The 63,328-nt window shown below is 36.5% G+C and overlaps 4 protein-coding genes across 10 annotated transcripts; 1 reads left to right on the top strand and 3 right to left on the bottom strand.

The window, feature by feature from the left end:
• Positions 1-1,717: 1,717 nt before the first annotated feature.
• LOC135154223 (serine/threonine-protein phosphatase 1 regulatory subunit 10-like) lies at positions 1,718-4,204 on the bottom strand. Its single transcript, XM_064099680.1, has 2 exons — positions 3,729-4,204; positions 1,718-2,854 (listed from the first exon to the last, which is right to left on the bottom strand). The coding sequence occupies exons 1-2, from the start codon at positions 3,781-3,783 to the stop codon at positions 1,950-1,952; spliced, it is 960 nt and encodes a 319-aa protein (XP_063955750.1). The 5' UTR covers positions 3,784-4,204; the 3' UTR covers positions 1,718-1,949.
• Positions 4,205-10,289: 6,085 nt separating this feature from the next.
• On the bottom strand, positions 10,290-12,549 carry LOC129260479 (serine/threonine-protein phosphatase 1 regulatory subunit 10-like). The gene is made up of 2 exons (XM_054898455.2): positions 12,298-12,549; positions 10,290-11,426 (listed from the first exon to the last, which is right to left on the bottom strand). The coding sequence occupies exons 1-2, from the start codon at positions 12,350-12,352 to the stop codon at positions 10,522-10,524; spliced, it is 960 nt and encodes a 319-aa protein (XP_054754430.2). The 5' UTR covers positions 12,353-12,549; the 3' UTR covers positions 10,290-10,521.
• Positions 12,550-16,257: 3,708 nt separating this feature from the next.
• On the top strand, positions 16,258-54,723 carry LOC129260455 (hyalin-like). 2 transcript variants are annotated; one of them, XM_054898434.2, is made up of 25 exons: positions 16,258-16,540; positions 21,149-21,352; positions 21,538-21,756; positions 23,682-23,909; positions 24,484-24,738; positions 25,403-25,672; positions 26,143-26,394; positions 31,228-31,476; positions 33,085-33,209; positions 34,708-34,828; positions 36,484-36,738; positions 38,001-38,252; positions 39,853-40,113; positions 40,713-40,810; positions 41,203-41,434; positions 42,428-42,561; positions 43,946-44,171; positions 44,443-44,518; positions 45,613-45,656; positions 46,967-47,148; positions 47,988-48,380; positions 50,076-50,171; positions 50,855-50,950; positions 52,402-52,497; positions 53,425-54,723. In XM_054898434.2, the coding sequence occupies exons 1-25, from the start codon at positions 16,453-16,455 to the stop codon at positions 53,467-53,469; spliced, it is 4,497 nt and encodes a 1,498-aa protein (XP_054754409.2). In that variant the 5' UTR covers positions 16,258-16,452; the 3' UTR covers positions 53,470-54,723. The 2 variants fall into 2 exon arrangements, with proteins under 2 accessions (XP_054754409.2, XP_063955696.1); XM_064099626.1 differs by having other exon boundaries at positions 50,852-50,950.
• LOC129260468 (U11/U12 small nuclear ribonucleoprotein 25 kDa protein-like) lies at positions 52,546-62,997 on the bottom strand. 6 transcript variants are annotated; one of them, XM_064099653.1, is made up of 5 exons: positions 62,669-62,987; positions 60,154-60,434; positions 59,258-59,363; positions 58,130-58,204; positions 52,546-57,157 (listed from the first exon to the last, which is right to left on the bottom strand). In XM_064099653.1, the coding sequence occupies exons 2-5, from the start codon at positions 60,407-60,409 to the stop codon at positions 57,088-57,090; spliced, it is 507 nt and encodes a 168-aa protein (XP_063955723.1). In that variant the 5' UTR covers positions 60,410-60,434; positions 62,669-62,987; the 3' UTR covers positions 52,546-57,087. The 6 variants fall into 6 exon arrangements, with proteins under 6 accessions (XP_063955723.1, XP_063955709.1, XP_063955732.1 ...); XM_064099639.1 differs by having other exon boundaries at positions 55,203-57,157; positions 60,145-60,434; positions 62,669-62,997; XM_064099662.1 differs by having other exon boundaries at positions 55,203-57,157; positions 60,154-60,429; positions 62,669-62,866.
• Positions 62,998-63,328: the final 331 nt, after the last annotated feature.

The raw sequence follows: 63,328 nt of genomic DNA, 5'->3' as shown, positions 1-63,328 counted from the left end.
GGCAAACTCATCAAATTATTTCAATTTACGTCTTTTTGCAGATGACTCAAATTTATTTCATACTTTCAATTGTGATGAACAACATATTGATTTATCAGAAATTCGTCTCAATTTAAACAATAACAGCATGGTGCAATGCCAACAAATTGACAATCAATCTGCCAAGTAATATTAGAAACACCCCCAGTCGTAAGATATTTAGCAAATCGTTAAAATTAATGCTACTGGAAGATTATAATTAATTTGGTATGGTAAAATACTGCCTGAAAACAAATATTTCTATATAAAGATTTTTGTGAATAATTAAGATATTTTTTTCTTGTAAATTGTGTAAATATGTTAACTGAAAATGATCGAAATTTTCTGCAACAGTATAATAAGTAGAATTGGTACTGAATTTGATGTACAATATTGAGATTAAGTTAGATTTACTGTTTAAACTATGATAATGACATTATTTGGGGCTAACCTCGATTAGCATCTTGCTTTTATGTTAGCTCCAATTACCAAATGTTTTGTTTATATGTGATGTATTATTCCTTGTAAAATTATTGTACCTGACAGTGATATTTGCTAATAAATTCAATTCAATATTTATATATTCATTTTCCACTAGTGGGATGGAACACTCTATCAGCAAATGCTGTTTTTCGTAGGGGTCCATAAACACACAAAATAAAAAGTACAATACACAATCAAACATGGTAATGACAAAAGCACAAAATCATATGAATTAAATCATAAAAACATACAATATTGGTGAAAGCAACAAAATACAATATGATAATTTAAAAAATATGATTAAAAGCAATAGGGGGACCAAAAAGAAAAACTAACAAAATGTAAAACAATAAGGAAAATAACTGAAAGGGGAATCCAACCCAATTAAAAACTTGTTTTTATAAGAAAAAGATAAATTAGACCAGTTGATATGTGAAAGTTTGAACAATATTGGACAAACAACAAGAAAGTTATGAATTTTTAAAAGTTGTAAATATTGATAATCATATATAATCTATACTCATGGAGACTTTAAATTGGCCACATATGGGATGTCATAGTGATGATTCCCCTTTAAAGATAACCTAAACTCAAGCAGGGGCTAAGGGATTTATTGAGGAGGGAAATGATGGAGGCGTTGCTAACAACAATAATCAGGATGAGGGGGGATGAGCATGTTTTTAAGATGTGTTTTAATGGAATATATGTCCGTCGATCCGATCACTTGAGCATTGGGACGATGGGGATGGGGGTAGATACTGTAACAATTTACCTCATTATATTACTATAGTAACAACCCCATCCTTTCCCCTTCCATCTCTCTCTCACTCTTTAATATATTCATCACTTTTCCTCTCTATATATCTTCATGATCTTTCTACTCCCAATCTCTCATGTGTCTATTTATTAATATCGCACTCCCTCTCTTCAGTTCTTTAGGCTTCTCTGGCTCGTCCCTCTTTCTCCTTTCAAGCTTCTGTCTGTAGCACTTCACACACATAATAGTTTCCCATGCATCTATCTCCCCTATTTTCTTTCACCATGCTCATTCCAATAATTATTTGGAGTCTATTTTTCCCCACCCACCCCCCCCCCTCTATTTATAAATCTAAAATATCTCAACCCATAATATCACATTCTCTCCTTTTCTCTTTCAGTAATTATTTAAGAATTATGTAGTAGTGTATGAAAAAGTAATGCTATATGAAAACACGAGTTTGGTATAATATTTATCATGTTTATTTTACAAGTCTTTCAATAACGATAAAGGTCAAATTCATGATGAAACGTGTTGTATCTTCATTCAATTTTCTTATCTCTTTGTGATTAAAAAATATATGGATGCCTGAGTATCGATGAAACATCGTCAGGAATTTTTATCAGTCAATACTAGAGGAAAGATATAGAAGACTTCATTTTTACAGTATCAGTCATTTTTAAAACACAATTTACAGTTGTCCGATGACATTAGTATCTATTTCATTGTCATTGATTGCAATCTCAATCACTTCCGGTTGGGAGGATGGTGTTATCACGTCCGATGGGGAAGATGGGGTTGCATTTTCCCTAGTTGTTGACTCCTGCTGCTGCTGCTGCTCCTCCTCTTCTTCCTCGCTTTCATGTGATCCCCAGCGTCCTGGGAACTTGCCAAAGGGATGGCGGCGGCCATCATGTCCGTGAGATCCTTCCTCGGTTCGGTTGTGTCTTCCAAATGGCCAGTTTTTGAAGAACCGGAAAGGCCTCATCTGGAATCTTGGTCCGTCCCAATCCCCGTCTCCGGTCTTGTTGTGATGACGATGTGGGTAATTTCCCGTCTTGTTGTGAGGGCGTTGGCCTTCAGTATGATTATGACGGTGGTGATGATGGTGGGGGTGGTAGCGATGGTGATGGTGACGATGACCTCCATCCTCTTCGCTGTTGTCGTTATGCTGACCTCCTTGATCCTGAAGACGACCCCGATCTCGTGATTGTCCTCTAAAAAGCGGACCGAGTCCAAAACGATCAAAGATTGATTTAGACTCTTTGGAGGCATCTGCGGTTTCTTCTTCTCCACCATCACGTCTGGTTCCGTCTTGACCGAAGAAAGGTCTTCCAACTCCTTCAGGTCTGGAGCCACGGAAAGGACCGTCAGATCTTCTTCCACCAACCATCGGACCACCAAATTGTCTTCGTTGGTCCCTCTGAGGGGCACCAAGCCCCAACCCGGGGCCATCAAACCTCCTTCCATCCATCATTCCACCACCTCCTCGCCTTGGCCCTCCCATTGGCACTCCGTCAGGTCTTCCTCCGAAACGACCCTCTCCCCTCTCTCTCCCTGGCCCCATACCTCCACGATCACCTCTTCGTGCATTAGCTGTAAAAGAGGAAAATGTACAGAAAACTTAATAATTTCTATTAATCTATTAGTTTCTTAAGCCTTTCAGGATTCCAATGATATGAATCATTTCCGATGTGATATTTCTGTTAAATATTTGTCTTAGTTTTTACAATGTTAATTTTTACCAATAATGAGCCTAGGCCTATATCTTGCTGTCTGATATTTCATATATATTTTATGTGATTAAAGATTTATGATGATTTAGTTCTTATAGTCCGAATTTATAAGAACAATAAGATTTTCATCGTTTGTTTGGTTCGATGTGACACTATTCATGTATAGTCATATTAAACTTGAAAATATTTGACAGATTTTAGGATATAAGCCATTTGACATAGGCAATTTTCTTTTGTATTAGCAACCCCCCCCCCCCCCCAACAAAGTCAGAATACTGAAAATCATGATTATTGTTGAATTACGAGTTACAACTTTTGACAAAGACATAATCACCCCCTTCCCCAAATAATAATAGTAATAAAGACACATAAAAACCTTGCGTAATAAAATGGGGAAATATTTTTTAAAATCGCGACGGAAACTTTTGACCTTCTAAAATGAAAATATGAATTTGTGACAAATTTTAACATTCAGAAAATAAAATCATTTTGCACTACTTATCTCTCTTTCTCGTATTGAAAATTTTGCTTGGTCACGGAAGGTTTGGGGGCTAGCCCCTAGCCCCCTCCCCCATTAATACAGCAGTGGTGATTGATAATGATATGAAGCGTTATTCCTCCTTTTATCAAACAAAATAGAAATAGTTATGATTTCTATCAATGAATTGCGATAATCAAAATATCATCTTGTAATAATACCTTCAGATGATCGAAATACAAATTTGAAGGCTTACCTGACATAGCAAGTGCAGCCAGGATAGCAAGGATCACAGTTGCTTTCAACTCCATGTTGGCGTATTGGGGGTGTCACTCCAGTCCCGCAATTTTGAATTCTTTCCGTGTATTGATAGCTTCTCAGGATGACAGGATCAGCTCCAAACCTGATTAAATTCTGTTATAGCTCACTGTATTTATACACTTTCACTCCCTGACGAGAACCACCCTCGTACCAAACCGTGTCAGGCTTTTCCAGGTATTACCTGGTTGAATCATTTTATTGCTATTTTAGTTTGTTGTTATTTAGCGGGGGAACGTTTCATGAAGGCATCGTGTCAATGGTTTTTCACTGGACAAATTTGCTCTAAGCCAATCAGATGCAAGGATTTTCAGTAGCTTATAACACTTGTCAATGGAAATCACTGACTTTATTGTTTCTTGAAATGCTCTCCTGGTTACTCTTTTCAATATCGAACCATGATCAGGGTGAACTGGTCAACTTTCATTTGCATAAATGTATTGCTCATTGTTTTAGAGAGTGCCTGGTACCGGGTGGTTTTACGTCATCTTCGGATATCGGATCGGATATCCTGTAGAGCCCCCCCCCCCCCTTTAAGATCTCGGCCGCGGATCGAGCGATCACGACGAAAAGTGCACGAAGGTAGAGGATGACTTAATCTACACCACTGCATGTACGGAAATAAATTATCATATATTTCTTTTTATATGAATTATTTATTCATCATACTTTTTGCTCTAATTCACTCCTATAGAAAGCTAATTTTTGGTGAAAATATTCTTTGTGGCATTCTTATCAACTACAAGCCAAAAATTACGCTAATGAAATTATTTTTCTCATTCATTTCTTTGTTTTTTAAATCTTTAATTGTTTTTTTTTGGGACAAATATCATCGGTGACATTATTCAGTCATAAATAGTATAATATTAAATGCTATCGACAATCAAGTGAGAATTTTCACTCATTTGTGAATTTTAGATGAAAGAGATTTTGTATTGACTTTGTACATATTACGTTTTTATTTTTGGTCTGACATGTACTTACATAATGCTGCGTTATTTCGTAGCCGCGTGCCCGGCAGGGCCCTGGGAACGATTCTTGACTGGGGGTGCTGATGTAAATTTTAAAAGCAAAAATAAGGGGGTTTCAATAAAAAAATGAAGGTCTTTTTGGTTACCTGTTTTCCCAATTTTACACATCTTTCAGAATACCTGGGGGTGCTGCCTATGGAAAATAGTACACGCAGCATCCCCAAGGAAATTTTTGAGGTGCTTCAGCACTCCCAGCACCCCCGCTTCCCAGGGCTATGGTGCCCGGGCATTACAAATAATATGTGCCCAATCAATGTGGGGCAGTATTTTACTCAATGTGGGAAGCCAGTATGGTTATTTAGAATGGGCAAAATTTTCAGTCATCACACTGAATAGATAAAAATGCCCAAAAGAAATTCCCAATGTTGGTTGGACACATGATTACCCTCATGGAGCAATTTTACACAATATTTTTATAATGTATATAGGGTTAAGTTGACTGGCTTAGTTAAGATTGAATGGGAGAGTTAATGCTAGCATTAAAGAAAAGAATTTCAGTTTTGCTGGTAACCAAGTTAATGAACTTCAGATCTTTGTAGGGTACTTAATACTGTTTGTTTTGTATGTGATTGAAAATGTAGCCTATAGCTGTGCATGATGTTCAGTTTGGAAAATTAATTTGTAAAGAGGGTTCGGGAGTAGAATAAAAGAAGTAATTTTAATTGGAATTTGTATATATGAGAGTAGTAGAGTAGCTCAGAGAATTTTAATGAGATTGTATTCAGAAGGGTTTAAAGATGAAAGGAGAGAAATCAGTTAAAGTCAAATGGATGTAAGCTTCCATGGGGAATGATTATAATTGCTCACCCCAGAGTCCAGACTGCTTTGTGAAAAGCATCAGTGGGAATGCCTGGATTGATTAAAGACGTATTGGGGGAGTACGTGTAAACCCATGCAACTCAGTGTTCCAGCGAGAAAGTCTTCAGCCAACTGCCAAGACTGTGTACAATTACCATTGACATTCCCTATGCTGATTATAAATCTTGTTCCACTCTGGGTGATCTATTTCCAAAAGGTATTAAATACGCCAGACACTTCCCTACATAGGCCTATAGGAGAAAGCTGCAATCTATGTAATTTCTGGCGGGCATGTACTGGGAGCGGACTCTTTCCGACAACATCGTGGCAAACTCCAAGCAGACCGGCCAATGACTCACCTCACCTCGAGATATTTACCAGATGTAAGTTACATTCATATCATTTATTTTTTATTTGTTTATTTATATAAATAAACTTCTGCGGATCTTGGAATCAACCTTTGTCAACGAGAACCTCGTCGGTGCAACAAGAGAGCTGCTAGGACTCGCCAATGGAGCTAGAAAAAATGCTGGGTACAAGTTCTTATGGACTTACAATGGAAAATATATATGTCAGGAATGACGAGAAATGAGCTCCTGTCATCATACTCTCGAAAGAAGATATTTCGAAGCTGAAATAACTGTAAATATGTAATGTCTTTATTTTATCTTTTACGTAATGCTTATGAACGTAATGGATACTACATAGGAGGCGCGATAGCTCAGTCGGTAGAGCGGGGGACTCGTATTCCGGTGACCCGGGTTCGATTCCCACTTGGTGCGCTAGTGCCCTTTGGTAAGGCATTAATCCTCAGTACCAGGTCCTTCGGAGAGGACCGCCGTCGGTCCTCTGGTTGCTTGCTTACAAGCATTCATGCTTTCTTAGCAATCAGGTAAAAAAATCACCACCAATACCACCACCAATTTAATCTTATCAACATAATTTCGCTTAATGATAACGAAGAACTTGATCCATTTCAAATAACAACAGCATCACTTTCTACTGAAAAATTTTCCTCGACAAAAGCTTTTCCTCAGTCATTCTTCATTTCGCACGTGAATGTGAGATCTTTGAATCGCAATTTTGAAATGCTGAAAGAAGTATATGAAGATGAATTTAAATCATTTTTTGATATTCGCATTATCAGAAGTTTGGAATGTTAAAGACATAAATCAGTTTTCAATGCCATGGTATAATCTTGAATTATAATGTAGAAATATTACAAGAGGAGGAGGAGTTGGTGCTTATATTCATTCAGGACTTAATTACAAACGAATGCCTAATTTGTCCTTGCACAATGCTGAATCATTATGGCTGAAAATTCTCATTCAGGATGCGAGTATCATATTCGGGGTAATTTATAGAAAACCAAACAGTAACTTTGAAGAATTTAGTCTTGATCTCAACGAGCAATTGCATAACTTGAATCTAGACAGAAACCATTGCAATATTGTAGGAGATTTCAATATAAATCTTTTATCTCCAACTGAAAGTTGTGAGTTTATTCACATGACAGAATGTTATGGCTTACGTCAGTTGATGACAAGTCCAACAAGAATAACAAGTTCTAGCATATCTCTCATTGACCATTTCTATACAAATATATATGCCTATCCTATTCAAGCAGGGTGTATTGAAGTAGATATTTCTGACCATCTCCCAGTTTACTCCGTTTTTAAGAACTTCAAGTGTGTTAAACAAAGAAAAAATAGTGTAACACGGAGAAAATTTTATAATTTTTCAATAGATTCATTTTGTAATGATCTACATGTTACTACTGATTTTAGGAAAAGCGTTTTAGAATGTATGGATCCTAATGAAGCTTATAATATTTTCCAAAGACAGATCTTATTTGTTTGTAATAAACATGCTCCTATTGAGACAAAATGTCTTAAACAGAAAAAGAAAAATAAACCTTGGATAACACGATGTATTAAGCGTTCAATATCGACAAAGCACAAACTTTTTTTTCAAGTTATAAAATCAAATTATAATAAAGATTGTTTGAATAAATATAATAAATACAGAAATCAGTTAACAACCGTCTTAAAGAAGCAAAGCAAATGCATTATGAACATAAGTTTAAAGCAGACAAAAAAGATTCAAAGAAAACTTGGAGTCATATCAATGAACTTTTGAATAAAAATAGCGGCTCGAATCTGAATTCCTCAACAATTATTTCTCTACTATTGGGAAAAATCTAGCTGAGAAAATTGAGGAGCCAAATGTTAATTACCGAGAGTTCATGGGTCCATACATTAGTCAAACATTTTTCTTCCTGCCAATAAACAAGTTCAGAAGTTAAAGAAATGTTATACACTCTTGATCAATCTAAAGCAAGTGGCTATGGTGACATATCAGTTCGACTATTGATATATGCTATGAATTGTATTTGCAAACCTCTTTCGCATATATTCAATCTATCATTTACCAAATGCATTTTTCCAGATAAATTAAAAGTTGCAAGAGTTATACCAGTTTTCAAAAAGGGAGATAAAAAATTACCTGAAAATTATAGACCAATATCGATTTTACCCGCGATTAGCAAAATATTTGAAAAACTAGTGAATGCACGATTGATGAAATTCATAGAAAAGAATGAAATATTGTATAAACACCAATATGGTTTTAGAAATGGATACAGTACGAAACTTTCACTGATAAATCTGATTAATCAAATTACAAGATATACTGATGAAGGAAAGGTGACAGTAGGAATATTCATCGATTTTGCTAAAGCTTTTGATACGATTAATCATTCTATTCTCATTAAGAAACTAGAACACTATGGCATTCGTGGTAAGGCAGTAGAATGGTTTAATGATTATTTACGAAACAGAAAGCAATTTGTTAATTATGATGGTGTAAATTCCGAATACAGGTCGATTTCATGCGGTATTCCACAAGGATCAGTTTTGGGTCCAATTTTGTTCTTGTTGTATATAAACGATCTGGCAAACTCATCAAATTATTTCAATTTACGTCTTTTTGCAGATGACTCAAATTTATTTCATACTTTCAATTGTGATGAACAACATATTGATTTATCAGAAATTCGTCTCAATTTAAACAATAACAGCATGGTGCAATGCCAACAAATTGACAATCAATCTGCCAAGTAATATTAGAAACACCCCCAGTCGTAAGATATTTAGCAAATCGTTAAAATTAATGCTACTGGAAGATTATAATTAATTTGGTATGGTAAAATACTGCCTGAAAACAAATATTTCTATATAAAGATTTTTGTGAATAATTAAGATATTTTTTTCTTGTAAATTGTGTAAATATGTTAACTGAAAATGATCGAAATTTTCTGCAACAGTATAATAAGTAGAATTGGTACTGAATTTGATGTACAATATTGAGATTAAGTTAGATTTACTGTTTAAACTATGATAATGACATTATTTGGGGCTAACCTCGATTAGCATCTTGCTTTTATGTTAGCTCCAATTACCAAATGTTTTGTTTATATGTGATGTATTATTCCTTGTAAAATTATTGTACCTGACAGTGATATTTGCTAATAAATTCAATTCAATATTTATATATTCATTTTCCACTAGTGGGATGGAACACTCTATCAGCAAATGCTGTTTTTCGTAGGGGTCCATAAACACACAAAATAAAAAGTACAATACACAATCAAACATGGTAATGACAAAAGCACAAAATCATATGAATTAAATCATAAAAACATACAATATTGGTGAAAGCAACAAAATACAATATGATAATTTAAAAAATATGATTAAAAGCAATAGGGGGACCAAAAAGAAAAACTAACAAAATGTAAAACAATAAGGAAAATAACTGAAAGGGGAATCCAACCCAATTAAAAACTTGTTTTTATAAGAAAAAGATAAATTAGACCAGTTGATATGTGAAAGTTTGAACAATATTGGACAAACAACAAGAAAGTTATGAATTTTTAAAAGTTGTAAATATTGATAATCATATATAATCTATACTCATGGAGACTTTAAATTGGCCACATATGGGATGTCATAGTGATGATTCCCCTTTAAAGATAACCTAAACTCAAGCAGGGGCTAAGGGATTTATTGAGGAGGGAAATGATGGAGGCGTTGCTAACAACAATAATCAGGATGAGGGGGGATGAGCATGTTTTTAAGATGTGTTTTAATGGAATATATGTCCGTCGATCCGATCACTTGAGCATTGGGACGATGGGGATGGGGGTAGATACTGTAACAATTTACCTCATTATATTACTATAGTAACAACCCCATCCTTTCCCCTTCCATCTCTCTCTCACTCTTTAATATATTCATCACTTTTCCTCTCTATATATCTTCATGATCTTTCTACTCCCAATCTCTCATGTGTCTATTTATTAATATCGCACTCCCTCTCTTCAGTTCTTTAGGCTTCTCTGGCTCGTCCCTCTTTCTCCTTTCAAGCTTCTGTCTGTAGCACTTCACACACATAATAGTTTCCCATGCATCTATCTCCCCTATTTTCTTTCACCATGCTCATTCCAATAATTATTTGGAGTCTATTTTTCCCCACCCACCCCCCCCCCTCTATTTATAAATCTAAAATATCTCAACCCATAATATCACATTCTCTCCTTTTCTCTTTCAGTAATTATTTAAGAATTATGTAGTAGTGTATGAAAAAGTAATGCTATATGAAAACACGAGTTTGGTATAATATTTATCATGTTTATTTTACAAGTCTTTCAATAACGATAAAGGTCAAATTCATGATGAAACGTGTTGTATCTTCATTCAATTTTCTTATCTCTTTGTGATTAAAAAATATATGGATGCCTGAGTATCGATGAAACATCGTCAGGAATTTTTATCAGTCAATACTAGAGGAAAGATATAGAAGACTTCATTTTTACAGTATCAGTCATTTTTAAAACACAATTTACAGTTGTCCGATGACATTAGTATCTATTTCATTGTCATTGATTGCAATCTCAATCACTTCCGGTTGGGAGGATGGTGTTATCACGTCCGATGGGGAAGATGGGGTTGCATTTTCCCTAGTTGTTGACTCCTGCTGCTGCTGCTGCTCCTCCTCTTCTTCCTCGCTTTCATGTGATCCCCAGCGTCCTGGGAACTTGCCAAAGGGATGGCGGCGGCCATCATGTCCGTGAGATCCTTCCTCGGTTCGGTTGTGTCTTCCAAATGGCCAGTTTTTGAAGAACCGGAAAGGCCTCATCTGGAATCTTGGTCCGTCCCAATCCCCGTCTCCGGTCTTGTTGTGATGACGATGTGGGTAATTTCCCGTCTTGTTGTGAGGGCGTTGGCCTTCAGTATGATTATGACGGTGGTGATGATGGTGGGGGTGGTAGCGATGGTGATGGTGACGATGACCTCCATCCTCTTCGCTGTTGTCGTTATGCTGACCTCCTTGATCCTGAAGACGACCCCGATCTCGTGATTGTCCTCTAAAAAGCGGACCGAGTCCAAAACGATCAAAGATTGATTTAGACTCTTTGGAGGCATCTGCGGTTTCTTCTTCTCCACCATCACGTCTGGTTCCGTCTTGACCGAAGAAAGGTCTTCCAACTCCTTCAGGTCTGGAGCCACGGAAAGGACCGTCAGATCTTCTTCCACCAACCATCGGACCACCAAATTGTCTTCGTTGGTCCCTCTGAGGGGCACCAAGCCCCAACCCGGGGCCATCAAACCTCCTTCCATCCATCATTCCACCACCTCCTCGCCTTGGCCCTCCCATTGGCACTCCGTCAGGTCTTCCTCCGAAACGACCCTCTCCCCTCTCTCTCCCTGGCCCCATACCTCCACGATCACCTCTTCGTGCATTAGCTGTAAAAGAGGAAAATGTACAGAAAACTTAATAATTTCTATTAATCTATTAGTTTCTTAAGCCTTTCAGGATTCCAATGATATGAATCATTTCCGATGTGATATTTCTGTTAAATATTTGTCTTAGTTTTTACAATGTTAATTTTTACCAATAATGAGCCTAGGCCTATATCTTGCTGTCTGATATTTCATATATATTTTATGTGATTAAAGATTTATGATGATTTAGTTCTTATAGTCCGAATTTATAAGAACAATAAGATTTTCATCGTTTGTTTGGTTCGATGTGACACTATTCATGTATAGTCATATTAAACTTGAAAATATTTGACAGATTTTAGGATATAAGCCATTTGACATAGGCAATTTTCTTTTGTATTAGCAACCCCCCCCCCCCAACAAAGTCAGAATACTGAAAATCATGATTATTGTTGAATTACGAGTTACAACTTTTGACAAAGACATAATCACCCCCTTCCCCAAATAATAATAGTAATAATGACACATAAAAACCTTGCGTAATAAAATGGGGAAATATTTTTTAAAATCGCGACGGAAACTTTTGACCTTCTAAAATGAAAATATGAATTTGTGACAAATTTTAACATTCAGAAAATAAAATCATTTTGCACTCCTTATCTCTCTTTCTCGTATTGAAAATTTTGCTTGGTCACGGAAGGTTTGGGGGCTAGCCCCTAGCCCCCTCCCCCATTAATACAGCAGTGGTGATTGGTAATGATATGAAGCGTTATTCCTCCTTTTATCAAACAAAATAGAAATAGTTATGATTTCTATCAATGAATTGCGATAATCAAAATATCATCTTGTAATAATACCTTCAGATGATCGAAATACAAATTTGAGAGCTTACCTGACATAGCAAGTGCAGCCAGGATAGCAACGATCACAGTTGCTTTCAACTCCATGTTGGCGTATTGGGGGTGTCACTCCAGTCCCGCAATTTTGAATTCTTTCCGTGTATTGATAGCTTCTCAGGATGACAGGATCAGCTCCAAACCTGATTAAATTCTGTTATAGCTCATTGTATTTATACACTTTCACTCCCTGACGAGAACCGCCCTCGTACCAAACCGTGTCAGGCTTTTCCAGGTATTACCTGGTTGAATCATTTTATTGCTATTTTAGTTTGTTATTTACCGGGGGAACGTTTCATGAGTTACGTTGTCAATGGTTTTTCACTGGACAAATTTGCTCTAAGCCAATCAGATGCAAGGATTTTCAGTAGCTTATAACACTTGTAAGTAGAAATCACTGTCTTTATTGTTTCATGAAATGCTCTCCTGGTTACTTTTTTCAATATCAAAACATGATCAGGGTGAACTGGTCAACTTTCATTTGTATACATTTATTGCTCATTGTTTTAGAGAGTGCATGGTACCGGGTGGTATTACGTCATCTTCGGATATCGGTTCGGATATCCTGTAGAGCCATGTTTTGGATGACACCACAGACCGTGGCCTACAATCTAGCGGATATAAGTACACTTTTTTCTTTCGGTTTTAAATGCAGTCGTGTACCCGGAAAACCTTAAACGGAGGGGCAATGATTTTCTGACAAGAACAATAAAGAGGTGAAAGGTAACCACTCTTTCCGAAAGCAATTTTCTGCCAATAAAATGTTTTAAAAAAAAAGGGGGGGGGGGTCATGGGATGGGACAGAACTTTTCGCTCAGTATGCTAGCTAGTGCTTGAATAATACATTTTTTCTTTTATGAAGTATAAAGTATAACACAGACTCGAATACATAAAATGTTCAATATATATATATATATATATATATATATATATATACAGTGCGTCCCACAAAAAACGAAACCGAGATTTATCGATGATTTATCATAACTTAATCGCAAATACAATAGACAAATGACCTACCATTTTAAAGCTTAGAATCTCCTCTTTCGTCTGAAATTACTTAGATTATTTCTCATTCACGCATGAGTGAGCAAAAACAATTTGAAAAGGGGATACCAAAATGTCACTTGGCGGGCCGTATCTGGGTTTTAAAAAGAAAACCACATTTTTAAAAAGTTCAATATCTGCTCTTTAATTTGATACCTCAATCACAGAAAATGGTCAAGAAATAACAAAGTTCTGGTTATTTGAAATAAGGCTTGAATTTCAATAATTTCATAAAATGAAGAGGTTTTACAGGCTAGCATTCAAACTCAGCCATGCATTAAGTCTTTTGTTACCGTGCGATAGCTTCAGTGGGAAACCGGTGAAATTATGGAAATACAAGCATTGTTTCGAGGGATCATAACTTTTTTACTACTTGACCATTTTTTGTGATTAAGATATCAAATAAAAGAGCAAATATTGAACTTTTTAGTCATGTGATTTTCTTTTTGAAATTCAGATACCCCCCGCAAAATGAGTTTTTGGTATCCTTTCTTCAAATTGTTTTTGCTCACTCATGCGTGAATGAGGAATAATCTAAGTAATATCAGATGAAAGAAGAGATTCTAAGCTTTACATTGGTAGGTCATTTGTCTATTGTATTTGTGATTAAGTTATGATAAATCATCGTTTAATCTCGGTTTCGTTTTTTCTGGGACGCACTGTATTGTGTGTGTGTTGGTAATTTGGTTACACTTCGTAATTCCGTAGGTTCGTTATTCCGAAGGTTCTATATTGCGAAGGTTCGTAATTCCGAAACACGTAAATTGCCTATACCTCGATGTTCGTAGTCCGAAAACGAAAAGGGGTTCGTTAATCCGAAAACAAAATAGGGTTTGTTATTCCGAAGGCTCGTTAGTCCGAAAACGAAATAAGGTTTGTTTTTCCGAAAATGAAATAAGGTATACGTTATTCCGAAGGTTCGTTAATCCGATAAGTGACATAGTCGGGAAACAGGATGGGCAAGAGTGGTGGGGGAGGGGATAGAAACACCGCTGTTCAATTTTTTTTAGGATGGGAGGGCAGGGACGGCGGAACGTATTTTCTCTTTTTTTTTGGGGGGGGGGGGCAAAGACAGAAGAGAATATAATATATGTCAAAATGGGCATTACGGTGCAAACGGATACTTTCACCATGAAAATATCATCTGCGTGAAGTCGTTTGTTTTGAAGTAATTTTTAGTTTAGCAAAGCCTTTTGAAGTGATTTATAATTATGATAAGATATCTATTTAGGCTTTATTTTCAGCGAGAGAGCGTAGCGAGCTATCGATATGGATTTTTTTCAAATCTAAAGTTGTAAAACTCACTCTTTGGTTAATTACAGTGCCTAATTACTATTAAAATGGCATCTGTTTTGTGGTTTTCTAACCTAAAATGTATTATAATTGTACTTCAAAAGGGTATATATTTCATTTGTTCCAAATGCCCATTTTGACATTTGGCTTTGCCCCCAAACAAAAATACGTTCCGCCGCCCCTGCCTTCCCATCTTCATAACAATCAAACAGCAACGCTGTTTCTACCCCCCCCCCCCCTCCTGTCCTTCCTTTTTTGTTACCGGCTTCGCCACAGATTATTTCATTTTTCGGATTAACGAACCTTATTTCGTTTTCGGATTAACGAACCTTATTTCGTTTTCGGATTAACGAATCTTCGGAATAGCGAATGACCCGGTAATTTAACTCAATGCGTTCAAAATCATCTTGGAATCTAAAATCTTATCCTTGGCCGAGTTTTTGATGCATGGTCATTCTTCTTTGACCCAGATGACTTTTGATTTCAATCATGTGAAATCATGCCCAATGATGCAGAGTTATTAGATGATGTTGACGACACTGTGTGACGTAGGGAAATCTCGCCTCTGCTAAGAAGTAAATTTGGTTTAACATATTTGCACATGTTACAAAGGTAACAAAAATTAAAATCTATAAACTTATCTATCAACGTGGAGCATTGTGGCCCAGTGGATTAGTCTCCGGACTTAAAAACAGAGCGCATATTAATATGGCGTCTCAGCTACAGCCGGGGTAATAATATGATACAAAGTATATATGTATATATTTTTTTTCTGCTATTTGTTTTAATAATTTAGGAAAAAAGAAATTAACAGGTACAGATATATTTCAAGTAGATTGTTAGAATGTATGTATGCATTTGTTATTCTTTATGTCATTAGCTTATGTTATGCTGAGAAAAAATTATTACACTTGTATAAACTTTTGTTATTGGAATGTGGAAATAAATAAATCAAAATAAAAAATAAAAATCAAGTATCAAAGCGCAGTTGAGTATATGCACATAACTGCGCTCATATAAATGGACATATTATTATATTATTATTATATTTTTGATCAACTTTCAGGGGCAAAATGGACTCTTTTAAGAAAGTCGCGTCACACACTCCTAACAAAATGTATCTCCCGCCCTTAAACATAAATATAATAATAGTAATAATAATAAATAATATTAATGATAATAATAGTGATAAAAATAATAATAATAATAATCACTAATGCCCCTTTTGTCTCCTTGTTTCTAGTGTTGCTGTAGCTTGTCTGTGGTCTATATTATGGTTGTTCCACTTTATATGTTTGTCATTTTGCCTCCGACGAAGATTCTGCTAGGATCGAAAGCTTAGGCCCCTTTTTGACTTTCTAATTTACTCCATTGGCTCTCTTTTATTAGATAAGCAGTTTTCAGCAGCTTCTTTTTGCCAAAAATAATAATAGTAATGATGATAATAGTAATAGTAAGAGTAATAATGATAATAATAATGATAATAGTAATGATAATACTAATAATAATTATTATTATTACAACGAATCAGGTGAACTATTCTCTGCTTGCCAATCAGAAATAATAGCACCATATCCGCACCTTGGTCCCGCCCGAAGGAGTTAAGAGCATGCTTCAGTGCACCTGCAGTATACCTGCTGCTAAGTTCGTTCCTGACGTCGATAAACTGGAGTTTCATTCCGGGTTCCTATCATTCAAAGAGATACGCCCTTTTCAACTCGCCAAGAGGAAGGGAGAAATAGTATAGAAACAGATTTGAATCATTGCATGGAATGTTTTCCAAGGATTGACAACTAAGATATCGGATAGTCATGATGAGGTTTAAATGTGAAGATGGACATAAGACTATCAGTCTCGTGTTCTTCTTTGCTTTGGTCGCCATGTCTTTATCGCAACAGTGTAAGATATTTCCTCTTCTTGATATGAAGCATTTTTTTTTTTTTTTTTTTTTTTTTTTTGGGGGGGGGAATATTCACAATAAGTTAGGTGTGTTTGAGTGATGGGGGATGTATGTATGTGCGTGTGTGTTATATCGTGGATTACCTCTTTATGAGGGGTACATTTGTGGCCATGCGGTCATATTTTATCTTCTGAAAATCTACTCAGAATTGGTTCATGCTGTATATATGATATTTTTAAAGTATTTCTTCTTTGCATAGGCCTATACATTAATCTTTATACACTTTTCTTGTGTGGCTATGTAAGATACTAAGCAAAATTCCGGAGGTTCTTGAATTTTGCGAAAAGTGGGTCCATTTAATCAAACACGAATTGCTTTCCATGCAGTTTAAATTACAGAACCATAACAGTGAGTTTCATGAATTATACTCTGTTAAAAATAATTAAAACAACGCTGTTTACTATGTGAATCGCACAGTAGTTATTCAAACAGTTTAAAACAACCATGCTTAAATGATTGATAATTGAATATTTGAATTTATACTCTGTTGTTTAAGATTTTAAACACTTGTTTAAAATATTTAAACAACTACTGTGCGATTCACATTGTAAACAGCGTTGTTTAGATTATTTTTGATAACGACAAACATATATTTTTTTTGTCATAGTGTAGATGAAAGTTTTATGAGAATTACAGAAGTTTTTGAAATTTGTGAGGAATCGCATTGATTTTCCAAGTTTTAACGACATAAATTACCATTCTAATGTTTTTAATTGTTCAGTGCTTTTTAGAGATATCAATGAAAATTAATGTTACAAGTATATAAATGAAAGTAAAGTGTCAACTAAGTTTTGGGAGCATTTGTGAAAACCCTTCTGTTATACGACTTCTTTTATAAGCATGACTGTATAAAATGATAAATGGATGTGTTTTCCTGTATCGAAATATTAGTTCGCCTTTTTTTTAAATGACAGTCACTAATAAAGATTAGTAGCAATGAGACGACGTATTTAAAAATGTTAGAAAATAGTGAGTCACGAATGAATGTCATTTCTGTGAGGTATGAGTTTTGGTGTCCTTTATTCATCCTTGTCCCATTGTCTTATTTTCCTTGGAAAATATGTAGTACTAATTTTTTTTGTTTAAACACAAAAAAACTTGGACTGGTACCCACCATTTTGGATCGGCAAATATTTATTCTGCTATACGCCCATATAACGATACAATAGAGATGGATGTGAGCGTGACAATGGGACGTGTGATCTACAAAATGAATAACAATGCAAACACCTCTGGGTTTTTTTCCCATTTTTTTTATATAAAGAAGAAAACAGATTCTCGACTCTTGAAGGGTGTGATAACGTTTTCTGTGCACCCGTTTATGGTAGAAACGGATATAGAGAGAGAGAGAGAAAGAGAAGAGAGGGAGAGAGAGAGAGAGTTGAAGAGTGAGAGAAGAGGAAGAATGGGAAGGGAGAGAGAGAAATATGGGAAGGAAGAAATACTGTATATATGACAAGAAGATAGAAAATTGATAGATCTATGGATTGATTTTATTCGCCAAGAATATCACAGGTGACAATGAAATTGAAGAATACCTTGACAGGATAGCCCATGAAAGCCGAAAGGCTTATTTCCAATGGGGTCCTATATTGTTAGTAAAAAAAAACATTAAACATACATTACTACAAGTACTGGAATATGGTTTTAAAAAATACATATCCATCAGTCAAATAATTTGCAAATACCTGAAGCAAACAATAATCTACCTAATATAAAACAAGAATTATATTTTATCATACCCTAAATTATCTACAATACTAAAAACCAACTGTACAAAATGTGTGATTTTTACTGGTAATACAGTTCTCGAGTAGATTCCAGTTTTAGGTGCTTCTTTAATGCAATCTTAAAGTGAAGAAAACTGCTTTTTACTTGATTAGGAAGAGCATTCCAAAATTGGATGCAGATGGGGAAGGGGAGGAAGTTGGAATGAAGAAGGGGGAATTGACTGCTGGTGTAGCGGTGGATCCGGTGCTATAGCAAAATACGGTTCTAGGCCACTATTTGCCGGCGGATCGTGTTCCAACAGTACTCTGAAGGATTCAGAACAAATTTCTCTTCGGCAGATATCGTTCTTGCTATCGTTTCTCGTTCTGCATGCACAAGATACCCATTTCCTTCAAAATTGTATAGGACCTGACATTTTAAATTTATATACTTTAATATGAAAATAAATAATAAGAAAATCAAACCGCGTCAACCCGGCAGATATGATATGGTTCCGAGTAATGAACGATATCTGCCGTTAAGAACAGGCGGATACCGTATCCGCTGGTGGAACTAGATCACCGCTACACCGGCATAGAAAAGGGAGAAAGAACAAATAGTCAACATGTAGCTGTAAAACGGGTAGTGGATAATTTTTTTATTTGCCAAATGTAAATAAATTCCGAATTGCATGATATATTTTTGTTGAAATATTTTTCTTCTGTACTTAAAGTTTTTCTCACAAACAGATTTCCTACAAACCATGCCAGACCATCCATGAAATGGTCTAATTTAATATACATTTTATTTGCACACATTGCATTGAAAAACAAAATAAGTAGAGCATGCAAGTTTAAAACAAATTGAAATAGCAAAAAAATCATGTATATATATAGTATAATTTAACCGCGCACACCCTTCAAAAACCAACCTTATTGTGAAAAATCAAACACTTTGTTCATATACCGTCTTAAAGTAATGACAAAATATATCATTCATGTATATTGTATATTTTCTTATGTTTTTAATTCGTTCCATGTATTTTTGTGTCAATATATTGATTTAATTTGATTGTTTCATAGATTTTTTTTTTTAACTATAGAAAGGTTTTGTGCATTATGAACTTGGGTTTTAGTAAGTTTAAAGGGGAATCCAGCCTTTGCCATAAAATGTTGTGTTGGGAAGGAGAAAAATAAATTAAACAGAATGGCGAAAGTTTGAAAGAAATCGGACAAGGAATAAGAAAGTTATAGCTGCTTTTAAATTGAGATCACTAATAGTATGTAGATTTCAAATTGGCAACTGGGTAAGTAAATTATGACAAGGGGCAAGGACAACTTTCCCATAGGCCATGTACTTTATTATCAGGGATTTGTGGTTTTCTGCTAAGTACCCATTCCCCTGGGGCAGTAATCTAAAGATAATCCAGGTAGTATATTTTTATGTCCTCATATGAAAGAAAAATATAATTTGAAATAAAACTTTTTGGGAAAATGACATTTTAGCCACAATATGTATTGGAGTACATGGAAGAGTAGTCCTTGCCTTACATCACTATGACACCCCATATGCGGCCAATTTGAAGTCTCCATGGGTATAGTGATTACCAATATTTACAACTTTAAAAAAATCATAACTTTCTTGTTGTTTGTCCAATATTGTTCAAACTTTCACCTATCAACTTGTCTCATTTTTCTTCTTCTTATAAAAACAAGTTTTTATTTGGGTTGGATTCCCCTTTAAATTAATTGTTTTACCAATATGTTTCCGGCAAAAGGAGCTTTATCGTTGAAGCAAGAAAGAATGGTTACAGACAATTCAACATTCCTGACACACTGGGGAAAAGTTCACATTGAAGCAGGGGCGCATCATCAAGATATTTTGATAGGGGGCGGAGTGCTCGACAAACTATAGTTTACGTTTTTCCCCTTCTCTCTCTCTCTCAATTGAATAATAAGAGCCCATACCTTTCATTTTTATTAACTTCTGTCATCTTTTATTAACTTCTGTCATCTTTTAAAGTTTTTTTTTTATCCGCCCCCTCCTTAATTTTTTTTCATAGAGGCTGGTCTCCCAACCTCTTCTCTGTGATTCCTTCCCTGGTATGCATTTAAGTGTTACATGCCATTTTGACATAATAATCTTCCAAGTTTCATGTTTAAACAAAAGAACGTACTCGATGTAGTTTTAAAAAATCGTTAGGCAAAAGTATACATTTATTTTTGGTATTCATATTCGATTTGTCATAAACTGTTAACATTATTTCGTATTACGATTATCGTAGGATGATCGCGTACTGCTACTCGTATGATGGCATACGAATCGTAAGAATTATGTACGTATTCACGTTCGTCGTATTTACTTCTTACGGATTTACGGTCATCGTACAGAGAATACGATTATGTTCAGCCCGGAGGTATACGCAATTGTCAAAATCGGGAGAACGTAGCCCTATAAACACATCGTAAAGGGGCTTCTTGCGATTAGCGCAGCTAAGGCTATCGTAATGGTCAAGGAAGGGACGTCGTACAGTATCTATACGATCTCCGTGCGGTCTTTTTTTTTGGGGTTTTTTTCTTTGGCCTTCTACAATGCCGAACACACTGACTCGTACGATGGGCCTAAATATATCAACCATTAACTTCGTAGGCATCTACAATAATGCCCCCTAAAAGAGTATAGAATCCTTCGTACGATGATCGTAGCTAATGTAAACTTAGCATTGATTTAACCATGGAGCTATTAACACAGAGCTCCACGATTTAACAAATGTGTCGTATCAGTGTTATAATCCGATATCTCGCTTTAATTTCTCTTTAAAAAATCAATTTATATAGCTTTGGCAATGGAATGTCAAGATCAAATTATTCAGGCACCCGACTGGTCCAGTAACGTGACAGTTCGTTACGCAACCAACGTCACTTCTCCAGAAAACGTCATATACGACCCAGCAGATAATACCACTTTCACGGTTGGGATATACAACATCACGGCAATGCTCAGTGGTTCTACAGACTGCACCTTTCGACTTGTTGTTTTGGGTAAGATGAATGCTGCTCTATTCAGTCATATACCATTCTCTTTCTCATGTAGTTATTTCAAATGGCCATACATTCTTTAAAAGAACGTACAAGTATATCAAATTTTCCCTATATAAACTTTGTAAAGATTACAGAACTGTTTGCGTTAACTTCAGCGTACTTTCTTTTCTTTTTTTTTTCTTCAGCCAATCCGGTGTGTCCAACAAGTTTTTCTCAGTCTAATGATGAGAATGTGACAACGGCCAATGTCATCTGGGACTTTCCAAGTGAGAATCGTATTGATCTTTTCCCTTTGACCTCTAATCCGTCGAACGGGACAACCTTTGACCTTGGTGTGACTGACGTAACGGTATTCATCACCGATTTCCCAGATTACAGATGTACTTTTCAAGTGGAAGTGAAAGGTGAATAAAGATTTTTATATTTAACAGGGTTTTTAAAAAATAAAAACAACAAAAAATAATGGGTATAGTACTTATGAAAGAATTATCATGAAATAAATAATCTAATGACCTTTTTGTAGGCCTATATCCAGAATAATCATCATAGTCCCGGGATACTGGTAAACTCTGTTATTATACTATTAAATAGCTTGGGTAACTGCTGCTTTAAAAATAGTTCATACACAGGAAATTGTTAATTATTTTGAAAATCATCAATGAACTAGTATAACCATATATTGTTTCATTCCATATGTTTTTTTATGTGTATAGCATATGCCTAAAATGTAATGAATAGTAGATACTATTTGAAAGAATGCAAAAATGCACCGAATTCAAATGTCTCCTGAAATGTTTTATGGGGCGACCTATTATATGCGGGTAAGACTGCAATAGCCCTGCCGGAAAGAACACAATAATCACCACACTGTACGTGAAACACAGTGTGACAATACTGTGATCCACAGTGTGTTCCCATAGTCATTTCACTGCCATAAACCGGAGCACGTTTTTACACTGTGGTACAAAGTGCCAACACTTTGTATAATTTTACATAGTGACTAAACCACAGAGTGAAAACTGCCCCACTTTGTCTCAGTAAACTGGTAATGTGAACACGGTATGACAATATATAGTGTATGATTGTTTTTTGCGTCACACCGTGTTCACATAAGTATTTCATTGTGATTAAGTGGGACAAATTTTCCCTCTATGGTAAAGTCACTATATGTAAGAATCCACAGTGTTGACAGACTGTTCCAATCTATTGCAGTGGAATGACAATGTGAATACAGAATGACCACAGTGTGAAACCAATATTGTCACATCATGTGTCTCACTGTGTTTTTTTTTTTGGCAAGGGGGCCACACCTAAATACATGCAGTTTCATACGTAAGAATCAGAGTTTGCACCCATAATGATAGAAGCTTATAAGAAATGGTTATTAAAATGTTGATATCATTATCAACATAAAATTTGGATGTAATAGTACACATTCTAACACAATTTCTGTTGGAAAATATATCATTTAAATTGATTATTTATGGAAAACAACAATGCCCATCCATGCTTCGTTATTTTTAATACATAATTGACATTTTATCAATATTTCATTAAAAAAATACCCATCATACGCCATCACACTATGTTGACACTGTGCTGAACAAACGTCACAGTACGTGTCAAAATCTTCTTCACAATGTGTCACTGCGTGGAAATATATGAACACACTGCTAAATGAATGCCATACAGTGGATATCTTCTTTACAGTCATATGGTGGTTCTTATCTTTACTGCAGGGGCACTATGTGAACAAACTGTGGCAAGTGAATTTCACAGAGCTGCAAGTTCCTTACTACGTGTCGATGTGAACACAATATGCGTGTCGATATATACAGTAAAGAATTAAATCACACACTGAGAACCGTTTCCCTGTGTGACAACCTACACGCATCACATTATGTGCACACATTGTGTTCATAAAGCTCTGGTTGACTACCGAACCGTGTTGACTAAGTGTTCTTTCCGTTTGAGCCTTTCGAAGCCAAGCTGTCTTTGAATATTGCCAAAAACAAACACTTTCCCACAGGATAACACAAACTCAATCACAGAGTTGTAACGAGTCACCAAATTTTGGGTCGAGTCGAGTCGGCTGAGTCACTGTTCATATGGGAACGAGTCATGGTATACTGTTTGAGTCATGTACTAGTAGGTGACTCGAGCCATGGCTTGATCACATCCCGGGAGAGAGGGGGGACAAGTTGCTTAATTCCAGTGAACCGGTTCGCTCGATCCCTGTCAAAATGGAGGATCTGCAGTTCACCGAAAGCTCTACAAGTATTTTGAGTTCACCCACTATTCATTATCTCCTTTCCATCTCACTCCCTAGATGAGCAACCACCCTGGCTGACATGCCCAGAGAGCCTCAATGTGAACAACTCTGCACTGGCCACCTGGAATGTCCCGATAGCTTCGGACAATTCTGGAAAAGTTCTACTGAGCTCCAGCCACTCACCAGGAAGCTACTTTCAAATCAATACCTCCACTGAGATCACCTATACCGCAGTGGATGGGAGCGGAAATAGTGCCACCTGTTCCTTCAATCTGACCATTGTCCGTAAGCACATGTGTTCTTAAAGAAATGTGAACTACATATTCACATCTATGCCATCCCAATATTGAAATAGAATATAGAATATTCGGTTTAAAAAATGATACTTATAGGCGTCAGCAGGTGGGGGGGGGGGATCATATCATTTCTTCCCCGGCCCCCACTTTTCTTATTTTTTATCAGATATTACTAAATAATACTTTTTATCCTCTCAGTTGCCTCTAGCAATGAACAAAAAAGCGTTTAAAGTAGATAAAATTAGACCCTGCAAATAAGCACCAAAAGGCATTATCCCAAGCAAGAATAAGTAAAAAAAAAACCATACAGTGAGAGAGCGGAACCCCTCCCACACTCTCCAACTCGCGGGGTCAGTCATTTATTTTCCTAACTAATAGCACCTCTCTTATTTTGACCGGTTGACGCCTTTGAAATAAATTATTGTAATTTCTTTTAAAAATTGTCTCCACCTATAATGCTCTACAAGGTCTAATTACCCATTTCGTATTTTCAATAGAAAAACAGGTGTACTTCACAAGCTTTCACTATGTATTATATTTTTCAAAAATCCATCTTACTGCAGCGGATGGATCGCCAGAGATCATGAACTGTCCCTCGAATATCAACAAGGAGACATCCGTTGGCGTAACCAGCACGACTGTCACTGAACTGTGGACCCAGGAACCCACGGCTATATCCCCATCGGGAAGCACGGTGACTCCATCTAGTAACTTCAGCAGGATCTCCACCTTTGACCTTGGAACAACCAAAGTTACCTACACATTCAGAGATGAGAATGGATTGAGTTCCAAATGTGTCTTCCTTGTCTCCATAACAAGTAAGATTAAGATAATGTTGCCTGAAGAGCTAGTATCGGAACGTGCAGTTTATTTCATTCTTTCCTTCGAATCCTGTGTAAAGATCAATTCATATTTTTAATTGGTTCATAATTGATAATGAAATGATTATTACTGGGTCGGTAATAGTATTTCATTTATCACGTTTTCATATTTAATCGGTCTTTAATGAATATAGGTGGTATTTCTATTCCCTAACTTCTTCACGTGAATGCATATACTGAAGCATGTGCCAACTAGATGACGATATAAAGAAGAGGAGCAGAGAACAGGTTAAATGACGAGAAGACGAGTTGTTGAAACTTGACAGAACGATTTGTTTATGACAAGAAGATGAGATGACGAGTAGCAATATCCAACAACTTGTCATCTTATCTTCTCCGAAATAATTCGATGTATGCAAAGTTTTAACAACTAGTCATCCTGCATTCATGTATCAAACAAGTCAACTTGCCAAGTTTTAACAACTTGTCGCCTTATCTCGTCAAAACAACCTGAAGGTGGCATCGGTTTTTGCCTGAATTACAGGGATAATAATATATTAATACTCTTACTTTTTTTTCTTCACTTCATTCTTCTCTTCTGTAGCACTAGTCATAATGTAACCATTGTAACATTGCATTCCTTGTTTTAATTAATGTAAAGGTGCAACTGACACAGAGGCCCCGAGACTTGACGATGGCGTAACATGCCCGTCAACTGTCATTCGGGATGCTCCACCTGGAACGACCGAGCTGCAAGTCATTTACGATGAACCAACGTTCACCGATAACATTGATGGGAAAAACATCGTGATCACGCAGACGAAGTCCTCGGGTTCAACGTTCACCGCGGGATCGACGCAGGTTCTTTACGTCGCTGCAGATTCAGCTTTCAACATGAACACCAACTGCATAATTGACGTCATTGTCAATGGTATATACTCTTTTACATTTGATAAAGCGTGTACTTTTAATCCCATTATTTCCATATTCGTACTATTTCATTTAGAGGTCTTGTATGCTTTGATCTTCCAGTTGCACAAGGTAAGTTGGATTTCATTTTATTAGCCATTATTCCGTAATATTGAGAGAAAGTATCTCTTTATTTTGTTAAATTTAATTAGAGCAGAAACATGATTTAGTTGTGATAATTGCATGACGTTTTTGAAAAGAATTATTTCTATGTGTTTTTAATTAATTCATTATTCGTCGTTTATTGCAAGTTTCTGAAAAGAACATTCCAAAAAAACTATTTTCTACAATCTGAGGCCCAATAATATACTGAACACAGCGTTTTCGAACGATACGCATCAAAATACATAATCACAATACATATACTATACAAAAGAGATAAAATAGATTTTTTAAAAGGTTAAAAAGGTTATTATTTCTGATCTCTCTCAGTGACGGAAGACAACGAGAATCCAGTGATTTCGGGTTGCCCAGCCAATAGGACGCGATGGGTGAGGGAGGGAGAATCCCCTGTGGTCGTCGACTGGACCAGTCCAAACGCAACGGATAACTTCGAGGTGGTAAACTTTAACTCCTCCCACTGGCCAAGGTCCATGTTTGATGAGGGTGTGACACGGGTCACTTATACTGCAACCGATCTGGTCAACAGACAAGATACCTGCGAATTTTATATCACAATTATAAGTAGGTTTTTTTAATCATTTTATTGCCTTTTGTTACCATCACCGTTATCATCACCACCACCATCATCATCATCATCATCATCAATATCATCATTACCGTCATCATCATATTTTGTCCAGCATCATCATCGCCATCATGATAATAATAACAGTAATATAATCAATTTCTCAAACTGATATACTTATCATCTCCCAATCAACATCTATCGTCCAAGAATAATAATGAAAATAATTTTTTATTTACAGCTGAAAAAAAAAGAATCCTTAGCCCATTGCATTAAATGTTAAGTAAACCTGTGGTTACTTTGTTATTACTGGAAACTCAAGTTTATTTGGCTGTTGAGCAGTGTAATGCCAGTTATTGGCAGAGTTTACCAAAACGGAAATAAGTAAGTTATTTCACGCTCCTAATTGATCTAAAGTTTCAATTCAAGCACAACTATACTTAGTTTAGTACAGTAATATAATATAGACGTAAATAGAAAGTGGATGACCTTTCCTTCACCATCATTTTGACGAGGAGAGCTTTAATTTCGTATTCTAGAGTATTAGTTTGCGTTTTTTTCCAAACATTTCCCCGCTAGTAATATTATTAGAACACTTTTAAACCGCTTTTTCTTTTAGGGTTTAGGATATCCTGATACCAGACGGAATATGCATCAACTTGCATCATCTATTTTTCTCTTCTTAACACGGGTAGACTTATACAAGTGATTATTGTGTTGTTTTACAGTTACTTATCATTGTTCTTTTGCGCATACATTCGTAATTCCGAAGCTTCGTAATTCCGAAGGTTCGGTAATTCCGAAGGTTCGTATTTCCGAAGGTTCGTAATTCCGAAGGTTCGTTAATCCGAAAACGAAATAAGGTTCGTAATTCCGAAGGTTCGTCAATCCGAAAACGAAATAAGGTTCGTAATTCCGAAGGTTCGTTAATCCGAAAACGAAATAAGGTTCGTAATTCCGAAGGTTCGTCAATCCGAAAACGAAATAAGGTTCGTAATTCCGAAGGTTCGTTAATCCGAAAACGAAATAAGGTTCGTAATTCCGAAGGTTCGTTAATCCGAAAACGAAATAAGGTTCGTTAATCCGAAAATTAAATAAGGTTCGTATTTCCGAAAATGAAAATTATTCATTTTGGTAACAAACACGGTGTTGTCATTACAAGATAACACGATATTATGCAATGATAGTAATAACGATCGATGATACATGCGTGTGTTGTGGCCAAAAGCATGTATTTCATTAAGAATAGGCGCCCGGATCAAGCATAGGCTAATTTCAGCAATTGCTGCCTTAAGCAAATGGTTTAAGGATGCAGCCATGCAGGGAATTAAGTTTGTTGGTCGCGTGCGAGTAACCTCCAGATAATAGGATTTGTATTGGAGGGGATGTCATTTTTAATAATGATATGTGATATTTAATATGATATTCCAACCTGAAAACTGGACATTTTATACATTTTTTTGTAACCAGGAATAGAATGAGTTCCTCAATAAACAATACCTGATGCGAGCGAGAAACGTGAGCCAAATTTTTCAGATTTTCCAACCTGAAAACTGGACATTCTAAGCATTCTTGTAAAAAAAAATAATTGATGCAAGTGCTAATAAGCGCGAGCCCAAAAGGGTATTCCATTTTGAAAAATGTCACTTTTTTTCCGACGGGATTTTTTTGGGGCAAGTATCCACCCCCCCCCCTGTCCCCGGTTCCGCCATCCCTGAGTGAAGCGAGCAAGATTTTGGAGCATGGGCGATTTAGCTCTAGTAACTTAAACTCCTTTTGTAATCATGAATAGGGTGAGCATCTAAACAAAACAATTAATGCGAATGCAAGGCGTTCTAAATATTTGAATATATATATATATAGGCAGAGTGGCCGACTGACAAGAAAAGTGGATATTTCAAAGATTATTACTTGGAGTTCAGGAATGGGATATACATCTCTCTAATCAAATAATGGGAGCTCGTAGCGCAAGCTAAACATTTTTTCCATATTCAGTACTTTTGTAATCATGAAAAGAATGCGTAATCGCGTATCTCGCTGAAAGCTACAAAAATCAAATCGTGAGCACAATAATCTGTTTAAATTGACTAGAAATTGGCCATCATGAAATTTCAACAAAAAAAAATAATAAATAAGCTCGCTCCTCATCAGTTTTTTATTTGGTATAAGGGATTCGTCCAGTTCTTGGTATCAAAACATGCATAGAATGTCCACTTTTAAGGTTGGAATATCACACATTTTTGGTTCGCGTTTTGCGCTCGCACTAATTATTGCTCATTAAGGTAGTCATTCTGATCCTGGTGAAATACAATTCCTAGAATGTCCAGTTTCCTGGATAGAATATCACAAATTTTCAGCTCGAGCTTCGCGCTTGCATTAATCGATTGGTGAGATATGTAGGCCTAGCACATATCCCATTCATGAGTCACCAAATGCAAAAGGTTCCTCTCCTGGTCAGTATATGACAAATTTCAGCTCGCGCTTCGCGCTCGCGTTTGATTCTTTAGTTAAATTCACATCCTTTTTTCATGTTTACGAAATAAAATCGGAACGTTTACTTTTTATGTGGGGCGTTTTGGCCCAGTGGATAAGTCTTCTGACTTTAAGGCAGAGGGTCGTAGGTTCGAATCCAAGTCATGGCATTATTTCCTTCAGCAAGAAATTATTCACACTGTGCTGCACTCAACCCAGGTGAGGTGAATGGGTACCCGGTAGAAATTCGTTAATGTCTTCCTTTGGGCGCCTAGGCAGCCCAGCTAAAGCCGGGATAATAATAATAGATGGGAGAACAGTTTTCAGAACTGAAGTGGCTTCCCTGGATATCCATATCATTATTATCATTTTAGGCCTACATGAAATTTCCAAAAGTTTGAGCACGTGATCCGCTCGCAACATCTCACAAGGATGCCCTTTTAACAGTAATTGACCAAAAAGGTGAATTTTACATCTTCAGAATTGATTTTTCCCCAAAAAAGCTTGCTCGCTACGCTCGCAGAAATGAAACGTAAATATATAACTTATCAATCAGAGATCACTTAAAAAATTTTGCTCAACTTAATTATTACAAAACACACAACCTCTTTACACAGATGATAATCTTATGGCGAAAATATCCGTTTGCACCAAAATGCCTCTATTGGCCCCTTTTTTGGCTATGCCCCCCCCCCCCCAAAAAAAAGGAAAATACGTTCCGCCGCCACTGGTTTAAAAACACGCATCGTCTTCATGGCTAACTGCAAAAAGTTCTTAAAATGTCCCCTTTAGATCAGGTCAGAGCTTATATTTTAAATTTCTGTTCGCGCTTCTTGCTAGCAGTTATTATCTAGTTACATAGGCATCTCGTTTTGAAGATCACAAACATATTGCCCATCATATTAAAAAAATATATAGCTCGCGCTCGCAATATTTAAAAAGGGTTTTTCATGTTATTACATATTTACTTTATTTTATAAGTATAAAGCTAATTATTGACTGTTAGGACTACCCTTTCAAAGAAACAAACAAAAATCAACTTTAAGCTGCCGATCGAGGAAAATATGGCTGAAATTTTTTTTTGCCCCCCCCCCCCTATTTGACAAAAGTTGGATCCGCTGGGAGGGAGGCAGGGGGCACTTGCACCCCAAAAATGAAATAAAAAACAGGGAAATGCATATTTTTCCAAAATGGGAAAGTTTCTTTTTCAAAAATAAATATGCTGTTTTCTCATGTTTTTCGAAATAAAATACTCTTTTTAAAGTATACAAGTTACATTTTCAGGCTGGAATATTGCAAATTTTCAGCTTGCGCTTCGCACTCTCAATTATTCGATTGGAGAAATATGTATCCTAAAAAATGCTTTCTTTAACAGGTTCCTTTTCTGGTCAGTATGTTTAAGCTCGCGTTTTGCGCTCGTGTTAATTCTTTATAGTTAGATGCACATCTTTTTAATGACAGCAGAAATCTGCTCGGATTTTTAAAAACTTATTTTCATTTTTTATTGAAATACCCTTAAGTTTAAGCTTGTGATTTACGCTCGCAACACCTCGTAATAATGGCATTTTAAGAATGATTGACCCCTAAACGAGTTTTACAACTTCACCTTTAAATTCTTTTTTACCAAGCCGCTCGCTAATTATACTCTCTCCCGAAAAATAAAGCCTAAATATACATTTTGCCATAATAAGAAGTCACTTCAAAAAAGTTTTTCTCTACTTAATCACTATCAAACACACAATGACTTCAAGCAGATGATAATCTTAAGGTGATTATATCACCAAAGTGCCCACTGACCTATGAGTTTCATTTTTTGGCTTTACCCCCCGAAAATTCGTTCGGCCGCCCTTGCCTTCCCATCCTCATAACAATTGAACGGCAACAGTGTCCCCCGCCCCCCCCCCCTTGCCTCTGCCTCTGCTTTGCCGGTTTTCATTTTTCGGATTAACGAACCTTATTTTGTTTTCGGATTAACGAACCTTATTTCGTTTTCGGATTAACGAACCTTATTTCGTTTTCGGATTAACGAACCTTCGGAACAACGAACCTTATTTCGTTTTCGGATTAACGAACCTTCGGAACAACGAACCTTATTTCGTTTTCGGATTATCGAACCTTCGGAACAACGAACCTTATTTCGTTTTCGGATTATCGAACCTTCGGAATAACGAACCGTCGGAATAACGCCACAAATGTTCGGATTAACGAACCCTTTTTCATTTTCGGATTAACGAACATCGAGGTATAGGCAATTTACGTGTTTCGGAATTACGAACCTTCGGAATAAAGAACCTTCGGAATTACGAAGCTTCGGAATTACGAAGTGTAACCGTTCTTTTGTATGTTGCATTTGGTAGTTGATACCGAGCTACCGGTTGTTGACTGTCCGGATGACATCAACGTGTTCGTTGGAGAGACAGTGAATTCGTTGCCAGTCATGTGGGAACCCCCTTACATCACAGACAATTCCGGTATGGTCACTATGGTACCCAGTCATCAATCTGGGGACAGTTTTGGCGCCAACAACTCCACCCCAGTCACCATTGAGGTCACAGATGAAGCTGGAAATGTTGGACTGCCCTGTATTTTCATAGTTAGCGTGATTGGTAATGATTCACTTTATCTCTCTTTGCTATTTTATTTTGAGTGTTTTCCTATTGTTTTTTTATAACCTTTTTCATCCCCTTCTTCATCTTCACTTTCTACTTCTTTTTCTTCTTATTCTTCTTCTCCTCCCCCTTCTTCTCTTTCTTGTTCTTATTCCCATTTTTCTTCTTTTCATCCCCATCTTCTTCCGCTTCTCCTACTTCTTCTTCACTTCTCTCCCTCTGTCTTGTTCAACCCCTTCTCCTTCAACTCCTTTTAACTTTCCTCAATTATCCCCCACATCTATACCATGTTTACACTTAATCGGCATTTGGTTCTGAACCAAATGCCGATGCAGAATCGGCATTTGGATTGCGTTTACACGTTGTTACAGCTCGCGGTTCAGAACCGCGAGCTGATGCAAAAACCTGAAATGATACGCATACCAACAATATACGTCATAATATAAAGACAACGCTGGATCAGTGCGCTTACAATTACGTCACAATGGTAAAGTAATTGAAATGCGCACAAATTGCCGGTGCAGAATCGGCTTTCTGTTTACACGTAGTAAAAAAGCCGATTCTGCATCGGCTCGCGGTTCAGAACCTACTATACTTTGGTGGTGTAAATTGCCGGTTCAGAACCGCGAGCCGATTCAAATGCCGATTAAGTGTAAACACGGTATAATGTGACAAGACTCAACATCGAGTTCACTACGCTCGCTGTACGAGTGAACCGAGCGCGAAATGAGTCAGATCGAGCTTAGTATGAGTTGCAGTGACCTTTACACGACTTAAAGCGAGCTATGAACGAGTTATCAAGATTTTGTTACGAGTGATAAGAGTTTCATACGACCAAGGGTCGGGAAATGCACATTTTTGGCACTCAAAGATGGATGCCGGCGGTGGTGGCGTCAAAACCAATCTTAACCAAAGGTTAAGTCATGAAACTTGACCATAAGGTTAATGAAGCATTACTGAACATCCTGCACGGTCAGAGGTCTGAGGTTTAGGGTCAATGATTCTGCATCGGCTCGCGGTTCAGAACCTACTACTTTGGTGGTGCAAATTACCGGTTCTGAACCGCGAGCCGATTCAAGTTGCTCGCGTTTACACGCTATGAAAAAGCCGATTCAAATGCCGATTAAGTGTAAACACGGTACTAGTGATCCATTGATGGCATTGGCATTGACATTGGACATGTAATGCATTATTGATCATGCATTTTATTTGTTTGTCGTATATGGATTTTTATATTTGACCATTACTGGTCCCCTTGTCTGAATGGATTGAAATCTTAAGTAGATGGTAAAGCATTGGAGCTATTAACATAATTCAGACCTGGACCTTTTACAGATCAAACCTCTGTTTAAAACGGAAAATGATATTAGTAAAATTTTCGGCAATGTCTAAACATGTTCACAAAAATTTGTGACAATTTTTATTTGAGTAACTGTTCTTGTTTTTTAATCTACGGGTTGGCAGTGTTTTGTTTTGTTTTTGAGGGGGGAGTTGAGTGGACCGGCCCTGGCTATTCGCCATATCCTATTGCACCCTAGAAATTATCAACATAAGAAAATAATCACTCAACATTTCTCTCTTTCCTTTCTTATTTCCACACTCCAGTTGACCCGGCTCCGGTCTTGTCATGTCCATCTGAAATGATCATTAATAGTACCGTGTCTGGACAATCTTATGCTGACATCTACTGGCTGGATGAGATAACAGTGACAGACGACACACCAGTGACGGTAGATAATTCAAGAACGATATTTTGTATATAAGGGGGAGTATTATTGCATGTCATACCCCCTATCTCAGTCACCATTCCCATTACTTTCCTCTTCTTTTTAAGGACAAGTCCACCCCAACAAAATATTGATTTGAATAAAAAGAGAAAGATCCAACAAGCATAACATTGAAAATTTCATCAAAATCGGATGTAAAATAAGAAAGTTATGACATTTTAAAGTTTCGCTTAGGCCTAATTTCACAAAACAGTTATATGCACATCCTGGTTTGTATGCAAATGAGGAGATTGTCGGCGTCACCTACTCACTATTTCTTTTGTATTTTGTTATATGAAATATTCTAATTTTCTCCTCAATGTCAAGTGAAACGGTGATCAATTCCTCCCTGTGGAATTAGCATTGTTTAATAATATATGATTCAGTCAAGTTGGTCCCTATGGCCAAATCTCTAAAAAATGAAATATTCTATAATTCAAACAATAAAAAATAAAAGAAATGGTGATGGACATCATCGACTGACTCACTTGCATGTCACTGAGTTGTGCATATCACTGTTTTGTGAAAAATAAGCGAAACTTTAAAATGCCATTACTTTCTTATTTTACATCCGATTTTGATGAAATTTTCAGTGTTATGCTAGTTTGATTTTTCTCTATTTATTCAAATCAATATTTTACTGGGGTGGACTTGTCCTTTAAGTATCCAGACTATACAATCATAACTGGGCTGGTCTCTGTCCCTAAGTTAAGAGCGACTTAAAGAACGATAGGTGGTCCTTTCTTGTGGAGAATGCGTGGGGGGGGGGTGGCATATTCATTGAAGATGGTGACGTATATAAGAAAGGTTCACCAGTCGTTCTTAAAGTCGCTCTTAACTCACGAACAGCTTTATGAAACGGCCCCCTGGGGTTTTTCATAAAGATATTCAAAAGTTAAGAGCGACTTTAAGAACGACTGGTGATCCTTTCTTACGCACTAAACCACAGTCAATGAATATTTTAGTGTATATCATTTAACACAAGAAAGGATCACCAGTCGTTCTTAAAGTCACTCTTAACGTACGAACAGCTTTATGAAATGGCCCTCTGATTTTGATTAGAAAGAATCTGAGGATTTGATAAAACTTCCTTTGGACAAAATAGATTTGTGAAGCAATTGAAATATGAACGTTAAACTGTGTGTGATAAAATAAAGTAAATTGCCATTTGCTATATTAGCTACGACCAATAAGTAGGTATATTTTTCACTCTAATGAAATTGACATCTTGCATAATTATATAGGCCTATATTCCTAAAGCAATGTAGTGTTGACTAGGGACCTGAAAAATAAGTACTAATGTGGAGCAGAATTCATTGATGGCAAAGACTTTTCGCGGGATTTTTTTTCTGATGAATTTGTATAATTTGTAGGTTTATTCAAATTATACAGGAGTGAATTATTCAATCGATTTTTTTTTTAGTTCTAAAATCATATCACTTTCTTGTCCTTTTCCATTCAGGCTATCCACTCGCATGAAAGCCCGCTTCGAGTTGAACTTAACTCACCGATCATGGTTAACTACACAGTCAGAGACTTACGAAATAACACCAAATCATGCACTTTCCAACTACAGGCCAACGGTAGGCCCCTGTTAAGGCCACCGCACACCTTACGACTGTTCGCGATCCGATTTTGGAACAAATAGCATTTTGCTCATTTTCTGAAAATGTGAATGAAACACATCATTTTATTTGAGGTTGAAATTAATTGAAAGAATACTAATATAACCATTTTGAAAGATTGCAAGATTTTATTTTGGAGTAAAGGCCAAATTAGTTTCAAATCGTAGCCAATCGTACGACTGCTATGACGTCATTACGACCAGATATTAAATTCGCGTTTATTCTAAGAAGGATGATAGCATAGTCACAGACTTGAACATAGGTATTTGCACAATGATTTAGAACATAATACAGTAGGATATTCCAAGTCTCAATATTAGCATCAAATTCTTCTACATTTTATTCCAAAATCGGGTCGCAGACCAATCGTAAGGTGTGCGGTCACCTTTAAGCTATTATTAAAAGGGTACCCCCAGACTGAATCAAATAGAGTAATATTCAACGAGCAAAACGCTGAAAATTTCATCAAAATCTGATGTAAAATAGTTAAGTAATTTGATATCAAATATTGTCATTATTTTGTGAAAACATTAGTTGCATGCTGCCATGAATATGCAATAGGTGGGCTAATGATATCATGTCCCCACTTTTCCTTTTCTGATTTTAACAACATGAAGCTACTATTTCATACTTTTATACATGACTTTTTGTGTGTAAAAAATCTCTTTCTTGTAAGAAAACAAGCTTTAACATTGATAATTTCACAAAGTAATAATAATTCAACGTAGTAAATCATATTTTTACATTTTTGGAAGAAAAAACTTTAAAAATTACATATAACAAGCTACAAAAGAATATGTTGGGTGGGATATCTCTCGCTCATTGCATGATAGCATACTAAAGAACTGATTCACGATAATAATGCAAAACTTTAAAATACCATAGCTTTGTCAATACTCGTCCATATCCATTCTTATGGAATTTTCTGTGTGTTGATTGTCTGATTTTATACTTTATCTCCTCAAGTCACAAACCCTTGAGGTTGGAGAACGCTTGAAATGTGATTTGTACCGTTTATGGTCGAACTTAAGCCATATATTCTGAAATTATCGGCAGACGAGAAGATGTTCATGCAAATGTTTGAATTTCTATATGCAGGCCCCAATGTAAAACAGTACTTCACTGACTGAAGGGACTACCCTGGTGTAACAAAACGAAATATACATGTTGGCACCATTAATTATTTTGAGGGCAAAATGTAAGTCTTACACACCTGGCCAATCAAATCTCCCAAGCAACGTCATTGGAAACAAACAACTTGGTGATTAAAATGTAAAAATTCTGTGTTCATAGCAAAGTTCCACACTGAAAAAAACTTCGGTGTTGATTTAACACCAGCCCGGAATCTATATGTCCACACCAGAGAAGTATTGAAATAACACCAGTTTGGAATCAAACCGATGCTGTTTTGATACTAATTGGTGTTGTATAAACACCTAACTGGTGTTAGACCAAAACGAAACTAGTGTTGTTTAACACTTCTCTGGTGTGGACATATATACATGTAGATTCCAGGCTGGTGTTAAATCAACACCGGAGGTTTAGCAGTGCAATGTTGATTATCACTGGGCTTACTAAAGTATTTATAAAGTTGTGATTTTACGTTGTTGTAGACACGGAAGGACCGGTGTGGAGTCCGTGTCCTTCCGATATCATACAAGAAGCCGACCCAGGTACCAATTCCGCCATTGTAAGCTGGAATGTTCCTGTCAATCTTACGGACAACTCAGGCGAAACTCCCACTGTGGAAGATAGACCTACGACCCCTCAACGTTTCTTCAGACGTGGAATAACCAACACAATCACCTACATAGCCTTGGACGGATCGGGAAATAGGGGCACCTGTCAGTTTGACGTCACAGTTACAGGTATAGTCGAATTAAACGTCTCCATTACAATTTTTTTTTTATTCTTGCGAATTTAAGTGAATAAAGGATAACAATATAGAGTGCGTGCCAGGAAGAAAAAAGAAACGGAGAATTATCAGTGATGTATCATATCTGAATCACAAGTAAGATAAAAAAATGAACTACCAGCTCAGAATCTTAACTTTTTTTCACTAGGTGTAAATGAAATGTTTCTTTCTCACGCATGAGTGAGTAAGAAGAAATTTTGAAGAAATGATCCTAGCAAAATATCGGAATTTCAAATAATAAAATCGCATATCCATGAGTTTATTTTACAGTTTGCTTACCGTAGCTATCGCATCGTTAATAAAAGATTGTATTCATGGCGGATCGTCAAAAAAACACCAAAACCCCCAAGAGTTGAGTAAAGGTGAGGACTTGCCTGTAAAAAAAGTCTTCATTTTATAGATCATTGGAATCTAAAAATTTATTATTTCTCGATTATTTTCTTTGATGGGGGTATGAGATTGAGGATTATTGAACCATTTAGACAAGTTATCCTTTCTTCAATTTGTTTTTATTCACTCATGTGTGAATCATGTGAATTCCATGAAAGAGGAGATTCTGTGCTTTACAATTAAGTCAAGCCAAATCATCGGCTATTCTCTGTTTCGTTGTGTGTGTGCGGGAGGGTGTGTGTGTGTGTGTGTGTGTGTGTAAGCGAGGAGGGCGGACACACTATATGTGCACTATATATTACTTTTATCATTTGATTGCAGGGATGGTATGTAGGAATTTATTCTCAAACATAATAATGTAAATGACCAAATTGATGATAAACTTAAAATTCTTTAACTCAATTTGGATTAGCTGGTGGGCACTTTGTCTGCATGTTGGTGATGATCCGCAATAAGAAGTACATTGTGACCAAATCCCAGAGTAATTGGTCCATGCCCCATCCCACCAAAGTGTCGAGTTTGTGTTAAGTTTCCTTTATGCATGAAAAAGTCCCAAAACAATATTCAGTAATTTGAAAGAATATATAGGCTATTCCTAGAGATGAAAATAAAATGGTGACATCTGTCTTTTCACGTTCAAACATGTTCAATATCCTATTTATTTATTTGATTCTTTCAACAATATATTTCCCTAGACAGATCACATTTCAAATACAACAAATTGAAGTCCCCCATCCATCAAAAAAAAAAGATTAGATAAAAGGGTTAAAACTCCTTGGTAATATAGTTACAGTGATTACATTAAACGATTATTTTCATTCACAGTCGATTCGGAGGTTCCTGAAATCTTAAACTGTCCAAACGGTTCACTGGTTTTCTCGACCCCGACTGGAGCCGCTTCCGCCGCTGTCACCTGGGATGACATCACGGCAACCGATACGGCAGACGGTCCCCTCGCTGTGCAATCAGACATCAACCCTGGTGATGTTCTAGCCATAGGAATATATGTCATCCAATACAGGGCCACAGACAGCAGAGGCAATGTAGCAACATGCGAGTTTCAGGTCGAAGTGAACGGTCAGTTGAATTTGTGTGTGGGTGTGTGTGAGAGGGTGCGTGGGTTGTGTGCCTGTAAGTGCGCATGTGGGTGTGGATGCGTTAGTTCTATAGCTCTCGAGGGATTATTACAAAGACAAAAAGGAAGAGTTCAAATTCAAATTCCATTTTTCCACATCTCTTAAAAAACAGGGTACAATACATATAGTGAATTGTAATTGGTTTTGTTTTGAAATACATATTTTCACTCAAGACATGCTAGAATTGATTCTAACTATTTGAATTTTGGTGTTTCACTCGAACTTTATAGAAAATTAACTCTCAATGAATTTCAGTTCAAACAGTATGATATACAGGGGCCGCGGAACGGTTTTCAAAGTGGGGGGGGGGGGCTGACCATGCAAAAAATCACAATCGTATAGTAATTTTTGCGTTTTTGTACATGGTTTTGGAAAAAAAAGTGGGGGGCTGAAGCCCCCCCAGGTCCCCCCCCCCCCCCCGCTTCCGCGGCCCCTGTACCAGACAGATAATCCGTGTACGTCTGTAAGAAATAGGTCTCAAAATGTAAAGAACCAACCTGTACTAAGACAGAATATTGGCGAGGTCTCTCAGCAGTCACAAAGCTAATGGAAATTCTCTGGGGAATGCCGCATGCGCGTATTCGGGGGGGGGATGCTTTCGAGGCCCCCCCCCCCCCCCACCCCCCAGTAGACGAAAAGGGGGTGCAGAAAAATAAGTAAAAAAGAGAGGAAAAGAAAAGGGGAGAAAAGGAGGGAAATTGAAGAGGAGAAAGATAAAAAAGGGGAAGGAAAGGGAAGGGGGCGTCGAATTGATGTTCGACCTAGGGGCGCCAAACTGATGTTTTACCTAAGGGCGCCGAATTGATTTTGGACATGGAAGGGGGACCGAATTTGTTTTACTTAGGGGCGCCGAATCGATGTTCGACATATGGAACGCCGAATTGATCTTCAACCTATGGAGGCGCCGAATCGATGTTTGACCTTAGGGTGTCGAGTTGATGTTTTACTTAGGGGGTCGAATTTATATGTTCGACATTTGGGCACGAATTGATGTTTTACTAAGGGGCGCCGAATCGATGTTCCATGGACCTAGTTTGGTCTTTTAAGGATATCCCATGCCAGTCTTTTAGTGATCTCTGCAAAACTTTGAGAGATTGTTGAAAGATTATGAAAAGTCAAAAAAGACCTTTGAAAGCTCAATAAGACACCGCTGAAAGACCTTTTTCCTGAAAGACAGGTGAAATACTGTTTTGAGCCATTTCAAAAGTTTTGGATTCCATGAAAACAACGAAGGCCATTGAAAGATCGGTACAGAATCGTGTAAGACTTCAACGATCATTGAGGGGTCATTGAAAGACCATTGTAAGATCAAGCAAGTTCCATGGCCTTTCAGAGGTCTCGCATCGCTCTTGCTCTCTGTGGAATGGGAGTTTAATCAATATGTCAACATAAAAATGTGAGATCAATATTTTTTCCCCCAGAAAAGTTGATCGCTTTTGTGTTTTCATCGGGCGGGACTGCACAAGAGATAACAACAGAAGTGATAAATTCCAAAAGCATTAGTTAGTTTTATATATTTTCATCTAAATTTATATTCTAAGACCCTGAGCCACCAACTATCACCAGTTGTCCTGATGACATAATTGCTTACGCCCGATCACAAACGAGTCAGATTCCAGTTTCCTGGACAGAGGAGGCGACAGCCACAGATAACTCCGGGACAGTCACCGTCTTTAGTAACCCAGCATCAGGCTCGCTCTTCACAACTGGTCAGACGACCCAGGTAGTTTACTCGGCCAAAGATCCATCTGGAAATGAAGCAGCGAATCCATGTCCATTCACCGTCACCGTCCAGACAGCAGGTTCGTTCATGCTGCTTTGATTGGTCGTCATGCTTTTAATTATGAAACTGACATTCTAGCTCTGCACACTCTAGGAAATGTTATGTCATCAATGTTAAACATGCATACAGGAATGAAAATATCCTCAGCGACATTGTCTTCCAATCATTTTCAATCGCTAGGAATTGTTAGTGGCAAAATGTTCACAATTTCTCTGCGACAACAAATACTAGTACTGTTTCTGAAAAGGAAAACTGTTTAAGAACTTTCTTGCAACCTTTTACGAACATCATGTATTATGCCAACCCTGCCGGTTCCCAAGCCTTCACCTTTTATTGTGACAACCCCCTCAAATAGGTGTTAAAATAATATGACACACCCGTCTTGTTTGACTCAATGAACATCATTTCATGAGGCTGATAAGTAATATGTATTATAAATGGCGCTAACTGTTAAGACTTTGGTATAAAATTTGTATCGCAGTTGAGCTTTTAAAAGCGACAATATGGAACTTTTTTCCATCAACTTTGCGCAATTGAGAAAATGATTGTTGATTTTAAATATGGTCACATCTGTCCACGAGAGAGTCGTAATTCTTTTATTTGTTCTGATGATTTCAGATTTGATAACTATCAGAGGCTCAGTGACACTTGATCAGATCCGAGGGAATGGAGTCTTTACCGATCAACCGACAGCAGAGGAAACACTGCAAGCAGATGTAAGATTCGTTTTCTTTTACTTAAAAAGGGAAATAAATATGCATATATAGAATCAAACCTATTTAAGACTAAATTGGGATTACATTACATATTGTATTTGATAGTTAACATCCCAGAGAAACCTTTTCTTCAAAAGGAAACGCTAAAAAAAAATTCGGGCAGAAAATTTACGAAGAGCTTAATATGATAGTAAAATAAACCATTAGTCTGCATCTGCTTTGTATTTTAGCTAATATATACATTCCTCTTCCTGTGTGTGTGTGTGAGGGTGTGATAGAAAATATGTATGTACATGCGTACGGTTGTAAAAATCTGAATCACCTAATATCAAGTACAACTCCAATGTTCCTTTGGACAAAACTGAATAATATATGATTCTATACATTTACAGCTGGTGTCATTATTTCGGACAACAAATCTTGCTCCTGAAGATTTTGTAGATGTTGAGGTGTCAAGCTCAGTGATCGTCTCGGACAGCAACCTCCGTGCTAGCTTTACACTTTACTTCGCTCCGGATTCTCACTACAATAAAGGGGACATCGAGGATATATTTTACAATGCACTGGAGAACCGAGTTAGCTTTGACAGTGGAAATGTTATTTTACCAGAAAGCTTTGATCTGGGTAAGTTTATCTTGGATCTTACAACGTGGTAGTTAGAGGTAACGTGATCACCACACAACAAGAAATGTGGTGTCTATTAGTGTACATAGTCCACACCAGTCAGTTTAATCCCGTGTTAAATTTGGGATCGTTCAACTCCTAAGGTGTCATTACGGCACATTTGGATACTACTTTATACTCATTGGTGTTATGCTCAATCTCTAGGGTGTAATTTTAACACTTTAGGGTGTAATCCTCTAGGGACAACAACCGGGCCCCGTAACACAAAGGTTAGCGATCAATCGCTATTTTGAAAGAACAAATATCATTGGATCTTCGTCAGTCTACTGAAACAAAATGCACATGCAACGATGATCTTGATAAGCCGTTTCATTTAGCGATTAATCGTTAATCTTTGGGTTACAGGGCCCTGGTGTCAGTTTAAACACCGCAGTTTTTACAGCGTATGAATTTCATCTAATTAATCGCATGATAAAATGGTTGATATGAGGCCTTCTCTCACCTTTCCAAGTTTTGAATAGGGGGGGGGGGGGGGGACAAACTATTACATAATAAATCAAACCTTGACATAAGATATTGTTTGGATATTTTTGTGGCATTAAGAAAACATATTTTCTGCTCCCATCGACAACTTTGCATGAATTCTTTTCACGATTCGTTTATTTGTCTTGTTGCATTGGTTAAATCGATTGAAACCTATTTATTTATTTAACATATTACGTAGACGTTTACATGTTTTAAGGGAGAAGCTACAGAGGTAGTCGATCAGGATTTTTTTTCTTCAAGGTTTGGTGCAGGAAAAGAGCAGAATACGATAACAAAAAGAGGGGGAAAACGTTATCAAAAGAATACACCGGGTCGAATATCTCTTTATAAACTCTTCTGTGCAATCAAGAAAAAAATAACTTCCCATGTTAGATCATCTTGCTCCTCCATTCGAAATTCCCTGGCGTCGATCGTCCTGATACTCTTGCATGATTTGATATTTTGTAGACGTGAGGGAATTCCGGGGTGAGTTCACTCTCAGGAGTATACTACCATCTATTGCTGGCGTTGACTTTGCATCATGCTGCTCAGATCCCAACAGCCAAAGTTACCAAAGTTTACTGGAGAGAATCTATACTTATGTGAGTATGAAAATCAAGGGCGGAAATCTGTCTGCAAAGGTAGAAAGACCAGGGGCTGGAAAGTTTGACAAGCAAAAAAAAGTTACCACCCAATATGTAAGGTCATCTCGTCCTATAAATACATGTTTTATTTCAATTATTTTCTTTCCATCATAAAAGACCGAAAATAGTAGGGGGGACATTTGATATTGTGTCCTCCTACTATTTTGGGTAGGGGGTGTCCCCCCTGTCCCCCTGGGATTTCTGCCCATGATGAAAATGAAAATCCATATTTTAATTTTCGAAATGAAATCTGACATAGAAATACTCTTGATTTTTTTTTAGAACATCGACAAAATTGCATTTCTCATTCATTCGTTTATTATTTGTATATAATTGATATCGTTGAATGAATGTCAGCCATCGTATGGATAATATCATTATCTGTGCAGGTGCCGCGGCCGAGTGGTCTAAGACTCCAAGGCGCCTGACTATACATGGAAGGTACGGGGTTCGATCCCCGGCCGCGGCACCTGTGTCCATGACCAACGCATTTAATCGGCAATGCTCTTTTATCCTGCATTCAAATAAATGAAAATGCTATACGCATTCTTCGTAACTAGGTTTGCACTTGTTAAAAAAAAATTATGCTGCATATTCTCTTCCCATTATAAGGTCTATACTTTTATTAGGTCTTCCAGATTAATTCAAATATCCAAAAAAGTTGTATCTATGCTTTCTTATATTGAATGAGATATTAGAGTTGTATGTTAAAGGTTAAGTATATTTAAATTGCATATTATAATGATATGGCTATTAATATAATGTGTCGTGCCAAGGTTGTATAAGTCATATGAAGATACTAATGATGATAATAACGATTACCTTACTCATGATGCTGCTGCTGATGATGAAAGTATGAAGTAATATGGTAAATATAATGAAAACTCTCATTATTGTCAACAAAATAATAATCAATTTAATATTCATCAGTTACTTAATATCTACCCAAGATCTCATTACCATATTAGCATAATTGTTATCAATGGTAGGGATTAACTTCAATCTTGGCTCATTTATGATTGCTAATGACCTGATTAGTGATCTGATTAGATATAAGGGAACAAGATCAAAGTGTGCGAAGATCATTAGACCTATATGAAATTTTAAAAGTACGTTGATAAAAGATGATTTTTGCTACTACCACTATGGTTATGTGTAATTCATGATTATCATATTTCATTTCATTTCCATATCCAACAAACAAAATAATAATTATTATTATTATCAAAATATAATTACTATTATTATCATCCGAAAATCATCACAAGGAGTACATTTTTAGCAGGAATGTCACGATCATCCGTGGATTGAAACTTTTAAATCCAACGTTTTGTTATCTCAGTTTACTGCTACATTTGGGAGTATGAGTTTTTTCCGAATGGCACGTCTCCTGCCACTTCAAGAAGGAAGCATCATAGTCCCATATACTCTTACATTTGATCGCTTCACCCAAGTTAACTTAAACGACATAGAAACTGCCTTCAACGCAACCGTTCAGGAAGCGACAAGGGAGCTTGCTCAAACTGATCTTTTCCTAATGTTGACTGGAGGCATAGGTGAAACTGTTGGTAAGTTATACACCTGAAAATTTATATTTAGACATTTATATTGTGACTTTTACACATAAATATTAACATCTTTCCCCCAAATTGTGGTTTTTCATGACACACTCTTTTATGAGGGTGCAAATGAGCAATAAAATTCAATAAAAATATTGAAAAATTACAATGAATAGCTTTAAGGGGGAGGGTAGGGCCAAACTTACATCCACTTTATTACAGATTTGATCATACCTCGTGACGACTGTGTTTGTGGTTCTTTCATTTTGTTTCAATGCAGAGGTATGTCCAGTTGGCTACTGTCGCAATGGAGGAACTTGTAACATCTTAACAGACACGTATTCCTTCAGTTGCAGGTATATACATCTTATTAAAAACATTCATCTTTTTTTAAATTCATACCAAGTCCAGGACGTCCTTCATTTATTTTCATGCTTCTTTTATTTCTTGTTTAGGACATTAATGCCTCTGATGTTTGTCCGTTGGTCCGATGACATTTTTGTTTTTGTGTATCCTGCCATTTACTTTTTAAATAAAACATTTTAATAACAATTTGATTGAAAATTCATTAGTAACTTTACATCTACCTTAGATAATTACTATTACTACTACTTCTACTACTACTACTACCACTACTACTTCAACTAAAACAACAACAACTACTACTGCTAATACTACTACTGCTGCTGCTGCTGTTACTACTACTACTACTTCTACTACTACTACTACTACCACCACCACCACCACCACCACTACTACTACTACTACTTCTATTACTACTACTACTCCTACTACTACGACTACTACTACTACTACAACTACTGTCTATTACTAGTGCAACTACTACTACAACAACTACTACTATTGTACTACTACAATTACAACAACTATTACTATTTATTTATTTTTTATTTATTTGGTATACTACAACTACTACTACTACTACTAATACTACTACTACTCCTACCACTACTACTTTGACTAAAACAACAACAACTACTACTGCTACTACTACTACTGCTGCTGCTGTTACTACTACTACTTCTACTACTACTACTACTACCACCACCACCACCACTACTACTACTACTACTTCTATTACTACTCCTACTACTACGACGACTACTACTACTACTACTACAACTACTGTCTATTACTAGTGCAACTATACTATTGTACTACTACAATTACAACAACTATTACTACTACTATTTATTTATTTTTTATTTATTTGGTATACTACTACTACTAATAATAATACTACTACTACTACTACCAACACTACTACTACTTCTACTACTACTATACTACTACAACTACTACTACAACTACTTCTACCATTACTACAACTAACTTACAATCTACACTGTACTCTATCTTAAAAAGTGAATCATCGATTGGATGGAAGTTTATTTTTATTTTGTTGAATTTGTTCATATTTTCATAACAGTTGCCAGTCCGGATTTACAGGAGCACAATGTGAGGATACGACAAGTAAGTTTAATATTTATTCGCCCTTTACTTTAAAAAAAACATTATTCCAAATTCGTTCAATACGGATATCCATTTATTTGGTTTCCATTCTGATGTTCTTCGTGTGGTGCCACATACGTCAAGGCTGTGTAATATAAAGCTGTTCGTGTTTATGTTACATGATTTTAGGAGATATATACTCTAAAAAATTCTGTGTAGGACTAATTCCTATCTACTCTAATGATATGTTGAAATATAATATTTGTATTCAGTGATCGTTAGCAACTATAATTTTAATCTTCACTCATTATATTTCAACTTCAAGGAATTTCATATACCAAAAATAAACACGATTAAGTCATTCTCAAAATAAGATATAAATTATGACTGATAAAGGAGGAAAATTGTATTTTCTACATGCACAATCAATATGGAAATTACTCCATAATCAATCTTGTTGAGCGTGTACGTCAGTCGAGAAAATTAGATATTGTATGGGCCATGCTAAATTGATTTGAATATAATATTGTATCCATTTCAATTAAACACCTGATAAATGGCACTTCTTCTGCACACATAAAAATTGTAGGGCTAACGGGTTAAGATTACATAAAGGGTCACACCATACTCCTTTCTCAAAATCTAAGGTGTTAGGTTAACACCCATGTGTTTTATTATGACACCTTTGTTCCTTATTTTTACACAGTTTGGTGTTATGTTCTTACTCGAGGGTGTAAATCATTATTCTAACATCTCAGGGTGTGATTTTACATTGAGACCACGTCACTTGAATTAAGGATGATATAAGGTGGCAATAATAATTATGTGATCTTAGTAAAATTTAATTATTTTGAAACTCTAGCTTCAACATGTTCAATGTGATCACGATTCGGTGACATCAAGCCTTTTATTTGGATATTGCATTTAATGACAAGAAAAGTTTAACTAAATGGAGCAGAATTGTAAAAGTAATCAAACAAATAACATAGTGCACAAAAAAACAAAGACGTGTTTTACCGATGTAATGAACACGCCAATAATTTCAATGTACATTTGACAATTTGATTATTATGTGCTTTTAAATGTTACTTTTATTGCAAATGTTTATGTACTTTTTTTTTATTATTGAAGTGGGAAAATCAAATCAAATCAATATATTTGTTCATGCATAGGTCCTATATGCCCGCTAGTATTACATGTGGTTCTTTGATAGTTTTGTCGTTGTTGCTGCTATATACTGCTGTTGTAATTTTAATGATTTTGAAATATTTCTTCTGGAACCTTTGAACGACGTTGCTAAATTTTGCATAATTCTATTATCGTTCATCAAGCAACTCAACAACTAAGCACCGGTGCTATCATCGGGATCTTACTTGGTGTGATGGGATTTATTCTGGTTCTCCTCGTCGTCTGTTGTTGCTGTCTGTGGTTGATGGGTGCTAGGTCGGGCATGCTCTATGATGAGGAGAAATTGATGAAAAGGGAACCTAGACCCCTGCTCATGCTGCCGATGGTGAGAAAAAAAAACAATCACGTGACTTCTTCATCTGGCAATCCTTTCAAAGTGTGTTGATACTCAAACAAACTGTTGAATTTTATAGTTAGCCTAGCCTACCTAAAGAACTGTACTAGAATACTACTGCAAAGTTTACTCCAAATAGTTTAATCACGATTAATTTTTTCAAATACAAAACTTATCCATTTGTAGTAGGGCCTATATCAATAGATCACTAAAACAAATTTCAAGATTTGATGTAATTAAGGGTTGAATCTAAATTAGCTATCCATTTATTTAGGATACAACCCGATGGGGAGATCTAATTTTGAGGTTGAGACCTTCGGATCAATTCAGAACGTAATCTAAAATACATATTATTGAGGATTTATGCCATATGGATGACAACAACTATATAACAATCTCTCTATACAACGACGAAAATGGCGCAAGATTTTGATCCCCCTCCGTTCTGTATATATAGGTTTAACCATACAAGAAAATGAAACCCAGTGAAGAATGTCCAACACTAAAATTAGTCACTGAAATGAATAGGCCTACTTCATTTTTTTGAAGTGGAACGGTTATTCAAAAAATCTTCAAGCTATTTGTCGTCTGCACTTGAGCTTGAAGACTCTGCTGTAAATCTTTCAAATGTCCCTCTCCATTTCCTATTGATCTCAACGATGAAGGAGATGTATATTTTGGGGATGATGGAGTAAAACAAAAGATAGTACCCTTTCAAATGTTGAATCATAACTATTCTCAATTATTCCATGTTAGAGCGAACACAAAAAACGACCGAAATTCATATTAGGGATCACCTGCATTCGATATTTGTATTTCATGAATGCTAGGATGAAGAATACTACCGGCCGCCACCTCGTCGTACCCGGCCAACCATAACAGAAATACCCAATGAACCGGATCCTCGACCAACCAGACCGCCCACTCCGCCCCCATCGGAAGGCCCCTCCTTTCTGCACGAGGATCCCCTTTTCCTACAACCCGCACAGCCAGCCCCTAAACCAGCCCCGGCTCCCCAACCCATGATCCTGCCTCGTCCCCACCAACACATGATCCCACGGAGTTCACCTCCGCATCGTAGAGAACGCCCACCAGGTTACTACGAGACTGAAGAACCTCCTCTACCACCACTTTCGCCACCCCTACCCCAACCACCACCACCACAACTGTCTCCGCAAATCTTGATGCTTCCACAACCTGCTCCAAGATGGCGCCGAGTGAGGGTATGTAGCAATCACGTTTATAATCTGGTTTCCCTCGATTTCTGTTATACCTAGTTCCCACTTTCACGATTCGCACCACGACTGTCCTCTTAATCGTGACGTATAATCGTATCAGGTCATATCACATCAGTCGTGGCACTCGTATTGATCGTAGAAATTTTTTGAATGGTCCAAAATTTTCACGATCAGTTACGAAAGGCCAATCGTGACGTTTGCAACGGATCGCACGACAGCAGGAGTGAGGCATTACAGAAATTAAAAGCTCACTGTTCAGCAACTGCTAAGGGCACTAGATATACGGTATACACCAAAATAAATCATATAATCGATGTATTCATGGACCTATAAGCCCTTTGACGCTATTGGCCATAATATTTTACTACACATTACGGCTACGGGGAATTGCTTGGTCATGGTCTAAAAAGCTACATCTGTCAATAAATATAAACATAAGTACATCTCTATATGTATAAATGTCCTTTGTCCTTCTTTGATTGTGAAGTGCCACAGGGTTCGATTTTGGGGTGATTACTGTTTTAATAAACATCAATTATATAGTCAATTCTCTCCCAATTTGTTCGTTAGTTTCATATGCCGAATCACTCAAACGGTTAAGATTAGTTTCTCCTTTTAAAAAAAGTTATTGAAATTACTACTGAATAATTGATGTTCACTAGCTGAATTGAATGAAAACTGTTCGGTTCTTTTAATTATCATGTACTGAATCATTGACACATAGTTTCGGAACAGGAAAAAAAAACAAGAATCAAAATCTAAAAGTGCATTGAAAGAACAAAGCACTTGCCCCCTCCTCAACCCCCACCACCCATAACGCACCTGTACTCTTACTTTAAGACAATTGATTTGATATATAATATATAATTCTTGAATTGTTTTCCATGGATGTCAAACAGTCAAGCAAAGCTTATATAATAATGGCAACCCCTGCAATTTTTTTTGATCGACATGTCATAGAAAATACAACTCTGCTCATTGTTTTGCTTCATTATAGACGTTTTTTTTTAATATCTCTTTGGTTCAAATCAAATATTTTGTTATGTACCTTGTTTATTTTATTTTCTTTGTTGATTTATTCAAAGTTTCAGAAAATCAATTAATGAAATAAAATAGCTGAGGCGTCAAGATTAAGTGGAAGAGAGAAAGGGGATACAGAGAGAGATGGGGGGGGGGGGGCTAATTAAACAAAACTAATGGTATACAGGAAACTTTCGCTTCTGATAGATAGTAAATTATATACACATACACACGTTCCTCGAAGGGTGCGGGACGGGTATAGTACTTGGCTTTTGGGGTTATCTATCATGTGTCGCATGGAATTTTAATTTTCTTGCGAAACAACAACAAACAACTTCTTCTTTTTTCCTTCTTATTTTTTTTCTTCTTCTTCTCCTCTCCCTTCTTCTTCTTCTCCCCCTCCTCCTTCTTCTTCTACTTCTTCTTCTTCCTCTTCTCCTCCTCCTCCTTCATCTTCTTTTTCTTCTTCCTCTTCTTTTCCTCCTCCTCCTCCTTATTCTTGCTTCCTCTCATTTTTCTTCTCGTCCTCTTCGTCCACCACCACCTCCTTCCTCCTCACTCTTCTCCCCTTTCCACTCCTTCATTTCATTCTTCCCCTCTCTACTTCTTCCTCCGCTTCTTCTTCTCCTTTTCCCCTTTCTCATGTTTGTCCACTGACAGGATCATGTTGACCGGTATTTACAACCAAGGCGAGTGCCAAAAGGGCCTCGGTTCCGTGGTAGCCGTCAACCTGAACCGTTGAAATATGCTGGAGAGGTAAGGAGAGGTTGTGATAGAATTTTATGAAAAATCAGAGTACATTTTTCTCTCTAATGCAAAGGAGTATTGGAAATATACCATTTCAAAATATTTCGCTCAATATGCTTCTATTCAACCATGATATTGAAGTTGTTTATTGTGTTTCTGCAACAAACACAAATGACATTTTCGAATCTGTTAGAAGTATATATTCACTGTTATTTGAACGTGTATTAAGAATGCATCTTAATACAATTAGGTTCAAGGTATTTTCACTATGAAGTGTTTTGAGAAACAATCACCAAATCAAATATTCATGACTTTCTCTTCCTTTCTTTCTTTTTCTACTTCTTTCTATCTTTTTTTTTTACTTCAACTATGAAAAATTAGTCTCAAATACAGCTGATCTCAGCCCTAGCTGCTTTGAACATGCCATGATTTAAACCACCGAATTTAAAGATTAGCCCAACGTTTTCAATTGAACGACAAATATATCTGTGGATATGCTCGAAGCTGCAATTATGTTTTTTTAATGGAAAGATGATGAAATAATAAGTTCAAGAATTGTTGAATTAAACCTCTAAGGAATTTGAAAAACATGCCCTTGGCATTTCTTTTTTTTGGGGGGTACAGGTTATTGATTCAAAATACGTCTGTCAATTCTTTTATTCAATTATTATTGTTGTTTTCAATTAAAGCAGTTACCACCAAGCTATGAACAGAGACCAGTGCATGCTTATCACCAGGGAACAATAGTCCCAGGTCCACAATTCATAGGAGACTATGCTCCAGATTCGGTAATTTATTATCACTTGTCCTTATTTAATCTCTATTACTACTACGTATCATATTTTTTCATTTTCATATTCGTTATCTGTAATAGGAGGAGGAGCCGTGGTGTAGTGGTTCTGACTCTCGCCTTGTAAACAGAGGGTCGTGTGTTTGAATCCCACCACGGTCTGGCGTCCTTTGGCAAGGCGTTAATCCACAGTTTGCCACTCTCGACCCAGGTGCTAAATGGGTACCCGGTAGGATGTGAAAGTCATTGTAGCTTGTCCAGTACTGTGTGCGCCTCACCGGCGACTGATTGGAATACTCCCCAGGGAGTGGAGGATGTGCACACATTGTGTGCGGGAATGACTGATTGAATCCGATGACCGGGGTAATAATAATGTCTGTAAAGCGCTTAGACACGTCGTTCCGATGTATTAAGCGCTATATAAAAGCGGATTATTATTATTATAATGTCCATTTACCGATGAACATGATAGAGACGAATTAAATTCAGAAAAATTAAATATTTAACTCTTATTTTCATACTTGAATGAAATTGAGTGCAGTCTCCCCCCCCCCCTTTTTTTTCTTTTGTAATGTCCCTGAAAGTAGGGACATTAATCAATTTCACTCAATCTCGCATCCATACAAGATTATTTTTTTGCTCAACCCTCTCCGTCACTTATCTGATGTCCAATTTCCTTGTTAACCTCCCCCTCTCTCACATAATCTTCGAATTTGATTTTCTTCTTTTTCTTTACTCACTCCTTCTGTCTGTCTCTCTCTCTCATTCACTTAATCTCCCATCTTCACAAAATGTTCTTCTTTTCTTTACTCACCCCTCCCCTCCCTCACACACTCAAAACTTTCTTTACTCTAGCCCATCCTCTCTGTCTTTCTCACTCAATCTCGCGTCCATACACGATTTCCTTCTTTTTCTTTGCTCACCCTTTCTCACCCAATCTCGCATCCATACACGATTTCCTTCTTTTTCTTTGCTCACCCCTTGTCACCCAATCTTGCGTCCATACACGATTTCCTTCTTTTCTTTTCTCACCCCTCTCTCTCACTCAATATCTCGTCCATACAATATTTCGCTTCCTTGCTCACACCTCCTCCTTCCCCTCTCTCTCTAATCTCGCGTTTTATACACCATTTTCTTCTTTATCCTAGCTCAACCTCCCCCACCTAATCTCGCATCTGCGTCTATATATTTTCTTTTTCTTTACTCAACCCTCCCCCTCTCACTTAATCTCGAGTCTATACGCGTGTTCTTTTTCCTTGCTTCTCCCCACCCCCTCTCTCTCACACACTATCTTTCCCCTTTATTATCAGTACGCCTACCTGTCTGCTTGTCAAAGCATTTTTAAAATTCCAAAAGTTATTGAATTTCATAGAAATCCTTGCATATGTGATATACGCTATAATCGTCCATTCCCCTATGAAATTCTTCTCACTGTTCCTATCTCAATAGGCACCCATGTACCACCAGGGTGGGGGCCCCATTCGTAGAAGCGGTTCCAGAAGGCAAAGGGTCCCTCAAATGAGAGGCAACCACTTTCCGGAAGAGGTGGGTATACAATGACATTATTAGACTACCAATGATTTAATCCAGTGCTATCTTTTTTCAATATTTACTTTAAATGGCTTCAAATACAATTTCTAATGTCGCCAAAACAATTTTGTAATAACACTATCTCATTCCCAGTATGCTGAGATGACTATACTAGTCTTCTGAAATATTGAATTGAATTGAATTTCTTACCAAATATCACTGTCAGGTACAATTACAAGGAATAGTACATCACATATAAACAAAACATTTGGTAATTGGAGCTAACATAATAGCAAGATGCTAATCGAGGTTAGCCCCAAATAATGTCATTATCATAGTTTAAACAATAAATTTAACTAAATCTCAATATTGTACATCAAATTCAGTACTAATTCTACTTAATACTGTTGCAGAAAATTTCGATCATTTTCAGTGAACATATTTACACTGTTTACAAGAAAAAATATTTTAATTATTCACAAAATCTTTATATAGAATTATTTGTTTTCAGGCAGTATTTTACCATACCAAATTAATTATAATCTTCCAGTAGCATTAATTTAACAATTTGCTAAATATCTTACGACTAAATATTATGTGATATAAAGCATCTCATACTTTATCCTCCTTTTATTGGAAGGGGGGGGGGTGGTAGAAGTTGTGTTTCTATGTATAAATTTCTTTCTTGTAATTAATCACTTACATTACACCATCTCTAGCTTCTTTCAGATATCATTTAATTCTATGTCTATCTGACAATTTTTCACATTTTCATTGTAAAAAAAGCTGATTATGGTATAAGCAAAAGAAACAATAAGGAAATATCATGGTAAAACTCTGGCCAGCTTGTGAAAAATAGAGAAAATACTTTACCCTGAATATATAAGAAACAATATACGATGTCTAACAATTTTTCAATGTTCTTTTCATTTCAATGCACAGGTGGGAGAAATGAAACAAAGACTGTTCCATGAGTTCAACTATTAACCAAATATAGTTGATGACCATATGCTTACTCTGTCAAAGATGGCTTGGGTTATAGTGGAATCTGTTATACAGAGCACAGAACAATATTATGTCTTTCAGGAAGAATGTAGAATTCAATGAATTCAAATTCAGTTTTTGTAGAAACACGAGAAATAACTTTGATAGCATGAGTGAGCGCACATTGAAATAAATGGCAAGACATGCAAAAATGAATTTTCAAACTTCAAAGTTATTTAATTAAGTATGACAGCATTTTTTCTTGTTAACTTAGAATGAAATTAGCCTTTAATATGTGCCAACTCAGGCATGACTTAATGGATTATTATCATTATTACACAGATGTTAATAAGTATTGAAACACTTTATGATGAGATACTTTAAAAGTTATTCTATTTGATTTAGTGGGAACTTTCTTTTTTGTGTGTTATTTGTAGATTTATAGTCCAATGTTTCATCCAATTCTTATGCTCTGAAAAGTGAAGAAGGACAACTTATGTAAAATGTAATGTGAATGCTTTATAAAAATTATAAATGATTATTAGTATCAATAATTACCCAGTAGGGCAAATAGTCAGTTTTATTGAAAAACAATTGTATGATTATAAGGATTAACTTTGAAATATTTTAACAATATAAATGTATAATGGATAAAATGCACTTTTTGTAAAATTTGTACATTTTAAGCTGTAGTGATTGTTGGGTCAAATCAAAATTAATAATTTGTACACAGTATTTGTCAAAATACTATCCAAGTACCCATCCAACATATATCTAAAAATAAAATAAGTGATCCTTTTTCTTCAAATTTAATAATCAAGGAATATAATTTCGTGAATGAAAATATAGCAGACAAATACATGTATACCTGTATTTTGATCAAATAGATTTCATAAAATGATACATTTTTAAATAAAAATTGTCAAAGTACTCTTATATTAAAATATTGTTCAATAAAAATCTTAAGCATAAAGATTGGTTGAGAATGCATTTCTTCACACCAATGTATGTGTCAAATCTTACAAATATTGAGCTTTTTTTCACCAGATAATATCCAATATTTCTTTTTGTCACAAATGAATGCAGCTAGTAGGCCTACTATGCTATGTGAAACACAATAAATCCATATCTCTCTTACTTAAGGGTCATTGCACGGGAGGAAATTTTTGTGACATACCAGAACTCCAAAACCGTGTCTCATGAAAAGAAGGCAAATGTATGTATAAAATTACCAGCAAAAATAAATGGGGTCTCACCAAGTTTTACTTCTCAAGCATCATGATATATGACAGATTCACACCTGCAAATTTATTGCCTATGTTATGCCAATGTGATGTCCATGTAACAGTGGTAAAACTTTGTATTTGTTTTGCAGCAAAACCATTAAACATCCCCAATTTCAAACTGAATTACTATGATTGGACATCATCTTTAAATTAACACATCAAAACTAAACCCCATTTGAACTGATCTCTGTGAAATGAAAAAGCTGATACCACTGTTACATGGACATCACACGATCTTGTTGCCCCAACCCCATGGAATGACCCTTAAGCAACAAACTTTACCTTTGTTTCAGTATAATTTTTTAACTGTAAAATGGTACTGAAAATATTTGTGTTAAGCAAGTAAGAGTTTACCTCCTAGATTTGATTTTTTATCTTTAAACAAAGCCTACTCAAGCAGTCTATGTGAGCATTTATTTTGAGACCACGGTGAACGGCTGCTACTATACCATAATAATATACTCTATTCATACACGCAAGCTAGCCACAATTAAAGCTGCAAATGTTTGATGTTGTGTATGAATAGGAGTCAGTGAATTAATTGCTATTTTGCTACCTCCCTTTTAACATTTATCACAGTGAGCTATGAAGCTACTATACTAATCCCTATTTAGAAATCTGAAAGGAAAAAAGTTCACTGTTTTCTTGCCAATTTTAGAACAGCTACAAAATGGCATTAAAAAGGGAGAAAATGTCTTGAAAATGCAGACAGGACCCTCAGCAAAAATTCCACAAGATTGTAAATTTGCGGTATACATGTACCAAATTCTACAATGTTCATTTACGCAACATGGGTGAACAATTTGCTCTCACTTTATGCATGTGATCAACTAAACATTAAATTGTTATACAAGACTTTGGATTGTGATATACATAAATATGCTTTGTTTTGGTAGATAAAGTCTGTATTTAAGCGTTTCAGTTTTGGCACTTCTCATTTTCATGTCCAAAATCGCCATGTCAAAAATGTCTTTCTCATTAGACAACATGATAAGATGCACTATTTCTCATCACAGAGGGGAGTTTTAAATCTTGAATGCATGAGAAACTACAATGATCAAGGCTTGAAGAATCGGCTTTCATCTGAGAAATTCCTCTGGCTCCCGGCATGGCCAAGAAGATATACAAGAAAATACAAGAAGATGTAGGTTCATCCATGCAGAAGGGTGGCACTTGATCTTGAGCCATTTCTTTGATGACACTTCTGTAAAGACATTGGCTGCACTTACTTCGACTGTCTGCTATTGGAACCTTTCAGAATAATACTGATGTGATCAACTGTTCAGGCCATAGTTGTGCTTTGGTTTTCTACTATTGGAACCCTTCTGCATGATCGTGATATGATTGACTGTTCTGTCTGCACTTCTTGAAAACCTCTGCTATTGGAACCTTTAGCATGATCTTGATACGATCAACCGTTAATTAGACCACTGTTGCGCTTCCTCAAACCCTCTGCTATTGGAACCCTTCGGCATGATCCTGATACGATCAACCATTCAGACTACTGCTGTGCTTCCTCGACTCTCTGCTATTGGAACCCTTCAGTATGATCCTAATATGATAAACTGTTCAGGCAATGACTGCACTTTAGACTCTCCACAATTGGAACCCATTGGCATGATCCTGATACGATCAACCATTTAGGTTAGTCATAGATGCGCTTCAGACTCTCTGCTACTGGAACCTGATCATCAGTTTAGGCCATGGCTGCGCTTCGGACTCTCTGCTATTGGAACCCTTTGGCATGATCCTAATACGATCAACCATTTAGGTTAGTCATAGATGCGCTTCAGACTCTCTGCTACTGGAACCTGATCATGACACTGATATGATCATCTGTTTAGGCAATGGCTGCGCTTCGGACTCTCTGCTATTGGAACCATTTGGCATGATCCTAATACGATCAACCATTTAGGTTAGTCATAGATGCGCTTCAGACTCTCTGCTACTGGAACCTGATCATGACACTGATATGATCATCTGTTTAGGCCATGGCTGCGCTTCGGACTCTCTGCTATTGGAACCATTTGGCATGATCCTAATACGATCAACCATTTAGGTTAGTCATAGATGCGCTTCAGACTCTCTGCTACTGGAACCTGATCATGACACTGATATGATCATCTGTTTAGGCCATGGCTGCGCTTCGGACTCTCTGCTATTGGAACCATTTGGCATGATCCTAATACGATCAACCATTTAGGTTAGTCATAGATGCGCTTCAGACTCTCTGCTACTAGAACCTGATCATGACACTGATATGATCATCTGTTTAGGCCATGGCTGCGCTTCGGACTCTCTGCTATTGGAAGCCTTTGGCATGGTCCTGATATGATCAGTAGCCACCTCCTTTAGAATGCAGCCTCTTGACGAAGGTTACCACCTCCCTGTTCCTGATTCCATAGCTGTAGGTGGGGGGGAGAAAGGGAGATGGGAATGTTATTATATCTGAGTGAAGTAATGCCTTTAACACTCAAGGCCAAAAGAAAAATATCATGTTAATTGGTCTAATTACAAGAAATGTAAAAAGTGGGGCATTTTGTTATTCTTTTCATTTTTAGATGACAGCGACCTAAGATTGTTGTCAAGCCGCCATTTTTCCCATCAACATCATAATATTAGAGTAAATGTACATCTCTTTTGTACACGTAAGTTTGACCTTGGTCATAATAATGTTTTTTATGATGAATGGAATAAATGCTATCAAATATCTAAATATCTAAATAATGAGTAATCAGCAGGTCACACCAATCACTCATGAAGGACCATGACAAAATCCATATTCAGCTGATCAAGAACCTCATAATATTTGGCTCAATTTTCCTTAAAAGGTGTCTGATATTTTAAAAGTAAAGTAAAATTGCCCAATCCATGAGTTAGATAAATTATAGAATCATGTGCTAAGGTTGAAATATTAAAATCATCATTCAAGTATTCAATTATTTAATTGAATACCAGCCCATTTCCACAAAGCTTTGTTATCAATGACAAGTTGGCAGTCAATATAACCTGCAATCGATCCTCTAGCTGAGAATCAATGTTATTTCGGTAAAATGTGATTAACTCACAACCGTTTATATTGGAGACAACATATCATGAAACAGCCTATCGTCCTTCACATAAATTATCAAAGATTAATGAACTCATTCAGAATTTTATTGAGATGCGAAAGAAAAGAATTTTTAAATGATACAAAACATTAATGACATGCTTAATACAGGCGTTTCTAAGCCCACTGTTTCCTGTATAGATAAATCTTGGTTTATTTTAAATGGGCATAGTAATACCAATGTTGTATGTAAGTGAGCAGTGAAACAAGAAAAATGAAAGAAGTTTAGGCACAGATCATTTGTTCCGTAAAAAAGTAGAATACTCACTCTCTCAGTTTCTTGTAATCATCAGTCAGCTTCTCACCTTCAAAGCAAAGATAATAACTCCTCCAGACATACCGCCTTACAAAGAGAGGAAGAGAGAAAGAATGATATATGATATCAAGTGAATCATTTTAAAAGGCATATGCCCATATTCTGTAGTCCAGTTTGATTTAAGCCATGGTCTAACTCTGTGCTAAAATTATGGGAAGCCGAAAATCTCTAAATTTGGTTTACATTGTATGTTCACTGTTTAATCTGTTCTTTCCCCCATGCTTTAATGGTGAAAAATAAACTATTTAAGCTATTATTCCAAGAAAGTTAGGAATGAATTGATTGATCAGCAAATGTAATAATTTTTTTCCTTTTTTTAGATTGTTCTTTTGGCCTGATTTTGCCATCATAAAATGATGAAAAGTGGCCCATTGCTGCCATATAAAAACCACAATTAAATTAAAAGTACACGGTTTTACATCATGCTAAATAAATATGAATTAACACTATTCTTGAAATTAACTTTTAATGTTAAAGATTAGTGTTACAACTGGCTATCCATAGTTACACCATATAACTTTAAACCAGAGTTTAAACTGAACAAGATTTCAAAATATTTGTCCAGTGAATATAGACATAAAGAACAACACTCACTCATAATAGGAAAAGTAAATTCTACGGACATGTATCTGATGCTTCACTTAGAAACCAGATTTACAAGAAAACAGAAAACGTGCCCTTTATTGATGGACCAGCGAACTTGTTTTTCTAAATAGAGTAAAGTGGAGCATTGTGGCCTAGTGGATTAGCTTCTAGGCATTAAAACAAAGGAATTTGAGTTCAAATCTCAATTTTCTGATCCATAATGTGCTGCACTCAACCTAGATGTGGTAAACAGGAATCTGGCAGGAATTTATTCTTTGAAACGCAGGGTGCATAAAAGCTGCTCTGCCAAAGCCAGGGTAATTATGCTGTGCTTAGAGACTTCTGATAAAGTAGGTATGAAGCGCTTTAATACACAGAAGTATAATTATAATTAGCGTGTAAACACAGACATGAAAGCTGTAAAAATATATAAATCATATTATTGAAAATATCTGCGAAATTAATAGTATTGAATTGTCAAATTTCTGATCTTACCAGCTTATTCTCTTTTTGATTTCCTCTCGATTCTGCTTGAGCTCGAAGTACCTCTTGATGGCACTCTTCAAATCCTGAACAGTTGCAGTCTGCATTACCACTACAGCTATCATGAAAAAAAAAATAAGCAAGAAGAATGATAGCATACCTTGCAAAATATAAATTGAAAAAGAAGATGAAAAGAGACACTTTTTGCTAAAGTTCTCATCAAAAGCTCTCAATTCTCGATGTTGGGTCCAAACTATCTGACTTGACAGGTCAATGTAAAGCATCTCCAAATAGTTTCAACCCTCTTTAAAAAACCCATTTTCTTTCTAAAATTCAATTCACAAACCTAAAGGCAACAGTGTGAGCAAAGATTATTTCTGGAATACAGTAAACGCTTCTATTGAATGTGCTAGTAGCCCACCTTTCAGAAAGATTCTCATCTTACGGATATTGTGTCTTTCCACTTGTTTTGCATATAAAAATTCAGAAATCTGCCATAGTTTTCTCAAGAAGCATGAGCAATATACAGAACTGAAAACTTTGGCAATGTTGGACAAGCAGAAAGTTATGAAAAATGAATACACTACGACTACATGTACAAGCTATATATAAGGGATGTACTGAGGAACACCAAAGATAATGACTTGCTAATCTTCAAATTTATGATCTAATATAAATCAATTGTTTCACCATAATTCAGAAATTGTGTCCAAGTGCGTGGTGATTTTGTGTAAAATGTATACTTGGAATGCTCTTATACATCAATTTGTACTTGGTTTTTAAAAGCATAGGAGTCAAATTCTTGCCTGTGGAACAATCTGGTCAGGTTTTTTAATAAAAGCAACATCAAGATATTTGTATTTTCATGGATTGCTGGACGTTCAAAATGAATCAAAGACCTTGCTTACGCATAAGATCACCATCAGCTCTTCTGACGATCACTGTCATGGCCTGACCATACTCCAGAGCAATTTGGAGGTTCACCTCTTCCACACAAACATCCTGGGGAAGATCTTCCAGAAGGGGATCATCGAGGACCTCACCAAGTTCCTTCCGCACGATAGCCATCGCATCCAGGTGAGAGAGTGGTTCTTCTCCTCCTGGTTGCCGTGGTGATACAGGTGATGATGATGGAAGAGGTATTTCATCCTCTGTCATTTCCATACTTCAATTGTTGATAAACACTGTTCTGGAATAAATAAAAAAATCACATTAATAACTACAAATGTTTGAGGTAATAAACAAATATTAAAGGAATAAATCAAAATAAAATATTTTTGTGGATGCTGGCGGGAAATATAGGAAAACTCTAAAAGTTTACTAAGAAAATGAAATAACAAAAGTAAATATTTCAGTAGGTAAAAACTAACCCTTGTAATGTAGCCGTGTCTGCAATTGCTGAGTTTGGTAGTAGCACTAGGCACGCGTGGTATGGAGGGATCTATAAAGCTGTGCGTGCAGCTACCTTTGCGGTGTTTACGCTGGACAATTTAGGCAGGGCTGGGGAACGGAGATGTTTAGTAACGGGTCTTGTGAGGGGGGTGGGGCGGCTTCTGAAGAGAACTCTTGTCATTCGGCGTATCTAGAGAACTGAAAAAGGAGTTTATCGAAGTAGCACGTCCCTGTAACCCCAATGTATTTGAGTGCCCCCCCCCCGGATAATGGTCCTTGATATTAATTGCTTATCTGGAAAGTGGATGCACTTTGATATTGATATTGATATCAAAGTGATGAATGTCCATACTCAAGAGATGACTAGGCTATTGCCTTGAATTAATTTTAAGCTCAAATTCCATAGACCATTAACAAGCTGGAGAATTTCATAAATATGGAGCCAGGGCAAAAAAAAAAAATCAACTTCATTTTGCAAAATTTAGTGACAAGTTCAGAAAAGGGTTCTAACTTCTGAATCCAGAAAGGATCTATTAATATTATTTAACTGCCTCTCATTGCAAGGGGGAGGGGCGGTTCACTTTAAAAGGATGGCTTTTCTTATAACAGCAAATCTACAGACAAATGGTCAGTCAGATACACCCTCCAAATAAATTTAATTCTGGCTAGAAGTAGATGTAATCTATTTGAGAATTATATTGTAGGACCTACAGTAGGCCTACATCACATGTAGGTTCTCCTCAATTTAATTCCTTTCTTGTTTAGTTGTCGAATGTACGTCCTTCATGCCCTTGCCATTGTTGTTGACTTGGCACTGTTCTTCTATCTTCTTCATCTTCAATTCAATTCAACATTTATTTCCAAATATAAAAGCATAAATACAATTTCAAAAATTTAACAAGAACAATGGAGGTAGCAACTCTGTAAGCAGTGCTTGAGATGAGTGCACCGTGACATAAAGAATAAAGACATAATACATTAAAAAAACTTATCCATACAAAGTACATACATAACAACTTCATAACAAAAAACTTCTTTAACTTACACCCTCTCTTCCATCGTCATCACCTCCAGCTCTAAGTACAACTTTTAATCTGTCCCTAATTCAAATGGAAAATTAAATAAAATTCTTCTGACCGTTTTTTCTTTCTGAGATCTCACCTGCACCCCTTATCATCTCTATCTTCAGGTTACCTCGAGCGAAGTTCGTGTAGGCTCCACTCCACCTACCCGAACTGGACCCTCGCGTGCATGCGATGTTTTGAAATCAGCGGCGAATTATTTTTATACGTGTGAGGAACTTCATGTTGGCTCTAAATCACCCATTTTGAGACTGTTAGAAGCATGGAAAAGAAGTGAAACTTTGTGTAAAGTAAGAATATTACTAGTTTTAATTGTTTTTAAAGATTGTGATGTTGCATGAATTTTATATTTCCCACGGTCTCGAAGTTCGGGTAGATGGAGTGTAGTGTAGCGGTAGTGAAGTGCAAAGTGGAGTGGAGCCTACACGAACTTCGCTCGAGGTATCTTCAGGGCAGCTATCCTTCATTTATCCTTCTTTTCCATTCTGAGAGCAATGTAATTTAATAATATTGAACTAGTAAATCTGAAACAGCAACTTGGTCAAGTGACATGAAACATGAGAAATGATCTATTCTAGGCTAAAATAAATTCATGACAATTGACATCACCATCAGGCAAAATAAATTAAAGTCAAGCATATTGTCAAGACTCAAGACATGCAACTTCTTCTTCTTCTAGTTCTGGAAACAGTACAGTCCACCGTCTGGTGAATTGTCGTACTGGCATGACTGGTGAAGTGCAGCGTGCAAGTGTATGTACATTATCCGATAAAAAATTGCTTACAGCGTGCAAGTAAAAACAACCACCGTTATTAACGGAGCTGGGTCTGTTCACTCATCCTCTTGTTTCAAGATGTGTATAGAGGTGCAATTAACTGTGCTTTGGGGAGGGAGTTCCAAAGTCTACTCTTATCGAATAACAAGAATAACAATTAAAAATAAAACTCACCTGCTCACCAATTCTCAGCACACGCAAATAGACCTATTTTGATCGTTGATTTTGTTAAGCATTAAATCCACATGCAAGCTTCAGCTGCATTAGGAAAACATTTGGAACTGCTACAAGTACAAGTCTCAGCACAGTCAAAACCCAGAAAATGGCCAATGATGCAGCTGCCGTAGGCGCATAGTTTACATTACAGGAATTGAAAGGAGTTTTGGCCGAGACTCAGGGCGTCGCAAGCTAGCGAGAGCCGATGTATACATGCCATAGAGATGTGTAATTAGTATACATCTCTATGATACATGCGCGCTACCTATCTTTCTGCACATGTGTCTGAAAATAGTCTAAAATAAGAGACACTATACGATTCAGAGGTTTGTTTACTTTAATATTTTAGAGGCATTCCTAACAAAAACTTACTTAAACCAAAATAATTACATAATTAGATTGATTATTTAATCAATACTATTTCTCATTCCACCATTCTCCCTAAAAATATGGATTTTCCATTATCTCATATAAAAAAAACTGATTAAGTAAAGACTATTACCCGGAAGTAGCGGCAAATAGCGCGCGCCAGTGGTTTGTTTTGTTCTGTGTTTTTTTTAATACTTTTTTTTTCACGCTGTACCGATACACCGTACCGGTACCTGGTACGTAGTTGTG

Source organism: Lytechinus pictus, chromosome 1, assembly GCF_037042905.1.
Source record: "Lytechinus pictus isolate F3 Inbred chromosome 1, Lp3.0, whole genome shotgun sequence".
In the NCBI taxonomy this organism is placed as follows: Eukaryota; Metazoa; Echinodermata; class Echinoidea; order Temnopleuroida; family Toxopneustidae; genus Lytechinus; species Lytechinus pictus.
The sequence above is the reverse complement of the archived record's forward strand: the minus strand, read 5'-3'. Positions and strand labels throughout refer to the sequence as shown.

Bases quoted from the DNA above. Each gene is read 5' to 3' on its own strand.
- LOC135154223 (XM_064099680.1), bottom strand. From the start codon at position 3,783: ATGGAGTTGAAAGCAACTGTGATCCTTGCTATCCTGGCTGCACTTGCT. The intron at 2,855-3,728 runs GTAAGCCTTCAA...CCTCTTTTACAG, and splicing joins GGCTGCACTTGCTATGTCAG to CTAATGCACGAAGAGGTGAT.
- LOC129260479 (XM_054898455.2), bottom strand. From the start codon at position 12,352: ATGGAGTTGAAAGCAACTGTGATCGTTGCTATCCTGGCTGCACTTGCT. The intron at 11,427-12,297 runs GTAAGCTCTCAA...CCTCTTTTACAG, and splicing joins GGCTGCACTTGCTATGTCAG to CTAATGCACGAAGAGGTGAT.
- LOC129260455 (XM_064099626.1), top strand. From the start codon at position 16,453: ATGATGAGGTTTAAATGTGAAGATGGACATAAGACTATCAGTCTCGTG. The intron at 41,435-42,427 runs GTAAGTTTATCT...GATATTTTGTAG, and splicing joins ACCAGAAAGCTTTGATCTGG to ACGTGAGGGAATTCCGGGGT. The intron at 48,381-50,075 runs GTATGTAGCAAT...GTCCACTGACAG, and splicing joins CAAGATGGCGCCGAGTGAGG to GATCATGTTGACCGGTATTT.
- LOC129260468 (XM_064099639.1), bottom strand. From the start codon at position 60,409: ATGGAAATGACAGAGGATGAAATACCTCTTCCATCATCATCACCTGTA. The intron at 58,205-59,257 runs GTAAGATCAGAA...TCTCTTTGTAAG, and splicing joins ATCAAAAAGAGAATAAGCTG to GCGGTATGTCTGGAGGAGTT. The intron at 57,158-58,129 runs GTGAGTATTCTA...CCCCACCTACAG, and splicing joins GATTACAAGAAACTGAGAGA to CTATGGAATCAGGAACAGGG.